At 36.8% G+C, this 61,647-nt stretch overlaps 4 protein-coding genes and 2 pseudogenes across 7 annotated transcripts; 5 read left to right on the top strand and 1 right to left on the bottom strand.

Moving 5' to 3' along the window:
- The first annotated feature begins 3,164 nt into the window (after nucleotides 1–3,164).
- LOC137734522 (putative two-component response regulator ARR21) lies at nucleotides 3,165–8,154 on the top strand. The gene is made up of 9 exons (XM_068473769.1): nucleotides 3,165–3,312; nucleotides 4,403–4,555; nucleotides 4,658–5,056; nucleotides 5,598–5,674; nucleotides 6,113–7,246; nucleotides 7,331–7,609; nucleotides 7,722–7,793; nucleotides 7,898–7,999; nucleotides 8,107–8,154. Exons 1-9 carry the CDS (start codon nucleotides 3,165–3,167, stop codon nucleotides 8,152–8,154), a joined length of 2,412 nt encoding a protein of 803 aa, XP_068329870.1.
- A 918-nt stretch (nucleotides 8,155–9,072) lies between these two features.
- Nucleotides 9,073–9,775, top strand: LOC137734523 (LOB domain-containing protein 24-like). The gene is made up of 2 exons (XM_068473770.1): nucleotides 9,073–9,229; nucleotides 9,465–9,775. The coding sequence occupies exons 1-2, from the start codon at nucleotides 9,073–9,075 to the stop codon at nucleotides 9,773–9,775; spliced, it is 468 nt and encodes a 155-aa protein (XP_068329871.1).
- Nucleotides 9,776–9,887: 112 nt separating this feature from the next.
- LOC137735645 (protein DETOXIFICATION 49-like) lies at nucleotides 9,888–10,922 on the top strand (annotated as a pseudogene).
- Nucleotides 10,430–12,217, bottom strand: LOC137735644 (protein DETOXIFICATION 49-like; annotated as a pseudogene).
- Nucleotides 12,218–13,995: 1,778 nt separating this feature from the next.
- LOC137734129 (serine/arginine-rich splicing factor RS40-like) lies at nucleotides 13,996–18,308 on the top strand. Of its 4 annotated transcripts, none has more exons than XM_068473421.1 (6): nucleotides 13,996–14,103; nucleotides 14,950–15,058; nucleotides 16,640–16,761; nucleotides 16,858–17,093; nucleotides 17,214–17,951; nucleotides 18,048–18,308. In XM_068473421.1, the coding sequence occupies exons 2-6, from the start codon at nucleotides 14,953–14,955 to the stop codon at nucleotides 18,073–18,075; spliced, it is 1,230 nt and encodes a 409-aa protein (XP_068329522.1). In that variant the 5' UTR covers nucleotides 13,996–14,103; nucleotides 14,950–14,952; the 3' UTR covers nucleotides 18,076–18,308. The 4 variants fall into 4 exon arrangements, with proteins under 4 accessions (XP_068329522.1, XP_068329523.1, XP_068329524.1 ...); XM_068473422.1 differs by having other exon boundaries at nucleotides 16,640–16,752; XM_068473423.1 differs by lacking the exon at nucleotides 13,996–14,103 and adding an exon at nucleotides 16,099–16,423.
- A 10,752-nt stretch (nucleotides 18,309–29,060) lies between these two features.
- On the top strand, nucleotides 29,061–30,799 carry LOC137735654 (protein DETOXIFICATION 49-like). Its single transcript, XM_068475099.1, has one exon. It carries the CDS (start codon nucleotides 29,129–29,131, stop codon nucleotides 30,797–30,799), a length of 1,671 nt encoding a protein of 556 aa, XP_068331200.1. The 5' UTR covers nucleotides 29,061–29,128.
- The last annotated feature ends 30,848 nt before the right edge of the window (nucleotides 30,800–61,647 follow it).

Raw genomic sequence — 61,647 nt, forward strand, 5'->3', positions numbered from 1 at the left:
ATGGTAACGTTTGATTAACAGGATTAATATTACAACATAAAAGTTAACTATACAACTTTTCAATACATATTAGATCATAGTTAACTTGATCAAACAAAACATATATCTGATTACATTGTAGGAATCAAGTACAAGTGATAGCACATCTGACATCTCAGCTTTATGAGCAGCTAAGTTCTTCATATCCTTCGCTCCTACAACCTCTCATATACGAGCGAGACACCGTAGGTATCTTAATTTAACCAAGTTATGAACAGTCTATAATACAATACAGAATAAAAATTACCAAGTGACTTGTTTTCGTGTTGTTGCATATTTCAGTACTTTGCATGGTCTTTAAAGAGGAGCAAAGCTGTTAACAAGAGTAAGAGAGTGGTTGGGGTTATTGGAAAGGACCCATGAATGGTGTGATATATGCACTACTAGCTGACCCGGGAGACCTAATTAATGTTTAGGGACCTTGTAGGGCAGAGGCCTACAAGTGCTACTGATGCTTCTTGTAATGGTTGGATTGTGAAGTTGGTCCAAGACTTGATTAGTCACTATTATTGCTACCCACTTGTGGGCATTATATGAGCAGTTCATAAAGGGCGGGTTAAAGAGTCCATTTTGATTTGAAATCCCAAATGGCTAATTGATCTTTGTTTTGTATATAAATTTGAACTCTGGTGGGGCTCCTTGATGTTAAGGTCTCATTCCTCATTACACATAAATCACAGTGTGCAAACATGTTAAAATTTGATTGGTTTGTAAAAACGACGGAGGAATGAATCATTACATATTAGGAATCAAGTATTTTTCATTTTCTTATAACCTTTTAAGAACTTATAAGAAAAGAGAACTGAAGATTGTTGTTGTAAAAGCATTTTTATTTTTGTATATTGCAATTCATAATCACCTCAAACATATTAGAAATAGTAGGATTGATATTATTTACTGCTTGAAGATGAAGGTAAATATTATGTTGCATTTTGGAGGTGACAGGGGACCTTAATACAACAAGGATATAAACAAAAACAATTAGAAAACCAAGTAATTTATAGGAAACTTGTTGCATTTCCATTAAACCTCCATGCTTAAGGCCTTCGTCCTGTGGGTGAAAGAGTGATTCGACTTGGCATATATGCATGGCTTCCCTTCTATGATGACTTCTAGAATTGACGTTATTGCTAATGCACTCTTTAATAAAAATGGATCCTACATATAAATTAATAGAAAGAGTCACTTTTATTAAAGCATATGTGTCAGCAATGACGTCAATATTGTGAGCAAACCATGGGATTGGCCATTGGTATTGTCCAAAAAATGGTTGTATTTGCATGGATATTTGATTACGCGATAAGGAAGTCATTAAACGATATTATGAGTCCATGCCAATTTAGCCAATCATAATCTAAAGGTGGTGAAAGTTTAAGAATGCAATCAATGACCCTGGATTTCATTTCTTCTTTACGTTGGATTTCAAACAAAGAAGAACGTTTCGTTTCACCTGCGTTTGATATGCATGAACATCCTTGTATGACATAGCTGTCTACGTGTACATGAATAACCGATGCTAATATATTAATTTGAAGTAAAATAAACATGGAAAGATGTTGAACCCTTACATAATGACGCGGGTTGTTTTAGAAAAAATGACCGAACTAAGACAATGGTTTTCAAATACCACGAGCTAATTGGCTTATCCTGGTTTCATGTCTGAGATTTTGTATTAATATACATTTTAGCTTTAGTTTATGGTAAGTTATTGTGAACCAAAGCCAGCCCTGATAGACTACCAATTGGCAGAGGTACTCAGGTTCCCTCCAATTTGAAATCAAAAGTTTTGAGACGTTGAGGCTGTAAAGTGTAACAAGATAATATCAAACAAATTTTACCAGCTTTTACATTTAAAGCCCGAAACCCTCAAAGAAGTGAAATTTGACCGCTTTTCTTTGCTACGAATGCTTTAGCTATAACGGACCTCGCAATTTTTCACTTTTGCTCTATAATATTCTGAATTTTAACAACCAGAAAAACAATAATATTTTGAATTTGATTTTCTTATTTTAGTTTTTCGGTTCATTTAAAGAGGTAAATATTATACCATATAGTAGTTAATCTGTTCAGTTAGAAAAATGTGATAAAAATGTCACTTAGTACTATGATCTAGTTGTATTCCTCTTCTTTTGTAAGTGAGAGGTCTTAAACCATTACGTCATTAACCGTTGGGTCGTTTGACCATTAAAACTGTTAATTTCAATATATTCTATTATTTTGTTATGCAAATGATTGTCCGTGAGTCGTTATAGGTGGCTAAGCACGAACGTTTAAGTCGTTAACCGTTAGGTCGTTAGAGACTGTTAAACCGTTAATTTCAAGATATTTTATTATTTCTTTATATATACATTGGATAATAGATCACTTAGTTAAGCTACAACTAGTAGACCTTCAATACAAACTCCTAATATTTTACCATTCTTTTCCACGTTAATGTATTCTTTCTAAAATTTCGAATGAAGATTGTTTAACTTAATAACTCTAATAACACCTTGATTCAATATGTGAGAAGTAACTTGGCTGACTATAAAATGGATAATTCATACTTATATAAATTGAACTTAAAAAATGCTAATTAACTGTGTTTAAATTATCTTTTTTTGTTGAAGTGTACGAGTTATCTTAAATTCATTAACTAAACAACACTCTCTAAAAAAAAAATTAAAATCTGAATTTTGGACTGCAAGTAAAATGAAAAGCATTCAGGTTGAAATATTGGAATTATGCTCCAAAATTGGAAAAAAAATGCATTTCCATGGCAGGCAATTAAATGAAAGATTGTGAAATCTTCTTCACAAAGAAGTATATGTAAGAACCTCCTATGTTTGGTAAAGTAAAATAAATATTTTATTTCATATTAGATTTTACCATTAATTAGTGTGAAATGTTAAGGTGGGCTATGCATGTACATATATCTTTTGTAACTTACAATGTGAACTGCGTGCATTTGTCTGGAAAATACATAGAGGTAATTCAGATAAAGATAAACACTCTCTTTAAATTAAGCAGTTTTCTTACACTTGTTGCACCTTCATTTGTTGAAACGGCTGACTTAACCAGCCCTTGTATTATATAAACCCCTCACTGCTCAATAGTGTGGTGCAAGATAGGTTTCATTCCAAGCAATGGATGCTACAGATAGTGCTGAGTTTAGGCAATCTTCTTCCAATTCCAAACCCTCTTTCGCAGATACGATCAACATCTTGGTTGTAGACGACGATGCCACCACTCTAACTATTGTTTCAGCAATGCTCAAAACATGGAACTATAAAGGTATATAGATTGAAGATTACAACTACATATACTAATTTTAAAATTAAATATGTAACCCAAAAACAAAAGAACAAAATTTTGAATACGTACGATTTCGTGCGCCGTCCTTTTAGAACTTGTGTTTATGTTTAAGCGTATGACAAGAATTTCTAAGAATTAATTTTTGTTGCTGAATTCAGATACAAATTCCATTTTGATTGGCCACCTATGTACACAAGAATAGTGGAATTTGGAATTTTTGTCATGAATTGCCGCCCTTTGTACTGTACATAATTTATGTTTGAAAAGTTTGTCTAGATTATTCTTTTTAAAAAAGAATAAAATTGATTTAAATATTTCTTAGAATAATTGATTTTTTGTTTTGTTTTGTCCTATCATTTGTAATTTGTTTAGTTTCATAAGTTACCTAGATCTTCAAGTGGTCAACTCTTTTTTCAGACTTTGCATGCATGCCTTTTCTTATGTGTTATGTTTTCTTAGAAAAATTATGTTGAAAATATTTTTTGACCGAACCTTTTTTCTATAGACACTAGATCTAGCTAGATCTCATCTTATACAATGTAAAATTGATCAGATTTTTTGCTGCATGTGCTCTTTAAAAATAAAAAAATAAAAAAAAAAGAAAAAAGAAATTTGTATCATTTTCATTCAATGGATCTAGGAGATTTTTTGTTCTTCAGACTTTTCGCCGTCTTAATTTTTTTGTAAGAATGGTTGATAAGAAAACTATATATATTTGTTTTTCAATTAGGGTTCTTATGTGTGTAACTTTTTAAGTTAGTAAAAAGGGTACTCGATTGTTTTTTTTAAAAGAAATGGTACTCAATTGTTGGCTTCCTTGCAAATTGCAATTAGAGTATAAAAAAGAATTATTTTGTTTTTTATAATAAGCAAAAAAAAAAAAAAAAAAAACCCCTTAAGAGATCCATTGCTTAAGGTAAATCGCATGCATGCTTGCTTATGAGGGTTCAAAAAACGATTCTTAGATCGCTTTGGTGCTACGTTGAATAATTTTGCAAGATTTCATTGATTCATGCTGTCTACAGTCAACACTAATATTTTTTTAAATTTCTTGCTACACTTTATTTAGTTGTCCCTGTTAAGAATCCTATAGATGCTTTGGCTACCCTTCGAGAGCAGAAAGGCGCATTTGATGTTGTTGTTACCGACCTCCATATGCCTGAGATGGATGGATTTGAATTGCAAAAGCATGTTCGTGACGAGTTTAAGCTACCTGTTATTAGTGAGTGTCATTCTTAAGTAAACAAATTAATCTCGTAAATGTAGTTTCGTTTTTAATCAATACATGTCCAACTCATTTTGTTTAATTCATTTCTTAATGCAGTGATGTCCGCAGATGACAACGAGAGTGTGATACTAAAGAGTTTAGAGGGTGGAGTTGCTTACTATATAGTAAAGCCTGTGAGCAAAGATGACATTAAAAATGTGTGGCAGTATGCTGTGGCGGCTAAGAAAGGTAAATCTGTTGTCATAGGGGAAATAGAAGGTGCTCCAAGAGAAGCACCTGGTGAGGTCGACGATGGAAGTAACTCTGAGATATCTTCAGATACTAATGAGGAACAACATAAAAAAAAGGCCGAGGTAAAGACGAAGAAGGCAAAAAAAAGAGGTAGGGAAGACGATAATGAAGAACGCATGCTTGCACCAAAGAAGCCAAAAGTGGTTTGGATAAACTCACTTCACTATCAGTTTCTGTTGGCCATTAGACACATCGGCCTTGACAGTACGTGACATTTTCAATCATCTCATATTTTCTTTCCGAATTTCTGAGTATGTGTTTATTAGTGTATTAAAAGCGTGTGGCGTGGCCGAGACGTCCGAGGGATAGCCCAGCCTAGGTGTGAGGCGAAGCCTCACGGGACTTAAATTTTTTAATATATACTGTAACGTACACATATATTAAATTAAAAAAAAATTATTAACCAATAATCACCCTGAGCGCACACATATATAGACATATATTATATTATATATATATATATATATATATATAAAATAGAGAATGAAAAGCACAATAAGCACACATATAACAATGCACGCAGACAACACACAGATCCATTATATAAAAAATAAAAATTAGCAAAAAAAGGCAGAGAGACGATAATGTAAGGAAGAGGTATGAGGCAGTTAAAACCCCAAAAGCGGCAACCCTCAAGCCCAACCTTAGAGAGCGCCTAGGCGCGCCATGAGGCGAGCCTTTTAAAACATTGGTGCTTATATACATACCTTTGCGTTTACTGATTAATGTAATTGGGTTCATGCAGGGGCAGTGCCAAAGAATATTCTCGAGTTCATGAATGTACCAGGCTTAACCAGGGCAAATGTAGCTAGTCATTTGCAGGTTATTTATTTGTTTGAATGTTATTGGAATATATATTAGATATTTTTTTTAAATCTATTTAAAATCTATTTTTATTTGGTTTCCTTTTTTATGTATTTTACAAGAGGAGATATATATATATATATATATATATAGAGAGAGAGAGAGAGAGAGTACAAAGGGGCGTGCACTACCATGACCACTTGGCCTAATAATTAACTCACTTATGTGTGGTTTCCGTTTCTATCAGTTGTAGAAAGACTAATGAAAGAAAGAAAACTTGTGTGTGCGTGAAGATGTTCAATTCTTGCGAAAGAAATAAAAAAAGGGTTTTGCACTTGTTGCATGGTAACAAGTATTTTAATATTTATCACAAAACATTGTGCGTATATAAGCTAGAAAGATTATACCTTGATGGCCACATTGTTAATGATGGTATGTGCATCTGTGAATTTGCAGAAGTATCGCATCTTTTTGAAACGAGTTGCTGAGAAAGCTAGACTTTCCAAGTGCTTGTCTGAGAGGGTGTTCAGGTCAAGCTTTGCAGTTGGCCATCCAGGACTGGTCTTCAACAGTACGGAAGCAGGAGACCAATACTCGCTGTACCTGAAATTACAACAGCAAATGGGAGCATCCCCAATCAATGCCTCTGTATTTCAACCATCCTCAGTTGGGATTGATGGAAATACCATTAATCTCCTTGGCTTGATCCAATGCCCTAATTATCAGCAATCTTCAAGAAGCAGCAACACCATGAGATCCGTGACTCAACTTATCGGTTCGGGGCAGTCTCGTCTGCTGAACCCTATTACTCAAGCTAATCTTCTCCGCCACCAACCATGGGTTGGAAATGTGAATCATCAGCTACTTTCTCAAGTAAGTCGCCGCCCAGGGGATTTTGGAAAGCAACAACTGATGAACAATCATGGATCAAGTGGAGGCATGTCTTCTAATTCTGCCGATATTACTGGACTTACCACCAATAATATTCTTGCAAGTAATTTGATCCAAATGTTCCCACAAGTAAAGCAGCAGGGAATTTTCACCAATAACAACCCATTCAGCTACAACCTTGGCACATCTGGAATTCAGAACAATTTTACTAATCAGCAGCTGATTGGTAACTTTTCTGGAACCCACCCTAATTGCAGATCTGAGATATTGGGAAAACTCAATAATCTCAATGGGACTGGTAGACTTTCATCAAATGGGTTTAACTTCAACAATGAGATTATCAATGGCTTGACCAATGGGGTTCGAAACGTGAGTCTGAGTGGTACTACTGCACCAATGGCTACCTTAGGAGGTTCTTCGTCATCGTCGTCTTCTGCTGGGTTTGAGACTAGCACTACTACTTCTAGTGCATATCAGTTTCTAAAAGTTTTCAATAAGAACAAAGAAGATCAGCAGCAAAATGTTTCTGTGTTGCCACCCCCAGCTGAGAATAACGATAATAATAGTACTACTGCTCCTACATTGGTCAACAAGAATAGTATGTCTCCTGAACAAGAACTGGACAAAACTCTTGATGATTTGATGATTAGTAATCTTTTCATGGACCAGCATAACAACTATCAACCTTCTTCTTCTCAGGTACATATAAAACCCTAAACCCTAAAGATCTTTCTTTTCTTTTCTACTGTTTTCTCACCAAATTGTCTGCTTCAATGTGTGCAGCAAAAAGGTGGAGATCAAGATCAACTTCCTCCCGACTTCTCAAGTTTCTTGTATCCAGTTGAAGTGCCAGACGCTACTCCGAATCAAATGAACCCTAGTGCTGCAGACCAAGGTCCGGACACTGCTGTAAACAAAGTTTCCAACCCTTCTGCGAACCAAGGTCTGGGCACTGCTGTAAACAAAGTTTCCGACCCTTCTGCAGACCAGGTTCCAAACTCTAACTCTTCTGGCACATACCGTGTCAAAGAAAATGCACCTAATGAACAATCTTGGAGCCAGGCATGCCTACTTCATTTCATATTTTATCACATACTCACGTGTGCACACGCACATTTACTTGATCATGGTACTAATTATATTGCTTACTCATTTCAACCCTTCCGTGGACCAGGTTCCAAACCCTAACTCTTCTGGCCCATACCATGTTGAAGAAAACGCACCTAATGAACAATCTTGGAGCCAGGCATGCATACTCATTTCATACTTTGAGCACATACACACACGCGTGCGCATGGACACACAATGGATTTGATCATGATACTAAACATATATTATGTCTATGTGCAGCAGCAGGGAGGTGATCAACAAGTCCTCAACCCCGAATTCAGAGGCAACGTCTTTGACCCAGAGGACTATAACATGTTATCTGAGACACCACTCCCTTTTCCGGCAAGTCAAGAATTCAATTTATAGCTACCACTTATACGATTTGACATAGTATCTCTGATAAGTTTTGCTAATGAACATTTTGGTTATTTCACTTGTGTTCTTTGCAGGATTGTGACCATGATTTCCTGAATGCCCTACTGGGTGATGGTCTTTAAGCTGTATTGAAGGGAGTTAAAAGCGAGCTAGATTGATCCAAATCCAGTCTCGGAGAAATTTATTTACTTATTTTGATTGGATTGAGATAATAGGTCTGGCTTGCTTCAATGTAATAGTAATAGTGTTTGATAAATAAGTTGAACTTCGGCTATGTAATAATTATGTAGTTTGCTAGACAAGTGAACTTTGGCTATCTTGCAAAGTTGAACTTTGGCTATCTAGTTAAGTTGTATTTTGAAAATAAAATAAAGACCTAGTATGCTTTACTTTTTAAGACATTTGACATGTTTACTCTCTTTCAAAGAAAAACATCAAGGTGACTAGAATGTTTCCTTATTTTTCTATCAGTTATGTGATGAATGAAATAGAAATATATGCTCTCTTTTATTATACATTAGCCCTCTTCTTTCACAAACAATTTCACTTACGAGATTGAGAAGAATTGGGCTATGGTGGCAAGGCTTATAGAGCAAACAAATTAAATTGAGTAAGGCCCATATTAAGCCTAGTCTCATCAAATTATGGTATTAAAGTCGGACAAAATTTGGTCAACTCTTCCATGGTTAGCCACCTAATATGACAAATGCGGTTTAGAGCCAATCTGACTTTTCAATGTATTGGAAGAAAATGTTGTGATCAGCAAAAATATCTAGAAGGAGAAACCAAACGCTAATTAAAAGTCTAGGATTATCATCCTAATCAAATTTCCTCAATAATCCTCAATTTGCCAATAAAAAAGTAGCCGTTGGAAAAATCTTTCCAAAGCTACACCAATTTCCCTCAATACAAATAGCGTGCGTATCTTTACCTTTTCAAAAGCTAACTCACAACAATCTTTTCTAAGATTTTCTTCCTCCGAAAAGATTGAAAAAAAATCTATTAGGGTGAGATTTTGATCCTTCTCTAGATTTTGAATCATGATATCTGATCGTTGTGCAGCTTGCAAGTATCTGAGAAGAAGATGTCCTTCCGATTGCATCTTCTCTTCGTATTTTCCTCCAAATAATCCTCAAAGATTTGCTTCTGTTCATAGGATCTATGGTGCCAGCAATGTTTCCAAAATGCTCCAGGTACATAATCCTACTCTAGAAACGTAATAAATGCAATCACATTTCTCAAACTCGTAAGATTTCTTCTTTATTGTGTTATAATGGATTCAAGTGCGTGGCAACATAAATCGTCACACTTGGATTTGTTGTTTAGAGAGTCTGAATAGCAGTCATTTCTTAATTATGAACTCAAGAGAAATTAATCTTGTATTGATGGGATGATTGACTTTGGTTTTTCCTCTTATGATTTTATCAACAACTACCAGACCATCTGAGAGCTAAAGCAGTAGAGATTTTGTGTTATGAAGCTAAATGTAGAATACAAGATTCAGTTTATGGTTGTGTTAAGACTATTTTTCAATTGCATCAAGAAATTCACAACGCAAAATGCCAATTAGCTAAAACACGAGTTGAGATCGCCCTCACAAACTCTCGCAGAGGAGGAGGAGGACAAGAAAATCAAGTGAATCAAATGCAAGAAGTTCAGTCCAACTTAAATTTCTTTCCGGACCAAACCCATGTTGAGGCAACCCAATTTGGTTCTTCCTCCAAAGCTCCTTGGTTCAGTTGATTCTTTACTGTTTGCAAAAGAATAAAAAGGTTAACAAAATAGTGAAATTCATTCCGATTCATTCCATGCAAATTAGCTATAAACTGCATTGTATCGTACTGGATGTTGTAAGATTAGTTCAGATTCATGAATAACCAAATACATTGCCTCTCCGCTGCAATGGCAATTCGACCACCATTGCCTCATCTCCATCAAAGACTCTGAGGATCCCAAAACCCTAACTTCCCCATTGATCTCCAAAACCATAACATCCCAACCAAGTACGGAAACTACAGTTCAATCCTCACAAAAAATCCCCTTTTTCTTTGGCTTTAAAAGAAGCCAATTGCATAGCTGCATAGTTTTCCCAATGATACTTATCGGTTTGTTGCTCTACTCAAGGTCAATCATCTCCATGCTCTTCATTGGCCGCCTTAGCGGGCGGGTCCCCCGCCATAGGCTTCGCCAACATCACCTGTTACTCCATCCTCCCTGGCCTCGCCATGGGAATGGAACCCATCTGCGGCAAGCTTTTGGTGCCAAAAAACACTCTGCTCGGCCTCTCTTTGCAGAGGACGGTCCTCCTCCGACTATTTACATCCTCACCAATTTCTCTTCTCTGGCTGAACATGAAGAAAATCCTTCTCATCTGCGGCCAGGACGAAGCGATCGCGAAGCTCAGTTGTACCTCTGTTCTCTCCCTGATCTTCTCGCTCAATCTTTTCTCCACCTTCTGAGAATTTACCTTAGAAGTCAATCCATCACTCTGCCTCTCACATTGTGTGCAGCACTTGCGATCATATCCTCTACATTTCCATCAACTATTTTCTCATTTTGCACCTCGATTTGGGAAACAAAGTTGTTGCTCTTAGTGAGGTGTGGTCTAACTACAACCCCGTGACTTCCCTGATCATAACATCATCCACAAAAAACCTGGGGAGGGATTTCAGTGGAGTGTTTCAGAGAATGGTGGTGGTATGAGATCATGATCTTGTTCTGTGGATTGTTAATAAATCCGAGAGCCACCGTTGATTCAATGGGAGTTCTTCTAATTTAAACCACCGCTTTAATCTACATATTTCCTTCTTCCTTAAGCTTTAGTGTGTCCACGAGAGTCTGCAATGAAATCGGCGGGAACAACCCGAAAAGGGAGTGGTGTCTCAAATAACAGGTTTTAGTCCTATGATTCAAAGACGTTGCCTCTGAATTCGGGGTTGAGGACTTGTTGATCACCTCCCTGCCACTGCACACAGCCACAATATAATTAGTGTCCAGTCCTTGGTCCGCAGCAGTGGGGTTTATTTGATTCGGAGTTGCGTCCGTCACTTGAACTGGATATAAGTATCTAACTCACCTGATAAACATAAACAATCTTCCTTGATTTCAGCTTTGCTTGGCTTGTCCTCCTCAACCCCGAATTCAGAGGCATCGTCTTTGAATCAGAGGACTAAAACCTGTTACTTGAGACACCACTCCCCTTTCGAGTTGCTGGCGCCAATTTCATTGCCGACTCCCGTGGAAACACTGAAGCTTAAGGAAGAAGGAAATATGTAGATTAAGGCGGCACTTTGATTTAAAACTCCCATTGAAGCAACGGTGGTTCTCAGATTTATTAACAATCCACGGAGCAAGATCATGATCTCATACCACCACCATTCTAAACACACAGAAATGTAGCTGGGCACTGCTAAATTTAGAAGGGTCCTCATTTCTCTGAAACACTCCATTGACATCCCTCCCCAGGTTTTTCTGTAGACTCCAGAGAAGATGATGTATAAGATCAGGAAAGCTACGAGGTTGAAGGTAGACCAAACCCCACTAAAAGCAACACCCTTGATTGCCAAATCGAGGTGCGAAACGAGAAAATAGTTTATGGGAATGTGGGGGATGATCGCCAGAGTTGCACACAATGAGAGGCAGAGTGATGGATTGACTTCTGAGGTAAATTCTCAGAGGGTGGAGAAAAAATTGAGCGAGAAGATCAGGGAGAGAACAGAGGAGGTACAACTGAGCTTCGGCAGCGATCGCTTCGTCCTGGCCGCAGATGAGGATGATTTTCTTCATGTTCAGCCAGGGAAGAGAAATGGGTAAGGATGTAAATAGTAAGAGGAGGACTGTCCTCTGCAAAGAGAGGCCGAGCAGAGCGTGTTTTCTGGCGCCAAAAGCTTGGCCGCAGATGAGTTCCATTCCCATGGCGAGGCCGGAGAGTATGTAGTAACCGGTGATGTTGGCGAAGCCCACGGCAAGGGACCCGTCCGCTACGGCGAGCTCACCAAGGCGGCCGAAGAAGAGCATGGAGATGATTGACCTTGAGTAAAGCAACAGGCCGGTAAGTATCATTGGGAAAGCTATGACAGCTATGGAATTGGCTTCTTTTAAAGCCAAAGAAAAATGGGATTCTTTGTGGGGATTGAACTGTAACTTCGGGACTTGTTTTGGTTGGGATGTTATGGTTTTGGAGATCAATGGGGAAGTTAGGGTTTTGGGATCCTCCGAGTCTTTGATGGAGATAAGGCAATGGTGGTCTGAACTGCCATTGAAGCAGTTGGATAGTAGTTAATGTAATGGATAGCTCCAAAGAAGCCGTCAGTGTTCATCCACGTATGCAATGCCAAATGGAGAAACTTACTTACCATATCCGAAATGGTAAAAACTCTATGTTTTGATCTATGGTGCCAGCAATGTTAAAACTCCATGTCCGTAATATTTCTTCTTTTATTGTGTTATAATGTGGATTCAAGCAGGTGGCGACATAAATTGTTCCACTTGAACTTGTTTTTGAGAGAGTCTGAATAGCAGGCGTTTCTTAATTATGAATTTAAGAGAAATTGATCTTGTATTAATGGGATGATTAACTTTGGTTTTTTCTCTTATGATTCGTCAGCAACTACCAGACTATATGAGAGTTGACATAGTAGAGACTTTGTGGTATGAAGCTAAACGTAGAATATAAGATTCTGTATACAGTTGTGTAAAGACTATTTTTTTTAATTATATCAAGAAATTCACAACGTAAATTGCCAATTAGCTAAAACACAAGTTTAGGTCGCCTTCATCAACTCTGGCGGAGTAGGACAAGTAAATCAAGTGCATCAAATGCAAGAAGTTCAGTCCAACTTGAATTTCTTTCCAGACCAAACCAATGCTGAGGCAACCCAATTTGGTTCTTCCTCCAAAGTTCCTTGGTTTATTTGATTCCTTATTGTTTGCAAAAGAATAAAAAGGTTACCTAGTGTGGCTGCTGCCGAGGCTGCTGCGATTTTGCTTGGGTGTGAATTGGCCAAAGCGTTGGGGTTGGAATGCATCATCGTGGAATCCGATTCAAAGGAGAATATCCGTAGTTTAGCTCAGGGTTCTTTGCGGGGCAGCTGGGAGGCTTTCCCCGTTATTTCAAAGGCTTTGCGCCTTAGGGGGTACTTTCAGGACTGTCGCTGGTCTTGGGTTCCGAGATCGGCCAATTCGGCGGCGCATGTGTTGGCGTTGAGAAGTAATCCGGAGATGTGCGACATTAATTGGGTTAATCACCCTCCATCTTCGCTGGTCCATGTTTTGAACAAGGATGGGTTACCCTGTCCCCATTAATTTTTGTTTTAGCGGGGGAGGGGGAGGCCGTGGCTTTGGGCTAGGTCGGTTGTGTTGATCCTCCTCCTTTGCTTGTTGTTTGGGTTTCCTTTGTAGCTTGCTCTCGGTGAGCTTCTGTTGTGTTGTGGCTGCGGCCCTGGTTTTAATGGAGGCCAGTTCTTCAAAAAAAAAAAAAAAAAAAAAAAGGTTACCAAAATATTACAGAGTAACATAAAGTATAACTTACATTTATTCGAAATTGATTAAAAGAGGACAAACACATTGCTGTAGTGAACTGGTATAACTTACGTTTGCACATATTACATAGTAACATAAAGTATATGATGTCACAACTGGCTAAAACCAATGGACTGAAGTTCCATTTTGGTTACAGTATTTTCAATTGTTACTATTCGACACTAGTTTATTAATTGTCGCAATTTAATTAGCACGCGATATGCATATGCCTGGTGTTAAGATACTCCAATTTAGCCTCATGTATATTATTTGGAATCCGCGGAGATAATTTGGAATCCCGATATAACGCACGTGGGCTGTAAAATATCATTTTTGCCCCTGATATTAAATAGTTGTGCATGTACGTGTGAAAGGGCCAAGTTTACAAATAATATAAAGTACGGGGCCCTTTTCACAAATATCAAAAACGTTGTTTTCTTTATCCCTACTATTTATTTATTCCACTCACGGGGGCTCTCAGTTCGGTCAAATCGAAGAAAGCATCACCTACTTCCTTCACGTCGCTCGCTTGCTACGGTTCCGAAGAGAAGGTACGAAACTCTCTGAAACCTGAATCTTAATTCTACGTGTCTCAATTTTCCGTTTGGTTCCCAAGAAAATTCGTAAAGAAACCAAAATCTTTTTTCTGCAGCTCAATTTGTTATCTTTCGTGCCGTTTCTGGAAAATAAATGGAGATCTGACTTATAGGGATTCTTTAGTTGTAGATCTGATTGCTCTGCGACTTAGGTGTTTGTTTTCTTGTTTCTTTGCTTAATTTATTGAAATTTGTGAGATTTTTTAGGGTTAATTATCCAATTGGTTTTCTTTTTTTGGTTATTAATTTGGATTTGTGTGTTCTTACATAATTTTCTTTGGTTGTATTTGAGACCGAGATCTTGTTTAGTGCAATTCTTAGCTGAATTTTTTTTTCTTTAGCTAATTTAGGTTATACGCATAGCTGAAGTTACACAGGGAATATCAGTGAATTTGCTTGTAGGCATTGATTTTTTATTTTTTATTATTTGTGATATTTCTTGTGATTTGGAATAGCGGTTCTTGTATAAGATATGACCAGTGCTTTGTAATTTTTTTTATAATTATTTGTGATATTTCTTGTGATTTGGAACTTGGTAAATGTAATTGTGAATTTAGCGGTTCTTGTATAAGATATGACCAGTGCTTTTTCACAATTGAAAGAATGTTTGGTGTCGGGTGGTGTTCTTTAAAATTATGTGCCCTTTGTTTATGTGATGTGGAATTTAGTGATGTTGGGTTTTCTTGTTCATTATTATCATTTGCATATTCTTTGATAGACTGGTCTTTTGCTCCACCGCATCACGTAAGGTGTGAAAGATTGTTTTCGTGATTGATAACAGTTTATTTTCATTTATGCCAGAAAATGAAGCCGATTTTTTGTGGGAATTTTGAATATGATGCTCGACAGAATGAATTGGAGCGGCTGTTTGGTAGATATGGGAAAGTTGATAGGGTCGATATGAAGTCTGGTGAGTTCACCTTTTAGTTCCTTGTCTCTGTATTGTGCTTATTTCACTTGTGGCACCGACATTTAACCCTCTCCCTCACGTGATGCATCCGTTCTCCTCAAACATATTCAAAACATCCTCTACTTCACATGGTAAATCACTATGAAGCTGGATAGTCAGCTCAGATGTTGTATGACATTTCATCCTCTAGTTTTGATCCTTAAAGAGTAAGAAGTCATTTTATTTCATTTGAACTAATGAATTGAAACCCAAAATGAGGACTGACTTCTAAATTCACATGGGCGAACAATATATATCTGTTTCAAAATTTTACCACACTTACAGCTTAGATTTGTGGTAAGATTTGAGTTGTGAAAGTGATTTTGGTAAATAAATTATTTCTAATTCCTTTGGGATCAAAATTAAAGGATGAATTCTAGTACAACATTATTGACCAAAAAAAAAAATATATATATTCTAACATGGCATCTTCAAAATTTTCAATTTCTTTGTTTCCAGAATTAACATGAATGATTGTAAACATGTTCTCGATTCGGCAATCTTGCATTCCTATTTCATCCAGCTTTGAGTTGGTTATTGAAAAGCAACTTTGTCTAGATTTATCATGCATTGAGGTTCTTGGTTTACTGATTTGATTTTTGGAGGTTTGAGGGATGGACATCACTATAATTTGTTACTTTGTTCAAATTATTGTCTCTGCGAGGGGTCTGTTGAAGACAAGAAAACACTGGATTAAAATTGTGCATGCATGTAATCTGCAGTGAAATAAACTTATAGTAACAATCATATATCCCCCTGCGAGAATCAAAACTGGGTCTTACAGCGGAAAGGAAATTCAACCATGGCATGTCTGCATCTGTAGCCGTGGCACCTCAGATGTGCTGTTTCATCAGCAGTTTGACCGAATAATCATCTGGCTACATTTCTCAGTGGCAGGAGTCTTCCTTGTTGAGTTACTGTGGGGGTTCCGGATACGTTTAAGAAAGAGCATGTATTTTTTGACGCATAAACCCCCATACTCAACATTTTCTTTGACGCAGGATTATCTTGGGATAACCATAATCCTCCAGGCTAGTGGATGGGCTCTTCAGAATTCTGTTTCTTGCTTGTGATGAGCTTCGTCTTCTTGTTTTCAAGAAGAGTCACTCTGATCGGCAATTGCACTACCGCCATCCCACGTTTTCCAGTCACAATTGCCTTTCATTCCTCATGACCTTCGCCCAGCCCTCAATCACAATTGAAACACTGCCATCCCATGGCAGGGGCAGCCGATTAGATGGAGAAGGCACTCTCTTTACATTGACCCACCATGAGACATCCATTTTGGATTCTTGTCCCTTGACATCACTTAGTTCATTTTGCAAGGTCTGTTACTATTTTTATTGGTCCCTTAGTTTATAGATTTCCCTTAGGTTGCCTCACTGTTTAATTAGGATAGTATTTAGGTGGTTTGTATATTGTCGAAAGGAGCAATGCCGTCTCTTATTGAAGAATCCTTGTACGGGGGAATTCTTACCTTTGTTTGGCAAAAATACATGGCATTTGTTGTCAGTTCAAAATGTTGTACTTACTTCTTTACAGGGTTTGCTTTCATCTATATGGAGGATGAGAGAGATGCTGAATATGCCATTAGGGGACTTGACCGAAAAGAATTTGGTCGAAAAGGACGCAGGCTTCGTGTTGAATGGACGAAGGTAGCAAATGTAGGCCATTTTTATCACTATTTAATTTTGTCACTGTTTGTCAGTTGTTTTTTCAAGTTTGTCCTGGTTTTAGCACTTTGATGTTTTGTATTGTAGCAAGAACGTGGTGCTAGAAGACCTGGTGCATCAAGAAGATCTTCGACTAATACAAGACCTTCAAAGACCTTGTTTGTTATAAATTTTGATCCTTATCACACAAGGACCAAAGATTTGGAGAGGCATTTTGATTCATATGGGAAAATTGTCAGCGTAAGGATCAGAAGAAATTTTGCATTTGTTCAGTATGAGTCACAAGAGGATGCTACCAGGGCATTGGAAGCTACAAACATGAGGTGGATATCTCATTCTCACTCTCACTCTCTCTCTCTCTCTCTCTCTCTCTCTCTACTATATCTTTGTTCATTCTTCTGTATGTTTGTGCATCTATTGGCCGATGATATGTGTTTTTGCAGCAAGCTGATGGATCGAGTTATATCGGTGGAATATGCAGTTCGTGATGACGATGAAAGAGGAGATGGATTTAGCCCTGACCGGAGAAGTCGTGATAGGTCTCCAGACAGAGGCCGTGATAGAAGAAGGTCCCCAAGCCCCTACAAAAGAGAGAGGGGTAGCCCTGATTATGGCCGAGGCCCTAGCCCTGGTCCCTACAGGAGAGAAAGGGGTAGTCCTGATTATGGACGTGGAGCAAGTCCTTATAGAAGGGAGAGAGTTAGTTCTGACTATGGCCGTGGGCGCAGCCCAAGTCCATATAGGAGGGACAGGTCTGATCATGGCCGCATCTCCAGTCGTAGTCCTAGAAAAGAGAGGGTGAGTGGTGACCGTGCTCGTGATCGTACCCGTAGTCCTTACGGAAGAGAGAGGCCTGGGGATGACAATGGCCATGGTCCCAGTCGTAGCCCATATAAGAGAGATAGGGTCAGTCCTGAAAATGGTCCCAGACGTAGTCCATATAAGAGAGAACGGGATGGTCCAAGGGATAGTCCTGAAAATGGCCGTCTCCCAAGCAGTAGTCCATATAAGAGAGAGAGGGTCAGTCCTGAACATGGTGGTGGCCACAGCGGTAGTCCTTATGAAACAGAGAGGGCCAGCCCGGAAAATGGTCGTGTTGCAAGCCCAAATTCTGCGCCTGAAGCTAGGGATAGCCCCAACTATGGCGGGCCTGAAAGCCCCATGAATGAGAGATATAGCAGGTTTGAATTTCAATCGCACTAATCTGGATTATTAACCTTGTTAACCATCTACTCTTAGCTTCTGTTGTTTAACACACGGTCTTTTGTTAACTGCAGCCGTTCACCGCAAGCTGAGGAGGAATGATATTGAAACTTGAGATGCTATTGAGTTTGTTGTTCCCCTGAAAACCACCGCGGAATCAAATCGTAATGCAACTTTGTAGTTTCTTATAGACTTTTTCATATTTGTAGCTTCTAGATTCTTTCTGCTCAAAAACTTAATGATGGAACTTATTATTTTGTTATTGAAGGAGAGTTGTAACACAGAATTAGCCGTCTGATATTTCATGTTATTTTCGATTTCTTGATTGATCTGTATTTGAAGCAGGTTATTGTGTTTATATTTTTTTGTCGATTTGGTTGATTTATGTATATTCCTTGGCCAGCCTTGTGGGAACTTGGTTTTTATGGTTTGTACGGTTTGTGTTTTAGATATGGTGGGGATATGAGGTATAAGGGGAAGGAGGAAGAAGAATTATTCAAATCAAAATTAAGAAAGTAAAAGCAACTTGAGATAGGTTTTGATTTTTAGCCTTCGTTTTGTATAACTATCTTTGTTGATATCTCTAGATATCTTAGTCACTCTTCTATGTCCATCTCTTTCATATATCTTCTACACACATGTAGAAAATAGTTTTTGAATCATGACATGTTACATGCGATTTATACGTTTTAAATGTATTTATATGCGTAAATTGACAAAAGAAAAGTAAAATATTTGAGGTAAATAAGTAATATTAGATTATATTAGAAGAAATTCATATAATAAAGTCGGTCTATTAAATTTATATTAAGAATAGAGAAAATAATATTTAATAAGCAACTGATTGAATTACATTATTGCTAGCTCATTATGAGGTACTAATTATTATAATAAACAAAAAAACTGTACAAAAAAAATTAATTATTAAAAAATACTGTTAAAATGACGAAATACTCCTGCCACATTTGATGCATTATTTTGAGTTGCTTTTGAAGGTTTTTTTTTAGGGGCATTTTGTCTAATTATTTTTGGTGAAGCTTGTGATACCAAAAAACACTATTCATTGGGCCATTGGCTTTATATATAACTAGCCTTCATGCACATGCGTGATATTCTTTAAATCACAGCGTGCTACGTGTGATTTACACGTTTAAATATATTTATATGCGTAAATTGACAATAAGAAAGTCAAATATTTGAAATAAATGAATAATCTTAAATCATGCTAAAAGAAACCCCTCATAAAATAAATAAAGCAGTTGAATTCACATAATAAAATCAGTCTTTATAGAATTTACATTAAGAATAGAGAAAATAATATTTAATAAGCAATTAATTGAATCACATTATTGTTAGCCCATTGTGAGGCTAAGCTCACCCTCTCCTCCTTAGTGTAGATAATATCGTTTGTTAAAATAAAAAAACAAATCATTTGACAACTAATTTAATCACATTATTATCTACGTGCGAAATACCTTTTTTTATAACCTGCATTACACGTCTTTTAAGATGTTTTGAACATGTTTAAAAATAGAAAAATTGAATCACATTATTGCTAGCCTATTGTGAGGTACTAATTAAAAAAAAAGCACAAAAAAATTTAATTATTAAAAAAAACACTATTAAAATGACGAAAATACCCCTACCTTATTTGATGCATTATTTTGAGATGCCTTTGAAGTTTTTTGTCTTGGGAGCATTTTTATCCAAATATTTTTGTTGAAGCTTGGTGACGTAAAAAGCACTATTGACCTTTTGTGTTGGCTTTATATATAAAAAGATTTGAAAATTAATTTCATTCATGGATAAGTCTAAATGATTAAATATTATGTATTAACCAATTATACAAGTGTGTATATTTTATCAAATGACACTTTACTACAGTGACATAAAGTATTAATGTTTATTCACTCTGGTGGGGATTTGTTTTCACCGATCTTCTTTCCATTAACATTTAACAATTTAATTCACTATCGCTATCGGTTGTTAAAAAATAAAAAATAAATAAAATAAATAAAAAACCTAAATTAGGCCTCCAGGCATAAACGCCGTATCAGACTTGTTAGTTATTGGGAGACTGGACGTGGATGTCTTTTAATCTTCTTTTTTTTTCAACACAAGGTATAGTAATTAACACTTAAAACAAAGTCATCATTCACTCTTTTGATTTCTTTGAACCATAAGATGTGCATGATGATTTTTTTTAGTGTCAATAAAACTCCGTCTCTAAAATGCTTCGGGCCTAAATTTTTCCTATTATAGCACTATAGGCTTCTTAAAGACAATGCAGGATGATCCAAAAATGTTCTGGCTGGTAGAACTCTATTCTAACTACATTTTCAAGGGAGTTTTTGTCACATCCCGGCCCGGAATCACTTCCCAGCCCCGCTCCACCACCGTAGCACGATATTGTCCGCTTTGGGCTTACCATTCCCTCACGGTTTTGTTTTTGGGAACTCACAAGCAACTTCTGAGTGGGTCACCCATCATGGGATTGCTCTAGCCCCCTTCTCGCTTAACTTCGGAGTTCCTACGGAACCCGAAGTCAGTGAGCTCCCAAAAGGCCTCGTGCTAGGTAAGGATGGAAATATACATATAAGGATCACTTCCCTGGGCGATGTGGGATCTCATAATCCATCCCACTTAGGGGCCCGACGTCCTCGTCGGCACACACGCGACCAGGGTTAGGCTCTGATATCAAATTGTCACATCCCGGCCCGGAATCACTTCCCAGGCCCGCTCCACCACCGTAGCACGATATTGTCCGCTTTAGGCTTACCATTCCCTCACGATTTTGTTTTTGGGAACTCACGAGCAACTTCCCAGTGGGTCACCCATCATGAGATTGCTCTAGCCCCCTTCTCGCTTAACTTCGGAGTTCCTACGGAACCCGAAGCCAGTGAGCTCCCAAAAGGCCTCGTACTAGGTAAGAATGGGAATATACATATAAGGATCACTTCCCTGGGCGATGTGGGATCTCACAGTTTTAATGAAAAACCCACGGTATTATTCATTTTAACGAAAAACCATATTTTTATACTAAAAAGTCAATTCTGGTACTATTCACTTTACCCTTTATTTTGTCTTTATCATTAAAATTCAAAGTTTTCAAGCCCTTTTCATTATTATTATTATTATTTTAATACAAAAAATCTAACCAGAGAGGGCATAACTACGTTTTTAACTCCATTAGTATTTTTTTTCATGTACTTTCCTACTTTTCAGCTTAAAAATTCAATTAAAAAATAACTACGGGACACAATAAATGGTAAGATTGCTTAAAAATGTCTTGCAATGTTTTTTGTCGCAAAAGAATTTTTTTTTTTTTTTTTTTACCAGAACAATAGAGTGGCATTTTCTTTATCATCACAAACAAATACATAGGTGCAAATCGGGTTCATAGCTCCAATGAATTAGAAATTAATTTGGAGTGAATTTGTACAAACAAACAAGAAGTAAACCCACTAGATGGGTACCACATGCACAGACTAGCACTCCATATGTGCGACGAATTTTCAAGCCTAGCACGTGAACAATACAAATTGGGTGATGTGAAGCACGTGTGGTTGTTGAGCTTCACACGAGAGGCAACCTGCTATGATACCATGAAGAAGATTGGGGCTCTATAAAGTAATTGGCAATACGAGAAGTAACCCAAGTACTTATAAGCACGTGCAAGATTCCTCATTTAGCCAAATATGGGATTCACAATCTTAACATACTTGCGCCATTGCAGCCAAGGTTCTAAAAGATGATAGACACTAGTCGGACGGCGGACTAGGCAGATTTAAGTAGACTTATTATATAACGTACAAATACGTGTCTATTTATACTTAAAAATACATAATTGTATCATGATACAAAAATTGAAAAATAGAATGACATATAGATTAGAAAATATTATAACATATAGAAAGCATGGGGAACCAGAATATAATGAGTGTTCATCCAAGTATTTAACAAGTCTCTTACAAGTTATAAAAAAATACAAAATGAAAGTTATTTATTTTTTATGTCTAAGTGAGAGTCACGACTTAAATAGGTGCCTAGGCAACTAAGGCCAGTCTAGGCGAGTCCTAGACTGGCTAGGTGGGCACTTAAGCATGTCTAGTCTTCAAACATCTAAAAATAATCGAAACGATGGTCAGCCGCCTAACATCTAGACAAGAAGATTTTTAGAACAATAATTGTTGCTCGAGTGGAATCCGCATCATCACGAGTCACAAACCTCATTTGATTTCCGAAGTTATTAAAAAAACATAAAATCAATTCTTGTATCACAATAAGAAATGGAATTGGAATCTCATTAGTTAACGTTCTAGTCTTATTCTTACATATCTTGTTAAATTTGTTCTCATCCGTGTGGATAAAGATTTGTCCAAATCATCGAATCAATCAGTCAAACACGTCGAAGCAAATGACTCTCCCTCCCATTTCTGACGCGGAAAACATTCGGATAAGTTAAAATATTATATACATGGAGTGCTGACACATGTAAATTAATTTCCACACTAACACTTCGCATAATATGTGTGAACACCAATCTAGCAAATTAATCCCTCACTGACTCAATATTTCACACCCCATTCTCTGTCTCCTCCCACATTACCAACCAAATGGGAAAATGGCTTTCGGTGAAATAGACAATATGCAGCAAAGTGGCATAAAAATGGCTTTTAGGGAGAAGCCAAAGTCAAAAAAGGAATTTTAAGGTGCTTCAAAGTGTTTTTATTTAGTTCAAACCAAATATAATAGAGGTTGATTAGTTTGAATAGGGGACATTTGAGACTGAAACTTTAAGAAAATTATATCTAGACAACATCCCTAATTCATTGACCAATCAATGCTTACACATAAAATTAGATCCTAATCAAATCTCGACTTGTACAAGACCCATAGGATTTGGCTCCTTAATTACTCTGCTAGAATATGAACGTATGTTTGGTTGTGATGATACGACACATGGCCCCTCATTAAGCTTATCATCTCTTTTGGATCGACATATATCTATCCTTTTCGACTAGGACATTTTGGTTAAGCCAGTGGTTCACACGAGAGCTTATTTGTCATCATACTATTGGTCCAAAATAGCCAAATTGACTAGGTTAATTTCTTTAACTTTCTTCTCCTTTGTTTTGTAGTTGTTTTTCCTTTTTAAAAGGAAATTACGAGAAACAAGATAGGGATGCAGCAACCTTCTCGACTCTTTTTTTTGTCCTATAATGTTGCTTGATAATCATAACCGTTTACTCTCTACATTACCCTTTAAGTTCAATCTAAATATAAAAAAAAGCAAAACCAGCAAAATCGGAAAATCGTTAAAACTGTTTAATTAATTTTGTCTCAATTTAGTGTTAAAGTAACAAACATGATTCATTTATTTATTGAATAACCGTTAGATGACTTAATAATTTTATAAATTAATCTGCATAAATGATTATTAAAAGTTCATCTAGAAAATAAACAGTTTAAATTATTGTGCAAAAATAAGATGCTATCATTCCTCAAGAAGATTGACGGCAGATTGCATAGGAATGAGTTCACTATTACAGCTTTCTTTAGTGTCAAAGTCGAAACTTGGTCATTAGTATCAAGGTCTGAGCTACAGCTTTCTGTAAGTTGGTGGTTTCATGTTGCTGTCAAATTTTATTGTCCGCAATAACGGATCCGTGTTAGACCTGATTTGGTACTGAGGTGATTCTAAAAAAAAAATGTTATAAAAAAAAGCTGGGAGCTATTTTTGTGTTTGGTAAACACTCAACTTCAGCTTTTTTTCACAGTTTTGGATGAAAAAAAGCCAAAAAACAAGAAGCTGCAAAACCTAGCTTTGAAAAACTGGCTTTTTTTTCACATCTGTTTTACATAAAAGTTTACCAAACACTCTACTAATGCTTTTTTTTTCAAAAGCACTTTTACAAAAAAGTTTACCAAACACTCTGCTGCTTTATTTCACAGCTGCTTATTCTCACAGCACAGCAGAAACAGCTTTTTTCAAAGCACAGTAATACCAAACCAACCTTTAGTGTCTTCGAATTGTTTGATTCTGATTGATACCTTAGCAGCTACTTTGGAAGTACAATTAATGGTAAAAAAAGTAAAAGAAATACGACACAGTTGATATATATGTGTGTGTGTGTGTGTATATATATATATATATTGTAAATTATGGCTACCATTCTAATTCAAATTGACCTCTTAAAGTTTTTTTTTTTTGGTAAATTAACCTCCTGAACTATTTAAAATTAGTCAATTAACTCCTTGTCGTTAGATTGCAGAATCAATTCGATCAAATTCAAGGGTAAATTAGTCATTTCATCATCAATTGTTACTTATCAGCTATAACCACCAATAAAATTTTGACACATGAACACATAATAATTTAAAAACATATAGCATAATGAGAAACATAAAAAAAAAACCAAACATTTGCATAACAGAGCATCTTACATCGTCATTACACATTATTTTTTTTTTCAAATGTCATAAGTTCATTGTTGGTTATAGTTGACAAATAAGAATTGATGAAAGAAAGAATACTAATTTTTCTTTGAATTTGACTAAATAGTAGATGAAATTTACTGACAAGAGATCAATTGACTGATTTCAAATAGTTCAGTGGATTAATTTACCAAAAAAATAGTTCAAGAAGTCAATTTTAACAGGAGTAATAGTTAAAGCGGTCAACTGGCAGTTTACCCATATGTGTAGATACATAGATCGATATGTGTGTGTGTGTGTGTGTGGGATAGGATCAAGGGACAAAGATTTTTACACTCTTTTGTAACCTTTAGATCTTATAACATCCAACGGTGTTGATTAAGAGTTATGTGAAGACTTTTAAACATTAAATGAATTGGATGATGATTTGGATTATAACTAATAAGGAAAACACTAATTTAATTTAATATATATATATATATATCTCTCTCTCTCTGATAAAATAATAGATTTTTTTTTTTTTGAACAGAACCCTACAAATACTTTAACCTCCATCTTCCTCTTTGTTTGCTGATGAGGCCTGCAACTCCATGCCTTGGATGTAAAGTCTTCTCCTCCCTTTTTTGTCTGAAAATGTAAACTCTTCTTGCCTTTTCAAACAATGAACCCTAGTCAACAATAAAACATGCTACTAAGCAAAGAGAGAGTTTTGCTTTAAGAAAAAAAAAATTAGGGTTTTATCTTGAGAAGGTTTAAGCGCTCTAAGTTTAGACGAACAACTCAATCACTTTGTCACATCCATAGCAAAACTCTAACAACCCAACATCCAAGAATGAAGATTTTGGATTTAGGCTTCTTCACTGCAGTTTCAGTTTCACATTTTTTCTGTATTAGATTTTAACCTCTTTTTTTTTTTTTTAAAACAATTTTATTTTATCAATTTTTTTTTTAAATTTATATATTCCACATCATCATTCAATTCATTTAATGTTTAAAAGTCTCCACATAACTCTTAATCAATACCGTTCAATATTATAAGATCTAAAGGTTACAATAGAGTGTAAAAATCTTTGTCTCTTGATCCTATCCCTATATATATATATATATATGTGTGTGTGTGTGTGTTTATGCATGTGCTTCATTTGTTTATATAAAAAAAACAACAAAAAATAAAAACCATTGCTCCACAGTCATAACAAAATTATAAAGCAGTTAAATAGAAATTTTGTGACAATTGGTCGAGAGAAATGCTAAAGAGACAGTCTCAAAGTGACAGGTGAGACTTTTTATAGACCTCTCAGCTTATAATTTAATGTCAATTCGCTTATTAATATTATAAAATATTGTGTTAAAAATATAAGATGACAAAAAATTTATAAAGAGCTTCAATTTAAAAAGAATGTATGTAACTTTCTCATTCATCGAACTCTCCATTTTGTTGTTGTTATTCATGAGAAATGTTGATGTTAACCATATAGTCCAAGTTCCTTTTGCAAGCCGAATAAATTTGGGCGGTCATGTCTTTTGTCGGCAAAGATTCGTTGTGTTCTAAAACTTTGCATCCAATTTTTCAGCTCAAAAATATTTAGTCGGTTGTGGACTTAGTTAGCATGCACTGTCATCATTACGGCGTACAGTTTGCTTTGATGAATTGGATTCATTGAGTTCCACCGTGGAGGCATGTATCTGTGTAAAGTGAATGAGGATTCTTTTCAGATCCCTTTTGTAAAGATTTTGAAGACCTTTTAATCATATTCGTTCATTGTATATCGTACAATTAGAAATATTGTAATTTTTTTGTATTTAAAATTCAATATAAACATATTTGACGAAAATTGACTGTACAATATACGATGAACATATGTAATTGAAAAATTCCCGAAATCCTCGTAAAGAGAATCCAGATTATTCGTGTAGAGTAAGCTCAAACAGAAAACACGTGTAGGTTAATTTGCAGTCAAGAACAAAGCAGTCTTTCAAATGTTTTTCTGAATGGTATGACAACAAAACTAAAAATAAATAAAAAGTAGACAAACACTTCGAATAATTCTAGTTGGACTCCGGGAAATAATCTTTATAGTGTGTATGTCAATAAGTATGTTAGTTTTGCTTAAAAAGGTTTAAACGATGATATTATAATGTGATCAAGTTCACGCTTAATAGTAATGTGATTATCTTCACGCTTTACAGCCTACCTTGACAGTCATTAAACATTCACTATGTATACACCTACCTTATCACATAAAAACGTCATTGTGTGTTACTAGCTACAAGCTTTACGTATTATCTAATCTTGAATTGTAAACTTTGACGATTATAATGTAATTTTTTATCTAATAATTTAGACGTTAAAAGATAACGTGGTGGTTGAAAATCATCAAACATAATGCAGAATATCATACTTTTATTTATTTATTAATGATATATGCCCCTTAAACCCCTTTATTCAAAGTATTGTTTTTCTTACAGATGTTAAGAGTCCAAAGGGACACATGGTGTTTTCCTTCTTTTGGCATATATGTATTCACGCGGTTACTATGATTGTGACTTTTTTTGCCATATCTATTTATTATCTAGTCGGCATGTATGTCTCTCCTTTATATTCCTTCTCCCAACTTGGACTACTGTGAAAGTGACAGAAAAAAAGCATTCTAAACCCATTAAACCACAAAGGAGGTCGGACATGAGCAATTTGGTTAGGTTAAAAAGACGAATTGTCCAAAAGACAGCAAGAAGAACTCGGTTAATTGAGTCAAAGTACATAATTTGTGAAGTGAACCAATATCAAAGCATGCAGACTTCTATTTATTTGTGTGTGGAATTTTCTACACGTTTATATGACTAAAACCCTTTTGTCTGTCTTTTTCAATATAATTGGACCGATGAAACAAATTGTCTATATATAATTTGACCGACGAAACAGAAAGGGTCCTTAGACTTTACGCGTAATTTTTTGATTTTTATTATAATACTTAAAATAGTATATTAGTTGAATTATTTTTCAGATATTTAAAAAATTTCTGCTTCCAATGGGCTTCATGATTCTGCCCTTTTACTAAAGACCCGATTCGAACCTCTTGAATATTTTGTAAAACAGTTAAGAGAGAGAGGATAGACCAACCCACTAAGCCAAGCGTGTGGAGCCATGACTCAATCCACTTGGCAGCTTCAGTTTCATGGAGTGACTTCTAGCAAAAGTAGTTTCAACGGATTACCAGAAGAGAAGCACAATTAAAAAAACGACCTTCAAAGAATAAAATCTCAACGATAGCTGACTTTTCCCACTGGTTTTCGACCTATGATGGAGTTGAACCAAATGGGGTGCAGTGCATGCTTGAAGTTGAAAACACAACAATTGTCTCATGCCTTCGAAAAAAATGCCCTAAATATGGAACTGTTGAATCAAAAGGCTCCGTATGGAGACCACTCTGGCATTCTAATGTGCATGGCTGCAGTTGAAACATCCTTGAATAGACTAATGCATGCTCATTTCTCCCAATTCATGTTGCGGAATGACTTCCATGCAATCGGAATGCCACAAAGACGTTGTCTCTAATTAATCATGCATTGTCATATAAAAAAAATTAAAGTACATGATAGTCTATGATTAATTTGAACGGTTTCTGCACAACATTCCAAACATAGGTAAGTAAGTTTCTCCATTTGTTGTTGCAAACGTGGACGAACAGTGACGGCTTCTTTGGACCTATCCATAAGATTAACAACAAAAGAGTTAAAACCCAAAAGTGCAAGGTTTGAGCCGTTTATGTAATATCTATGAAGCAAACCATTTTTAGGCTGGCAAATGGTATTAGTATTTGGATTAATCCCATTGATCTTCTGCAATTTCCTTGTATCAAAGAAGACAGGATAGGAAGGTGGGCCCATGCTGATGGGCTTTTTGGAAGTATAGTAAAAGTTGAATCCACTGTATAACTGGCCAAGACTATCCAACAGCAAATTTTGTCCTACCTCTTTGTCTCTAATGGCCTCTTAACCGAAAGAAAAAAAAAGACGTTAGGAATTTTGACTCTTATTATATTAATCCAATTGTTAATCTTTATTTAAATGGTTCTAATCTAATTATATATGCAAACTCCGTCTCTGGTTTTTGACCCCCTTCGTAACCTTCAAAAAAGTCTTAATTCAAGGTTTGAAGATAAATATAGAAAAAGAAACAAACCAACAATTTTTTTTTTGTCTTTTTCTTTCATTTCAATAAAGGACAAACCGGTGATTTTGTTATGCCACTTCTTGACGATTATTGTGTCAATACTAAGAAAAATGTGCTATGTGAAATACAAACATATAATTTATCTTGAATCATTGGCCACCCCGTGATAGTTAACCAACGGTATACCAACAACTTCTTTGTTTAGCGTTTTGCTCAGGCTTTGAGCCCCTTGTTACCAAATTTTTAAACATATAATTAAATATGTATGTCAAATCTGAGTTTTTGAGAATTTGAAAGTGGATTTACACCCATCGCTCACTATGTTTTTTCTGGCCGGTCATCACGAAGACACTCTAGTCCCTTTCAAAAAAAACAGAGTTCCCCACTAAATTCTAAGCTTCTAAACCCCTATAAAAACCCCTGCACCTCCCCCTCTCAAAATCCCCAACAATCTCTCTCAACTCTCTCCCTCTCTCCCTCTCTTTCCTCTCTCCCTCTAGAAAATAACTTACAAAGTTGATCCTGTAAAAACATATAGTAACAATGTGCAAAGTGACGTCTCCTCTCTGCTGCAATGGCAACACAGACCACCATTACCTTGTCTCCATCAAAGACTCGGAGGACCCCAAAACCCTAACTTCCCCATTGATCTCCAAAACCATAACATCCCAACCAGAACAAGTACCGAATTTACAGTTCAATCCCCACAAAGAATCCCATTTTTCTTTGGCTTTAAAAGAAGCCAACTCCATAGCTGTCATAGCTTTCCCAATGATACTTACCGGCCTGTTGCTTTACTCAAGGTCAATCATCTCCATGCTCTTCCTCGGCCGCCTTGGCGAGCTTGCCTTAGCGGGCGGGTCCCTTGCTGTGGGCTTCGCCAACATCACCGGTTACTCCATACTCTCCGGCCTCGCCATGGGAATGGAACCTATCTGCGGCCAAGCTTTTGGCGCCAGAAAACACACTCTGCTCGGCCTCTCTTTGCAGAGGACGGTCCTCCTCTTACTATTTACATCCTTACCCATTTCTCTTCTCTGGCTGAACATGAAGAAAATCCTCCTTATCTGCGGCCAGGACGAAGCGATCGCTGCCGAAGCTCAGTTGTACCTCCTCTGTTCTCTCCCTGATCTTCTCGCTCAATCTTTTCTCCACCCTCTGAGAATTTACCTCAGAAGTCAATCCATCACTCTGCCTCTCTCATTGTGTGCAACTCTGGCGATCATCCTTCACATTCCCATAAACTATTTTCTCGTTTCGCACCTCGATTTGGGAATCAAAGGTGTTGCTCTTAGTGGGGTTTGGTCTAACTTCAACCTCGTAGCTTCCCTGATCGTATACATCATCGTCTCTGGGGTCTACCAAAAAACCTGGGGAGGGATATCAATGGAGTGTTTCAGAGAATGGAGAACTCTTCTAAATTTAGCAGTGCCCAGCTGCATTTCTGTGTGTTTAGAATGGTGGTGGTATGAGATCATGATCTTGCTCTGTGGATTGTTAATAAATCCGAGAGCCACCGTTGCTTCAATGGGAGTTTTAATTCAAACGACCGCCTTAATCTACATATTTCCTTCTTCCTTAAGCTTCAGTGTGTCCACCAGAGTCGGCAATGAAATCGGCGCCAACAACCCGAAAAAAGCGAAACTAGCAGCCATTGTAGGGCTCTGCTGCAGCTTTGTGCTAGGCCTTTCAGCTCTAGTGTTTGCAACGATGGTGAGGAACATTTGGGCAAGCATGTTCACACAAGATAAAGAGATTGTAGCGTTGACATCGATGGTATTGCCGATAATCGGGCTCTGCGAGCTCGGAAACTGCCCGCAGACGACGGGGTGCGGAGTTCTGAGAGGCACTGCGAGGCCGAAAGTGGGAGCTAATATAAACTTGGGGTGCTTTTATCTTGTCGGAATGCCGGTGGCCGTGGGGTTGGGATTCTTTCTTGGGTTTGATTTTCAGGGGCTGTGGCTCGGCCTCTTGGCGGCGGAAGGCAGCTGCGCTTTAACCATGTTGGTGGTTTTGGGTCGTACTGATTGGGAGCTTGAAGCTCGGAAAGCCAAAGAGCTGACCGGTGCTGCTGCTGCTAAGGTGGCAGTTGGTGACAGCGAAGGTGTTGAGGAGGACAAGCCAAGCAAAGCTGAAATCAAGGAAGATTGTCTATGTTTATTAGGCGAGTTAAATTACGAAAATAATAATTATAATAATAGCTCACATGTTTAGGTTAGTTTAGTTTAATCTCTCATTTTTTTTCTTTTCTTTTTTTTTCTTTTTTTTACATTTTTATTATTTTTGTCACCTTATTTAGCTGTGGGTTCACAAGATTTCATGGCGTTTAAATATATATATATATATATATATATATTTTGAGAATATTTCTATTAGCAGGAGGACTATCTCCAGGAGTGTTTTTTTTGCACTCCCACTGAAATTCAACTGTACTATTTTACATGTACAACTGATGCTGAATTTCATAGGAAGTAGCAAAATGCAGGGTCAGGAACAAACATCCCACCTTTTTCTGTATTTTCCGACCATTTCTGTATTTTGTAATCGGATACAAAGTAATTGAAAGAAGATTTATTCTACCAGAGATCCAAATTTTTCTTTGTTTTATTCAAAACAGAAATGTTACCATGATGAGCTACTTATACATTCTGAGGTGTAACGCTGCATAATACAATTTCTTATATTTTTTTATATTGAAAGCACGGGAGAATAATTTTTTGCTGATATTATTATCTGTACTCGATACAGAGTCATTCATAACAAACCTATACCCTCCCTATTTATTTTACTCGACGAATTAAGGGGAGTGTCTCAGCTTGAGAGGTATTTTTCGATTGCATGAACGCCTTAATTGGAAGAAGGGGGGTTTTATACATTTACATATTGCACCATTAAAAGTATAAAAAAATTATTATTAGCACAAAAAGTCTTCTGCAATCATTCATTTCTTTGTCTTTTACGTTAAAAAAGTGCAAATAATTTTTCGAAAGTGTAGGCTCCTACTCCCAATAAAGTATATGTTGACAATTAACAACAAAAAATATTCTCTAGTTTCAATGATCCATGTTATGTATGAACCTTTAAGGATACCAAACCAAAAAATAACAATTATATTTAAAAAGTATTTTTTTTAAAGGATCAGTTAATAGCCTCAGTACGACAGTCTACCCTTTTGAGAGCCAGGAAAATTTAAAGAGACATTTGTTTATATTAAAAAGTAGTAATTAACAAAAAGGGCAAGTGAATCTGATTCAGATTATCAGTCTCAGATTCTCAATCAATATTGAAAGAGCTGCAATTTTGTCATGATCTTACCAAATTTATATGGGAGTAGAAATTTCAATGAGTGAATTGATTTGGCCGGACTTAAAATTACTAGTTAGCCGACTGCAAATGCAAGACCTGGTCTTTCTAATCCCACGCACAGGTATATATGCACGGTTTTGGGTGACATTATGATGTGTTAGTAATTTGATTTGTGAGTTAATCACATGCAATTATAACATGCAGTTTTGAGCATCTTATTAATCCTGTTGAGTTAGTGATAATTACGAAGAAAAAAATGACTTAAAATAGAGGCATATGCTCAACCACATAAAAACTCAACTTGCTAAACTGATCCCTAAATTAAGAGAACTTTTGGGGTCCGGCGCCCGGATCACGTCTCCGTGCGGACCCTAGACACAAATAAACCCCCCCCCCCCCCTCCCCCCAAACACAGAAGAGGATCCTCTCCAAACCAATGCTATTTGGATCCTGAGGATCATCAAATCTTAGTCCTTTAAGAATAGAACGTACAACCATGAAATTTCTCTACTTTTCACATAAGACAAAGACACAAACCATTCTTTCACACATCCCCGAATTCTCTCCTCTTCTCGCTTGAGGTGGTTTCCAGCAAATTGCCACCACTGACCAAGTACGCAAGGATAAGGAGTTTGACAGCCAAGCTGGGCTCTTCCTCAACCTTTTACTCACCAAAAAAACTCTTATATTGTAGCAAACTTTCCACTCACCAGTCACCCACTGCCATGGCTGCCGTCATCCCACCCCCATCCCCTCCTCCTTCCTCTCTCATAGCCTGCACCCTTTCCCCTCTAGTTGCACGGTCGCACGATTAAATTTAATGGTCAAGACAAGACTAATGGGTCCGGAGGCAAAGATTGGGAGATGATTTGTTCCCCTCCTCATGGCACACCACCTCCTACATGAGACCCACCACTACCTCATGTAATGACGCCACTCCCATTAGACCACTTCCATTGCCCACCATCTATAGGTGTCACACCCAAGACCTTCTCCTAAATCACAATCATTTATTTGACCACCACTCATTTCAGAATCAATTTCAAGACACTGAGTCTGACATGACCTAATAATTTCTTTTCCAACTGCATGTTGGTGCCCCTTATTTGAAGAAATTTTTCAGTGTGACCAGAATACAAACACATAGTCATACGTCATAATACAAATGAATGAACACTTGAAAAAAAAATTCTTCCACTTGTATAAGAACATATAACGTACTGCTCCATATTCTTGATAAATTAAAAAAAAATCTCTCCCTTTCACAAATAATCACTTTTCAGAATATTGGAGGAACTGAATTTAGGAACTGCAGGGAATTATATGCCATTATTCCTTATACATTAATTAGCTTAAGCAAAGGTTAATGTTTTTTAAATTAATTACCTCCAATCCCCCACACACCTCACTAAAAATTATCATGGACTTTTTATTCTTCCCTTCTTTTCTTTTTTTGTCATAAATTTATTTAGGTTCATATTCAAGTTATTCTATACGTAAGCCCACAACAGAGGAACTTATTCCATATGGAGCTGAGCAAATAACGACAACTAAGTTTGGCATTATATTGGTTTACAAAATAGGACAAGGATTGTCTGCCCTCCCACTTTCGGTGCCTTCCCATGCTCTCCTGTTTGTGTGGTCACGGTTAAGTCATGTCAACATTTTATATTACTATTCATTTTTTATTTGACTCTTGGTTTCTGTTATTTGCCATTGACTTTTAAAGTAATGTTAGGTAGACTAAATTTGTAAACTAAATAAGGTATCACTAATAATAAATAAGCACGTTAATTAATATTTAAATAATAATTCAATCTCAACTTCCATGTTATTTAGTTTTTAAAATTTAGTCCACCAATTTAGTATCCCTGACATTACATTTACACTAAGGGGGTGGGGGAGTGGGCTACGCCTCACATTGTGCTAGCCATAATAATGTGGTTTAAATTCGCTTTTGGTGAGAATCGAACCTAAGACCTCTTACTTACAAGTGAAGAGGAATACCATTAAATCTAAGTGGCAGCATTACCCTTGACTTTTAACATCCGCTTAATTATTATTATTATTTAATTAATAGTAAGTATATATTTTGGGATTTGGATTCTATCCGGATCCAAATTGTGGGGATTCTAGGGATTTTCACATCTTAATCATTCATCTTGCATCATGAGTCAGAAATCATTTGACTTTTTATTTAAAACTAAATAGAAATAGTATCTAATAAAAATTGTCTACACAATGTATGATGAACGGTTAGGATGTGGGGATCCCTAGGATTCCCACAAAATGAATCCGGAGATAATCATCTTCTTATATTTTGTTGCAAGTTGCAACAGATCGACATCAAATTGAAATTCATCGATTTTGTAGGGAAAAATCAAAATTTATGATAAAAATTGTTGTTGCTAAACAAAGAAATAAATTGTTGTTACTAAACAAAAGAAATTTAAATTAGTTTTTTTTTTTTTTTTTTTTTGTGGCTCACAAACGGTACTCGACCATATAAACTTAGAGAGTAAGTAGAATACATGATACAAAATTTACGGTAGGTGGCAAGAGTACAATTCTCTATTTGAAAAGATTAAAGAAGCTGACTGTGTTGTACAAGTGAAGACTCACATGTGCACTCGCACCGACTCCTAAATGCCGATGAAGGGGTTGAGCACAATGGTGACCTGATCGCACCGACTCCTATATACAGAGCCTTCAATCTGTAGGGTGTATGTTCTCTACGTTGAAAGAACAAAGAGCCGCCCGAAAGACGTGCTCTGAGGGGGATGGACCATAAATACGAACATTGGGGACAGATTGAAGGCTCTCGTATATATATTTAGCAAGAAACATCTCATAATCATGTATCCTTTGCATACCAAGTCCTGACGAATAATCAATAGCTGCTCCTAACCCAGTTGCTTCACCAATTGCTGGCGTTCCAGCCTCAAATCTAGATGGAGGTTTTGGATGCCAAGATACACATTAATTTGAGAAGCAGTAGTCAGGCAAGCCAACATAGTTCGAAAATAAAGCAGCACGAGCCGTCGACGGAGGAGAATCATGCCAAGTTAAAGTTGGAGAAGTCAAACCCATGTTAGCAAAATTGTCTACAACAAAATTTCCTTCGCGATATATGTGATATGCGTAGAAAGTCATTTTTTGAATGCGGTCCCAACAAATAGACCATTGTACATGAAAATGTCAAAGAGGATCAAAATCAGATAATTGAAAAGCAAAAATAACACTAGAAATGTCGCTTTCCAACCAAAGACAGTGTCAACCCGACTGACATGCAAACTCTACATCAATAATAATTGCAAATAATTCTACAAAAAAAGAGTTGCGATAATCAATCCATTGACAGAAACCACCAATAAAAATACAATGGCGTCGTACAATATTAAATATAATATATAATTACTTGAGAACACGTATTATTGTGATTTTGATTTTTTAAAATATTTTCAAGCATCGTACTATATTAAAGATAATGTAATACACACACACACATGTATGTGTGTCTATATATAATGTAGGAATTAGGATGCATGCATCAAATTAGATGATGAATATTTCTTGCCCTAGTTGCAGATGGAATACAATTTCGCTTCGAGATAGGTACACAGTTAGGTACCATGCCGGCATGTACCTAACAAGCTACTTACCTTACTAGATACATATAGTAATTCAGTGCTTAAACAATTTTTCACTTAGAAATTTGAATTACTGGAGTACCCTTTACTTCCGGAAATTAAATTAAAATAACAAGGACAAAATTGCTGGAAATACGTAGTTGACCGAAGTGTTGAACTAATTCTTGAAGGGGGCGTTTGTTTGCCCTCACTAACTCGGACTGGACTGGACTGGACTAGCTATTAGTCCAATATTGTGTTTGTTCCATGCTGGGACTAACATTAATGAGACTAAAGAGGACTAGCATGGACAAAACCCTTCACTAAGAGGTCTTAGTGAGACCCCTCAATAACCATGGGACTAGCTAAGACTATCCTCTATTTCTCATCCTTGTCATGCTCAACGACCACTCCCGACAGACTCCTCGTCATCGCCGGTCACCTAGATCAATCATTAACTTCCCGACTCTCTTTCAGATCCATTTCACAACCAACTTTCATATAAAATATACCAAATTGAAGCTGGGAGTGACAAGATTACGATTTTACTTGAATCGAGGCCAAAATGTGGTCGAATGTGGCCGGAAAATGGCCTGGAAGTCTCCGCCTGTTTGGACTTCTTCAAATCCATGACAAATTCGAGCATGCAAAGCTAAGATCTCGGTCCAGGGATGGTGATGAATTTTTTGGTGGTGCTAACTTCATCCAATTTAATGAGGGTTGGCCAAAAAACACATCGGGAAACCTGCAACTTGTCGGGAAAATTGGAGCCGTGAGGTTCCGTTCGAACAACGCATAGCTAGAAAGGGAGGGAGGACAGAGAAATAGAGACTGGAATCAATAAGGAGTTTGACCAGGAATGAGAAAGAGACATGAATTGCAAGGTCTGAAAGAAAAAAAAGAGGAAGAGGGTGGGACGATGAGAGAAGAGGAAAAGAGTGGGATGGAAATGGTAGGAAAAGATGGAGAAAAAGATAAGATCATAATAAAATATTAATAATTTATATATTAAATAAAATAATATTAGAAATTGTTATTATCCAGCTTCTTAGTCCAATACTGCACCAAACGCTTCACTAAGTTAGTCCAGTTTAGTCTAGTCTAAGCCAGTCCAGCTTAGTCTTTGAAGCTAATCCAGTCCGAGATAGTCCGGCGCAACAAACGCCCCCGAAGTTAATTAAGTCCGCCAAATATTTTAGTGCCTGCAGGTTGATAATAGAGATCTCCATGCAGATAATTGTGCTTGGAAGATGCAACCAAATGGCCTAAGACACAGCAGCTAGAGGCCGTGCACCAAGATGGTTGACCTTGTTTTAATTTCTTTATTCTACGTTATTATTGTTATTATGTAACTTTCTATAGAGAAGATAAACACAGAGGCTAGGATTATATATATTGTACCCAAACACCTACTTGATTAACGATACTCGATATTTTTATACGATAGAATCTTCCGTTCATTGATATTGTGACAGTTGTACTCGTTTCAAGATTGTTCGAGTCGCGGTCAGAAAAAAGTAAGAAAAAACCCTAGCCTCCGACCTCTATCTTTGGCGTTGAGATTGACGGCAATTCTACTTGATGCCCTCTTTGTTTCTGGTTGCAGTCGTTGTCTCTCTCTCTGTTAAGGAAAGCCTTTAGTGCGTTTTTGTGGAAAGTTTTTAACGTGTCAAAAATACGATTCAGTACGTCATATGTAATAATACAATTAGCTAGAAACTTGTAAAAAAAATTAACCAATTGTATTATACATTGGTGTACCAAGCTATATGCCCGACACACTTCTTTTACTTTGTCGAGAAGAAATTTTGTGGTTGTGGTCATGGTCGTGGTTTGTTCAATCTTGGATTCTAGAGCGTCAATTGTTGTTCAAATTAAGGTGGTGGTGTTTGAGGTTTGTGCACTTGCAAAGGACTATGAGAAGAGAACTCGACGTTTGTTGGAAGGGGCTCACAACAGGGCTATCTTCTTTACTAACATTTGCAAAATCATCAGTTGGTGTAGTCTTTTCCATGTGGAGCCTATACGATAGTTCTTGGGGTTGCAATGTTTAAGTCCTTGTTACTAGGATTTAGTATTTAGGACTAAGGGTCATCCATGATTGAACAATAGTATTGAGTTTTGATGTGCTTGTAATTAATGTAGGGTTGTGATATTCTTTTACATGTTTAGTCTCTTGAGTTGTTTTAAGAGGGACATTTATGTTTATCGTATATACAATTTTTTTTTTTAACAAAATTTCTTCCCTAAAAAAATAATTGCTCGAGTCTACATCGGTCAGCCTCATCGCAAGGTCTTAGTGTTTCACATCTGGTTGAATGGTTTTAGGAAATTATTTTTATTATAAGCTTTTGTAGTCCTATTGTAATTAGGGTTTAGTTCCTATATATTGTAATTTGAATTCTTTGTATATCACTCTATGTAAATCTCTATTTATTGGTTCCATATTTAAAATGAATATACATCAGAAAAATAAAAGACTATGATTCTCTTTTATTGTAGAATGATTAATGTTACCTAAGCCATTTTCTCTATAATCCCTATGAATCTATGATGTCTTTCCTAAGATAGCGGGCATGCACATTGAACAATGTTCCATCAATTTAGTCTTGTGGCCTCGCTACCATTACGCACGGAAGACTTTATCTCAGAGATAAACCTATATAATAATCATGAAGTGCAAACCAAGGCAGGGCAGGTTTTTTTTTTTTTAATTTTTAATATGTTAACAAAGACAGATCTATTTTACTTGATTATTTAAATAGAATACTTCATTCTAATTCTTGGCAAATATGACTTTTAGACTAAAATCATGAGTAAGATCAAAATATAATTTTAGTCCATTGATACAATAAATCAATAATAACCTTATTTATTAATTACATTTTGATTTTTTAATTATTTTTCTTTTTCTTCCTAATTTTAATGTATCAATTTTATTTCATTATAATTTTCATTTTCATTTCATTTGTCGTAATATATTTTGTTGTAAACATTTAGATAAACTAATTTTTGTTATACAATATATTTCAATGTACTTTGTCTTCTTCATTTAGGTACATTAAATTCATTATAATACATTTCAATGCATACATTTAGGTATACACATTTTGGTACATACATTTTGATACAAACATTTAGGTACATTAATTCAATATAATACATTTCGGTACACACATTTAGGTACATTAATTTAATATAATACGTTTAAGTGCATATATTTCAGTACATACATTTCACTTCTAACATTTAAATACATTAGTTCAACATAATACATTTTGGTACTAACATTTAGATACATTAATTGAGTCTTTCAAGTTTGAATAATGTTTAAATAAAATTAATAAATTAAAAAAAAAAAACATTTTTTGGTCAAAAAATAAATTAAAATTTGTATATTAATAAATTTAAATATTTAATGAGAGATATTAAATGTAACAACCCGTCCTTAATTTTAAGATTTTAATAATTTTTTTAAAAGAGTGAATTGACGAAAATGCCTTTAGAGGCGATGACATTGGCTTCATTGACTAGTGTGTAGTGAGACATACAAATGATTCTTTTAGTGTATTTGTGTAGTATTCGATGGTACGAACGCATAGGCGAAAACCGTTTGTGAGTCTGGATTATAATGGTTATTTAAAGTTACTTATAAATAAATTGAACTCTCATCTTGTGGGAAAGAAACCAATCATATTTAAGCAAGAAAATAAGAGCAGGTCCACCGGGCAACTGATAGGCCGGCACCCAGCCAAAATAATGGCCCAGCACCCAGGCTTTCCACTCCAACCCAGCAAATAGGTTGGCACCCAGCCCAAGCTAGTCTTTAGTGTGACATCCCACATCGCCCAGGGGAGTGATCCTTGTATGTATATTCTCATCTCTAGCTAACACGAGGCCTTTTGGGAGCTCACTGGCTTCGGGTTCCGTCGGAACTCCGAAGTTAAGCGAGAAGGGGGCTAGAGCAATCCCATGATGGGTGACCCACTGAGAAGTTGCATGTGAGTTCCCAAAAACAAAACCGTGAGGGAATGGTAAGCCCAAAGCGAACAATATCGTGTTACGGTAGGGGAGCGGGTCCGGAAAGTGATCCGCATTGGGCTTGGAAGTCGTTATGAAGGTTTTGAGTATTAGAAGTTGTTCAGTATTGCATTTCTACCCCTAGATTAACGATTAGTTTGAAATGAGTTACTCAGACCTTCGTGGACGAGTTGCATCTTGTTTGTCACACCATTAGCATGGTTGCAGTATATCCTTATCTCTATTCTAGACACTTGTAATCACGGTTACAATTTTGGGTTAACTATGGTATAGAGATCCCACATCGCCCAGGGGAGTGATCCTTAGGGGGGTGGATTATGACATCCCACATCGCCCAGGGGAGTGATCCTTATATGTATATTCTCATCTCTACCTAGCACGAGGCCTTTTGGGAACTCACGAGCAACTTCCCAGTGGGTCACCCATCATGGGATTGCTCTAGCCCCCTTTTCGCTTAACTTCGGAGTTCCGACAGAACCCGAAGCCAGTGAGTTCTCAAAAGGCCTCGTGCTAGGTAGAGATGGGAATATACATATAAGGATCACTCCCCTAGGCGATGTGGGATGTCATAATCCACCCCTCTTAGGGGCCCAAAGTCCTCGTCGGCACACTCGCGACCAAGGTTAGGCTCTGATACCAATTTGTCACATCCCAGCCCGAGGCGGATCACTTTCCGGGCCCGCTCCACCACCGTAGTACGATATTGTCCGCTTTGGGCCGGGATGTGACAAATTGGTATCAGAGCCTAACCCTGGTCGCGAGTGTGCTGACGAGGACGTCGGGCCCCTAAGGGGGGTAGATTGTGACATCCCACATCACCCAGGGAAGTGATCCTTATATGTATATTCCCATCTCTACCTAGCACAAGGCCTTTTGAGAGCTCACTAGCTTCAGGTTCCGTCGGAACTCCAAAGTTAAGCGAGAAGGAGGCTAGAGCAATCCCATGATGGGTGACCCACTGGGAAGTTGCTCGTGAGTTCCCAAAAGGCCCCGTGCTAGGTAGAGATGGGAATATACATATAAGGATCACTCCCCTGGGCGATGTGGGATGTCACATCTAGGCCAACCCAATATCGTCAGAGGCATGGACTAGCCCTTATAACGCCATGATGATGCCACCGTGGCGTCAGAGGGAAGTTCAAAAAAAAAAAAAATTAATTGGAGGCCGTCTTCTGTCGACCTCACGAACGCCACTGGCCACTTCATCTTCATGTACTCCATCCACAGCAGCGAGTCCGTGTGCTCCAGTGCCGTCCAAATCTTGACCGGGTCTCACTTCGGAAACCAACAGCCACGAACACCTTGTTGAGGTGGTCCAAGTTGAGCTCCGTGATCGTGCGATGAAGGTTGAAGCCCTGGGTGTCGAGGTCTTGGTCAGAGATTGAGTATTGGTTGGTACTTAGGGAGCGGCGCGACATGGTGAGGTTTTGAGGGGGAGTGAGAGTGGTGGATTAAATGAGGTTTAAAAAAATTGATAATATTTCAATAAATCAAATTATTATATTATAATAAAAATTAATAATATTTAATAAAATTGACTAGGCTATTTAGTTTTAGGGGTGGAGATGCATTTGGCCTATTATTGTTTATTGGGGTCTATTATTGTTCACTAAGTGAATTAAATGAGATGGGTGCTGGCGCATTTTTTTAGGGGTGGAATTGCTCTAAGGGGCCAATTAGTTAAAGAAAGGGAGGACCAATCAAAAAATAGAGGGAGAGAGAGAGAGCCAATCAGGAAAAGAGAGAAAATGTACCCCTCTTCTTCCCGTTTACCCATCCCCACGACCTCCCATTTTCTGTCGTCGATTCCAGCTAACTTCGGCAGAATTTTTCGATGCCAACACCACCCTTTTGAAGCTTTCACTCCCCTTTACAAAACCCAACCAAGAACCACATTGATTAACCTCTGTACGTGGCGATGCGAGGCCATAAAACCCGATGAAAACCAATGGTGTTCTAGCCACCCTTTTCATTTTTCTGGTGAATCAGCAAATCGATGGCCAACACCACCACTTGGGTTTTGTAGCTCATCATCCCATGAGTAAATCCTAACCAGCCTTGACCCCGTTGGACCACCGGAGGCAACGAATCAACGCCGGGAAACTTTAGGCACCCGCCAGCTTTATCGGTGAAATTGACCATCTTCCATCCACTTTGGACTTCGTGGTAGGTATAAAACGTGTTCCTCTTGTTGAGCTCTATCTTTCTGTAAATTTTGGTAGAATTTGGAGTTAGTCGAAAAAATGGGTTTCCGATCGCCGAAAACCGCCGTGTGCGACGGTGTATGGGTCAAGACCCGACTTGCCCATCTTAGGTTAATTTGGATGCCCTGATTCCATATTTGACACCTGATTGACGGAATTCCAATGTTTGAGTATAATTTTGTTAAGGTCCGCCACTCGAATATTATAGCAATAGACGATCCGACCGTTGGATCGTTATTAAACTTTAATACATTATAGTACGTAATATTTAAGGACCATAGGAACTTATGGATCGGGAATCCAACATACGGATCTTCCCAAATTGGATTTGTAAATTAATAAAATAAAACGGGGATCACCACTTGAATTGTGATTGGTGGAGATCTGACCGTTGGATTGTTCCGAAACTTTAGGATGTTGTTCTAGGAGCTTATTGAAACTTTTGGGAAGTTTACGGATCGGAAATCCGATGTGCGGATCTTCCGGATCATGTTGCGTAAGATTATGGACCCTACCGTCGACCTTTGACCGACGGTTGACTTTTGGCCAGTGGGTTTCAAATCACTTTAGAACATCCTTGGGGATGTGTATTTATGTAAGTTACGTGTTCTATCGACAAGAATTTAGAGACATGATTTGATAATTGTTCTAGGCGCCAATCGTTCGTGACGCCTCAATATTCGTGCTAGGGAATTGTAGCGCGGACCTCAAGTGAGTGGGTCTTTTTTTTTTTTTTAGTGTGTGTGTGTGTGTGTGTGTGTGTGTGATTGATAGTTTCCACAAATGCTTTTGAATTGATTTATACAATTCATGCCATGATTAAATTATGTTATGAGAAATGTTGCATTGTTGTGAAATACCAAGATGATTCTACAGGATGCACAAGTAAGTTCAGGTAAGTTTATTATGTTGATTGGAATTTTTGCATCATTATGGCATGCTCATATTCATATAATGGCTCATTATTGCTACACCTAGGTGTTAGTGCTCAGCTTAGGCCAGACTAGTCTTTCACGTGTTGTTCACATTAGCACCGCACGCTCGCGTTGGATCCAAGTAGGTGATAGCCCTATCATACATATTGCATTAGGCCATTCCGATTCGTATGTGACAGCGAATAACGCTAGCCTTCACGTGATTATAGCAACAGAGCGTATATTATTACACATAGCCCTGTCATACAGGTCACATTAGGTGACTCCGACTCATGTGCTAGCATAGATTGATGAGCAATAAGTGCAGTCGTACAGGTCACATTAGGTGACTCCGACTTGCGTGCACATGATTATATTGATATTGCCGTTGAGATATTGTGTTGTGGCATATTTCTGGATTTACTCTTGGCATGCATTTGATTTCATACTTATATGTAGTATGATTTTCTGGAAACTATACTTGTTTTACGGCGAGGGGTTACAATGTTTTCAAAAAGGTTTTTATAAAACTTTATTTTCAGGCCCACTCGCCCTTCCAGGTTTTAGTAGCTGAACTTCGTATCGACGAGGATTTTTGGCAAATATTGGTATAGGTGGTTACCTTCAATGGTATAATTCTTATTCCACTGTACTGTACTTTACTTATACTCTGTCATCACGTGTGAAATAGGTTCATTCCCTCTCACATCGCACTCTTCAAATTAGTCACTTTTAGGTTTAAATTTATTCACATTTTTCCACTACACTACTCTTTATGGTTTCGTCATCTTCCAGGTGTCAGCTAGCATAGCTTGATTCGGAGTCTAAGTGGGTATTCCGGGTCGGGGTGTGTAATTAAATAAAATGCACAGTAATTATTTTGTATTAAGAACACATCAAGAGACTATAATCAATATATCATATAACACCAGGTTTAATTTAAATTTCAATCTTCTTTAAGAATTAAAATTAAAAAACCCCTTATTTAAATTATTAAAATGATTAGAACTTAGATGCGAAAAGAGTTTCAACCTTGGGAGCAACTCTTAAAAGGCACGAAGGACATTTGTCCTCGTGTATAAAGGCGTGAATCCGGATCTTCGCCGGATCCACTTTGTGAGGATCCAAAAGATCCGTGAATCATGTCCGTTCATCATATATCGTGCGGTCAGAAATTATTTTAAATATTTTTATTTAAAATTAAACACAAATAGTGCTTGACAAAAATTGACCGCACGATGTATGATAAATGGACACGATTTATAAATCATCAGAATCTTCACCAAAAGGATCCGCAGACGATCCTGTTGGTAAAGGCGTGCAATGCAACAAGTATCCTATAATTTAAGATTAGTGCATGATTGCACATGATCTGCATGGTTTGTCAGACCTCGGAATATATTTGCACGGGGCATGGGGATTTAGACTAAACAATCCTACCTTCCCTTTTCCCACTCTGTAACGAACAATTTAGTTAAGGCCGGCATTCTTTGCTGCGTTGAATGCATGGAAAACAAACTCTACGATTCAATATTTGAGTCCAAAGAAGATGATAAAAACTAAAACTAATTGGCATTTTTATTTCCTCGTGGCTGAAGCTTAGTGAATACATGCACATATTTTACAGAAAATTCTAGATATTTATTATTTAAATAATTGAAGAAGAAAAAATTTAAAAATTAAGAGAATATAAAATTGACCAAACGAATATATGCCTGCCGAAATGATAAATTGAGAGCTTACTGGCTGCAGGCTGCCGCCCTGTCTATGGCATCTAGCTAGCTATTTTTTTTAATGTGTCTATTTGTTTTTAATAAACGATTATGTTGTAACCATTTCATTAGGGAACCTACTTGCCCTTCATTTATGATTAATTTATTTTCACCGTAAGAATATTATAATCGGATTCGTTAATTCTTTTTATCATTTAAAGATCATGTATGCAAAAATTCCTTTAATTTGGACATCTTTGGCCATGCTTGCTTGTCACACCAATCAATGATTTTGATAACAAGTAGTACCATCATGATGAATTGTCCATTTGTTGGATACATACGAATGATTAAAAGATATCCAAATTGAAGGTTTTTTTTGCACACATGATCTTTAGATAAAAATAAAAATAAAAATAAAAAAGAATAATTCCAAATTTTAATATTTGCACAATAAAGATACATTCATTATAAGTTGGAGATGAATGAATTCCTCAGGGAGGAAACACGTAGTTATTATTACAACTGATCTCTGCAACTATATAGGAATGCTTGCAACATAATCGTTTCTTAAAAATTAAGCCACTCTAGCTGTTATAACAGAGGTCACGATCACTTCCTCTAATCTGTTGACAGACGTTTTAGTCACAGCCTTACATTATTTACACTTAACAGTTACGATTGTCCAAACATGCGATCTCCTGATAATTATTACTTAATTTTTAATATGACATGCAACAAGCACGCAGCTCCTTCTATGTTAACGTGCGAGTATGATTCTCTTTTCTCTTTTTTTTCCTTTCTTTCACTGACGGAGGCAGGTAAGGATTACAATAGTTCTAGGCCTATCCTAACATAAAAAAATAAGATTAGTATTATCCATATTTCTATTGCTTTTCAACCCTCCTCAACAACTAAAAGAAATTCAATCATTATCTATTTTTCATCCAACAGCTCCTATAAAAAAATTAAGTATATAATTTAAATGGTCATTTATCATAAAGGGTGGTGCTATCCATATACCTTTTTTTTCTTTCCACACACCCCCTGTTAATTTATATTATTTGATTTTCTTTAATTTATTTGATTCTATCACAAATCAATAACATTTAAATTAAAACCCATCATTTACTTTTAATTACAAAAACCTTATTTCACTTATGAAGGGACAAAGTTATTTCCTATTCTTATTGAATTTCATATATTTAGCCAATCCAAATCCCAAGTTTATTGAATAAAGAACAAAAAGGTTTGTAATACTCTATTATTCAATATACAACATTTGTTTCTATTCTATCCCACCTCTTACTTGAGTTTTAGGGTTTGCAAATTCTTTTGTAACTCTCTCTATTGAGTTTAATAATTCTTTTAATAGTATAGATGACATCATGCAACGGTTTTAAAATATAAAATTCGTCAAGAATACTAATGATTACTATGAATGGATAAAATTATCTATTGATAGAGATTTTACCACACATGCAAACGGGTTAAAAACTCCTATATTACTTGCAAGAATGACAAGGTTGTAGTATAAACGGTTCTCGCAAGGTCGTTCTCCACAGGGATTATTAAATAATTCGAAACAAACTAAATTTCAATTAATTACTGTAAAGCAGAAAGTTGAGATGATTGGTTTTATAACCTACCTAAATTAAAACGAATTTAATTAATAAAAATAAACTAATATGTAATATTAAAGATGAAGGGAAAATAAAACTGTTTTGGAAAAATCAAATTAAGAAAACACTAGGGTTTCACCATCACCTAGCAATGCTATGTATTTTTATCAATTACTTATGATCTATACATGCCACTTTGAAGGTTAGGTTTTCTAATTTATATTCTACTTGGAACCTCCAACATAGAACGTATATCTAACATGCAACCCGTCCAGATGTTCGGATCAAATCTGAACATGAGAGACTCATTATGCTTTATAAAAACCCTTTGAAAAACCATGCAACCCTTAAGACGTAGTGTTCATCTTAAGTGAAATTACAATTATTAATCACAAGAAGCCAGCATCAATTTCAGGGAACCTTCCAACCAAAATTGCATCAAATTACTTTTTTAAAGATCATAATGGTGATCAGGCATTAAGACAATTAGATATTTTTAATCACGGTGATCAATAATTCAAAGTATGCATGCAATAAATCATAAGCAATTAAATAAAAATCACATATTCATGCTAAGGCTTACGACTTCACCCTAGCAAAAGGAATTAGTTACGCATATTCATAATTGAAATCATAGAACATATTATTAAGAATAAAAGGAATGAAAACACCTTAAAGTAGAAAATCTCCAAGAACCCTAACCAAGTTCTCAGTATCCCTAAAGTTGCATAAAAGAAAGCCGCCCTCCAAATTAAGAACGGCCAAGCCTTTTAATATCTCCCTAAAGCTAACACACAAACCCTAACCCTCAAGTATTTTATTCCCACTGAGAAACTAAATAATAATAAAATAAAATAGAAAATAAATTCCTAATTAACCTAGGAAAAACTGCACAGAAACTGTTCAGCCACGTTTTAGCCTCAAATCTCCTCCAAATCCGGCCCAAGATAGCTTGTTTTAAAGATAAGAACATTCGGAACACATCTCCAGAAGGCCACAAACCCATCCGAGGTTATCTTGGGCTCCAAAAATGCAATTCAAGCCCGAAACGTCACTATTCCAGCACTGCACATTGCTCTTTTATTTTATTACCTGAAAATATTCGCTTGGTAGAAAAATCTGATATTTTGACACGATCAAGATAAGTGACTCACGAACGTCCTCCAATTGGAATTACTCCAAAATTCGTCCATTTGACCATGTTTTGCTCCAGAGGAAGTCGAAAATCCTATATTGAAAATATAATTCAAAGTATCAAAATTCTTCCAAATTATTAACCAAAATATACTAAGAATAGGGTAAAATATATAATATAAAATATACTCATCATCTATGCATATGTTAACTTTGAATACTTAATTATTTGGATACATATTATGATGTTTTGCATTATTAGTAATTTTATAACTACTATTCATTTTTTCTTCTACTATACTTGTATGTGACCCCTCCTCACAAGAAATCCTAGCTCCGCCATTGCTCTCCTTCCCTCCCCTTCTATTTGAACGGTCACGGTTAAGCCACGTTAACATCTTTTATTAATTTTATATAAAAAGAGAAAGACAAAATAGAGAACGTGAGAGGATAGGAGAAAATGATGGAAAGATGAGGAGAGAGAATCCTAATCCATTGATGTGAGTTTGGTTTGGATGAAGGATTAGATTCGTGTCGAGTATGTGTGTGTGTGTGTGTGTAGTAAGAGACCTCGTACATAATTCCAAAGACTGACGTCGATCCTGACATCACTTGGCCTGTTATTATTAGTAAACAGATTATATTTATCATAAAGTACGAGAAATGCCAACAGATTATAGTGATCGGTATCTCAATGATCAGTTGGTTGATTGCTCACTCCTTACGTATAATTCTCACATGTGTCCTGCATGATTCAAGAACGGAGTAGTACATGAGCATGCATGCATGCATGTGCTAATGTTTAAGGTTTATTTTCGAAACAAAACATGAAGAATAATGATGCTGACAAGCTGGCCGAACTCGATGCAAACAAGCTGGCTAGCTACTTAATCATGCTGTATAATATCACCAGGCATCTTGCTAGATCTACATGCATTGCCGAATTAGTGCACTATTATATTGATCACGTAATTCTATTTTATTATGAAGTTTTCTTCATGATAAGTTTTTAACTAATGATTTATTACTTTACCAGGAGTTCTCTTTTGCATTGATGTGCTTTGTACTGTAAGGCTCATCATTTATTTTTGTAGAGCTCATTTTCTTTGGCATTTTGGCGTAGAATTTTAGCCTTATATTCAAGTTTCTACGTTAGTCTCTGATATCACATGTTCTTCTTTTTTCTATCATTTGAGGCGTGGTTTTGGTAATCAATTTCAATTACTATGATGGGGTATGATTGGTGCAGTTTTTATTTACTTTGGCAAGCTTGAAATTTAATTCATTTTGACAGAAAAATGTTTACAATTGATAAGTTGGTTAGTGGCATTCGTTTGCAAGTTTGTAAGTGAAATCTTTGGGTAAGGGTTTTATGTTAAACTCAGTTGATGAAATTTGCATTCTCAGAGCGCTTGGAGTGCATCGAATGCCTTCAAGAGCGCCTAGAATTCATGAGGTTCGATCCTTGGCTTTCTCTTTGTGCTTTTCAAGTTAAAGTTAACACTCAAGGTGTAGCTCGTTTTTCTCCAGGCGTGGCTTGTTTTGGTGGTATTTTCCGTGACCAATTGGGTCATTGTCCTAGATTCTTTGTAGGAACTTCTGGCATTGCTATTGCCTTGGAGACGGAACTTAAAGCTATTATTCATGCTATTTTATACGGCTTTGGAGTGAGGTTGGCATTCTCTTTGGATTTAGTGTGATTCTTCTTTGGCAATGTTTTTCCTTTCTAATGGATCTTCCTAGGTGATTGAGCAAATTGTAGTACCATTCTCTCTTCCATGAATATTTGGTTTTCTCACATTTATTGCGAAGGAAATCAAGTTGTAGATTGTTTGGCAAACTGTGATGTTGATCATGTTGGGGTTCATTGGTGGGATTTTTATCCGCCATGTGCACTTGTGGCTTTTGCTCATAATCTTTTGGGGCTTTCAAATTTTTGTTTCTATTAGGAGTTGCCCTAATTGATTTATGTTTCTTATTGTTTTCCAATTTTTGTTAGGATATGGCTTCATGTCCCCTCTAACTTATTGCATTTTTATTTTTTATTTTTTCTTCTTCAATATTTTCACAATAATTTCTTTTTTTATCATAGCAAAGGTGGAGTGAAACTGACATTGTTATTTTAACTTAAAAAAAATACTACGTAAAAATTGAATTCTTTGACCAGGTTTTGACCAATTTTGGGCTTTAATAGCCTGTGATGTGATTGGAAAACTGTGACTAGGTTTTTGCTGAATGGAAAAGTACATTCATTTAGCCACTAATTAGAAAAATTGTAATCATACACTAAAACAAACACATTATTGAGTAATTGAGTTCACAGTTAATACACCATAATGAACAAATCGAAGTAGAAAAAAGCTATCGTGAGTGTGATCATATGTGTGACTCAAAAGCTTGTAAATTTCAGAATGGAATTTACAGCCTTCAAAACTATTGCTTGGTTGAATTCCATGTCATTCTCATTCTCCACATTAATTCACGATCTATTACCAGAGAATACTCTGTAATATTCAAATTCTAAAGCTAAGATTGTGCAATCGTACACTCATCAACATATATAGTTATATTGGTAGAAATCGAGCAAATAACAAAGAAACTACAAAAAAAAAAAAAAAAAAAAAAAAAACAAAACAAAAAAATCCAAATGAACTGAATTTACCCTATCAGTGAGATTATCATCGAAATTTAAATAAAAACCATAAAAGCTGACGTTTATGAGAGTAACCATTTTTAACCAAAAAATAAAAAGTAGGATAGTACCTAAAACTCCAATGTCATTCTAAATTGGTCTCAACCTTTTTAAGCAATCCAAATAAGCACCCAACCTATTGAAAATGTCACATTTGTTAAGCCTCAGTTAAAAATCTGTTTAATTAACTAGGTTTACTTTGTCTCCAAAATCAATAGAAGGTCATGAAGGCATAGCTTCCACCAACTAACGGTTACCATCACCCTCATCATGCCATCACTTTTAAACTCAACGCAAAACCACCAACTCCACCATACAACTCAAGCTGCGAACAGCGAGAAGAAGGTCAGTTGTTGAAATGGTATGGATTGCCATAATGTGGCCACCACCATCTTCACCGCCCACAAAAAAGAACTGGAAGCTTTACGAGCCGAGAATCGGTGAATGAGGAGATCACATGAGCAAAAACAAACTCCTTGAAACCGTATTTGAATTTTTAACCCTCTTCTTTGTTAAGAGATTGCCCTCTTGATGTAATTTCAATTTGGGTCCATTTTCGATTCAATTCAATACATGTTTGATCATTGGGTTCATATTATATAATCTATGTTTAAAATTTAATTTTTGAGACACCTAATATTAATATTGTTCATGATGTACCCAGTTGGTGGATTTTGAATATAATCTACGTTTGAAAAATTAATTGGGACTTAACGGATGTGACATTTTTAACAGATTAGATACTTGTTTGGAATGTTTAAAAAAATTGAGACCAATGTAGAACGACACTAAAATAAGAGAATTGCTGTACGTGGAATCCTTTAATTACTTGATGCAACCACTTGTAGTTGCATATATACTTGCATGTGCTAATCCCATCCGGTGAACAGTTAGCTTATATATATATATATATATAGTTTAGCTGGCTTCATTTGACGTAATAATCACTGATTAATACTTGTGAGGGATAATGTATGTGAGATGTCCATTACGAAGGGATATTAATTAACTGATCAAGCTCAAAGAGTATGTCATATATTCAACTTTTAAGATCGATTGAGACTTTCACTACTAAAGTCCTACCGATCTTTCATCAGCTGACATATGTTACATATAAAATCCATGCATGCTATAGTGACTAGCATAAAGCTTAAAGTTTAATGGATTCCATATTTAGTATCTACGCCAAGTTGTCCCAACATCCTACTGTAAGGTCATTGTGGGCATGTTGTGGAATCAACTGCTTGCTTCATTATTTCCTCCAATTATTAATATGGACATTGCCCATTTCCATGTAACGATGACTCTATCCATCTTCATAATCAAAAGGGTAGATTGAGACTCGATTCACGTCAGGCTTTTTAATAACCATTTCGTTTTCATATTTTTTTTAAACTAAAAACTCATTTGGTCACTACTTTTTGTTCTTAGTTTTCAAAAGAATGAGGCATAATTAAATTTAAAAAGTGAAAACTACTTTCTTGACTTTTCAAATTTTAGCTTTTAGTTTTCAATTTTCAAAGAAACTAAAAATTAAAAAAGAAATAACTAACAAACTGCTCTAAATTAATGTCTAAACAACTAAAAGTTTTATCACTTCAGTCACTACTAAGACGAAATTAAAGAATGAGAAGGTGACCCTTCTGCATCATGTTCTAAACTCATTCTCTGTATTTTAGATTACTTTAAAATAGCTTCCCAATAAAAGTAAACGATGTAACAATTTTGAAGGAGTCAGTGTTGTCACGTGACAGAGTGGAGTAGAAGATGCATGGGATCAAAAGAGAAGGTGGTGGCACCCTTCAGAGCAGAGAAGTCGGAGCACAGCTCAAACCTGTAAGGTTTTGGGAATCCACAGTTAAAACCGGGCTAAGGTAATATATAGGCATGGCTCCCTGGAAAGAGTATTCAACTTGCTTAATTATAAATATTTAGTGTACAAGTATTTCTTGATAAATCTGAATGGGCACAGTCCGCGTCAACTTCAACTTGGAGCTCTCTTGGAGGCCATGAAAAGGCAAAGGCCATCTTCAAATCTTCTCTCTCCGAATCCTTTGACTAATTTCAGATTCCCTGCTCTTTTTTATTTTGCAAAATCTTTCTTTATTTAGTATATTAGAAAATCTGTGCACATTATAATCATTTATAAATTATATAAATATCATAAGTTAGTGGGTTCTGCCACCCGTTTTTATATTTTGGGGTTTTCTAGTTTGGAGGAGAAAGTGGAGGAGCTAGCAAATTAAATGGCTTCACAAAGATGCATGTTATAATTATAAATATGATAGGTATGTGGAAACTGGGTTGTGTTACTGCATGATGCTTAATGTCATTTTTAAAATGTTTAAAATGTATTATATATCAAATGGTGACTCGTATGGCACTATTAATCCGCATGTACTTAATTTACACTAAGAAATAAATTAATTAAAACAATTGTGCATGAAAAGAAATATCGATTGCACTTTGACTTGTATCACCTTTTAATATTTATTAAAATTGTATCATCGAAAATATTGTTGTCAAAGTCTTCATTCATCTCATAAAATATATGATCTAGAAGTCTATATGTATCCTTGTCAACGAGCGAAAGGACCCTTAGCTAGATGAAGTAGTGATGAAGAATTTAATGTCCCCTACATAAAGGCAACACAATCCTATATGTTAATCAAACCAAGTAAAACATATATCTCGTATCGAATGATTTTAAATTGTAAAGTGAAGCAAACCCAGCTGCTGACAGACTAACTTACATCAGCGCGCAGGAGAACCTGGGGAGATAATTGATTAACATACTAATCAAGACTAATTTAATAATCACTTTGGACCTTTGAAACTCCAAAGCATATATTGAGACAAATAACTAATAAAAGTAGAAGCAGCTAGCTGCAGTGCTTAATTTTTTTATTTCGTGATCAAATTAATAATTATGAAAAGGTGACAAATGATTTACTTTATAGATTGAGGTAAAAAAGATGATGGGTTTAACTGTCTAATACATAACTAGTGTTAATTTTACACCTTAGCAACAGCAACACTCATCGGCTTTTCTAATTAGACAGATGTGTACGATGGAATTTGGATTTGTTCATCAATATATTTATAACAACCAAGGATTTGCCTATCAGGTTTCATGCAGTGCTTTAACCCAAGTGTATCGCTACCTGATAGCTTAGATTATATATTATTTACCATTACTACTTCCATGCGGTTGGTATGGGTTTAATTGATCGATATATATTACTACTAGACGATGAGGTGTCCTGTTGTATAAATCTTTAATTTATATTCAAAATAATAATATTAATATAATTAAGAATTCCAACATATCTTTTGCAATGCTTACGACAACTAGGGTTTGTGAAGGATAATGCTAGGGAGATTAAATTTGCAAACCAAATGATATGTCACTAATATGTCATGAGCACGTCTATCAACGCTTAAGTAATAATCCAATCATCAACTTTCATGTTCTTTAATTTACAAATTTAGTCTCCATAGAATTACCCGTTTGTAAATAAAGACTGAAAATAATTAGGGTTTGTAAATATGAGGCTATTCAATTCAAGCATAAGAGCAGTTCCACCGGAGGTGGACTTCCCCAGCCCCCTGTCCAAAACACAGGCCAGCACCCTGTCCAAAACCTCCAGCCCGCAAAATAGCCTGGCACCCAGCCCAAGCCAGGCAACAGACCAACCCATTTCGGACAGACCCAGAAGCCGGCCTATTTGGCTCGCGCGTGCACAACACTCGCGACTGGGCGCGAGTAAGAGACAAGGTTGTAGGCGGCGGGGCCCGCTTCTCAGGCCACTTGCGTTTACCCGAATGAGGGCTACGTGGCCCTCTTCAAAGTCGTTGGATTTCCAACGGTAAAAAAATTTTAAATTTGACTTTTAAAATGGACCGTCCGATCACAGATCAACAGTCCACTTTTTTTCACCAAAAAAAAAAAATAAAACAAAAAAAAAAGACCCAACGGTCAGAATTTTGACCGTTGGCCACGTGGCAACTGGTTGGCTGTTGGATTTGATTATTTTTCAAATCTAGCGGTCCAGATTAATTACAACATTAAAATTTATTAAAAATTAATTAAAAATTGTGAAATTTTTTAAAAAATACAGAAAATTTTTAAAAAATTAAAATTTTTTTTTCTATAAATACCTAACCCTCATCTTCCACCTTACACCACATTTCAATATTTTCTACACTTTCTACACTTTCTACATTTGAATATTGTGTACACTTTGAGAGAAAAAAATGACTTCGTGGAAGCTCATTGAAGATATTATGTTGTGTGAATGTTGGGTTCACACTACTCATGACCCGATTACGGGTAATGAGATGGATAAGCGAGAAATGTGGAGTAAAATTACGAAATCGTTTTGCGATGTACATGGAAAAGATGCCAGATCTAGTCAAGGTCGTTGGAAAAAACTCAACGCATCCTTTACTTGTTGGAAAAATGCCATCTCTCATGCTTCTGGTAATCTGCGTAGTGGGACAAGTTTAGCGGATCAGGTAACAATATTTTTATTTATTTATATGCATTCCACCCACATCAATATTTTAATTTATTTAATTTCTTATGTAATTTTTATGTAATTTATATGCATTCCACACCCATCAATATTTTAATTTATTTATTTGTGTTACACCCGTATTTTTTAATACTATCTTATCCCACATTTTTATAGACACTGCAAGCACAAGCATTCTACAATGCAAAGAACCATAACAAATCATTCAACAAATGGGAATGTTGGCAAATTGTCAAAGATTGCCCTAGATACAAAATTGTGGCAACCGGTCCAGAAGTTGTTATGCACGGTATGGGTCTACACAGTTCACCAGAAGCAAACACAGCCAAACAAGAAGCCAACACATTTGAAGACACGGAAGAGACACATGAAGAAGTATCGGAGACCCAACCGACTCATCAGTCCCTCAGGCCTCAAGGTAAAAAGGCATCAAAGAAAAAAGGTAGTTCTTCCAAAAATGACTACACTAAATAAATGGAGGAACTTGCTCGCCAAGGTGAATTGAACATGGCATGAGAAAAGGCTAGAGATGAGGAAAAAGCTACTGCTATGGCAGCAATAATAGCAGCTACTGAGGCTCGTGATGCAGCGGCTGAGAGACAAAGAGAAATAGTTAATCGAGAGAACGAGATGATTAGAGAAGCACTTAATTGAGAGAATGAGATGCTTAGAGAAGAAATGATGGCTCAAGCAGATCGTGACACTATGAACAAGTCTCTTGTAGGACTGTCTCCGAATTCAAAATATTTTTGGACATCAGAAAAAAGAGATGTCGTGCGAATGAGGCGTGCAAGAGATGCCGAAACAAGTCAAGGGGTTCCAACTATAGAAATCCTAGCAACCAAGATCCTAACACCACATATCCTAACTCCACAGACTTTGTATAATTTCGTATTTATTTGTACTACTTTATTTAATTTGTTATGTAATTTCTTAACATTTTTAGAACTTTATTTAATTTCTTATTTATTTTTAGAACTTTATTTAATTTCTTATGTAATTTTTGTACTTTATTTAAATATTTGAATAAGATTACATAAACTCACCAAATAAACATTTAAAAAAAAACACCAAATAAAATTACATAACCTCACCATATAAACTTAAAAAAAAAAAACACACTAAATAAGATTACTTAAAAAACAATACACTTTCAACCATAAGCCTTATTTTAATTATCTTCGTCTTCGTGCAATCCCCACTGGTGGTCAATCAAGTCATTCTGGCGGGTTATGTGCCAGTATGGCTCTTGCAATGAAGTGTACCGCTGAACGATCAATTCATTATAACGTCCATCCCGTTCCGACGGCTCGTGTTGCACGGGATCTTCAGTCCGGTCATGAGCATAGTAGATTTGTGTTCTTGAGTTGTTCATTAGATCCAGCTCATATTCATCGACGGCATCATAATCATACTCGTCTTCAACAATCATGTTGTGGAGAATAATACACGTCATCATGATGGATCAAGAGCCTCGATATCAAACAGTCTAGTTGAAGCCCTGACAATCGCCCAACGAGCTTGCAGGATACCAAAACAACGCTCGACATCCTTCCTACACCCTTCTTAATACTTTGCGAAGTGTTTTTCTTTTTCACTCTGTGGATGTGGCACTGTTTTGACAAATGTTGACCACCTTGGGTAAATACCACCTGCAAGGTAGTATGGTCCCTCGTATTTATTACCATTAACCCAATATGTGCATCTTGGCCCATTTCCTTGTAGCAGTTCGTCAAACACTGGAGATTGGGCAAAGACATTTAGGTCGTTCTGAGCTCCTGGAACACCAAAAAAAGCATGCCAAATCCATATATCAAAAGAAGCCACCACTTCCAAAATGATGCTTTTGGCTTCTTTTCTGTCGCCATAAGCTCCTTGCCACGCACTTGGACAGTTTTTCCATGTCCAGTGCATGCAGTCGATGCTTCCAATCATGCCAAGGAAGCCTCGCATCTCACTCTTACTCAGAAGCCTTCACATGTCCCTTAGCGTGGGTTTCCGAAGGTACTCATTGGTGTAGAGGGCTTCAATTGCAAAACAAAACCGCATCAGGGACTCCAGAACTGTTGTTTTTCACATCCTTGCAATCTCATCCACTTGATCTGTAGATGCTCCATATGTAAGCATTCGCAAGGCATCCGTAATTTTTTGCTCAGGAAGAAGACCTAGAACATGAAAAACATCCTCTTTTTGCACAAAATATGGATCATGGTTGCAAACAGCACTCATGATTTTATCGAAGAAACTTCGTTGCATTCTAAAACGACGTCTAAAAACATGATCAGGGAAAACGCTGTTGGGAATAAAATAATCTTCTAAGAGATCTTTACCTCGTCTTTCCCTTCTTCTATCGATGTTTGCTGCACGTCTGGGTTTGGCTATCTGACTTACAGCTTCCATGTTACGGCGGGAATGTGAGGCCCTCCACCTTCTATGGTGATCATCCTCATCCTCATCCTCCTCCATTGCGAAGGCCTCATCTCCACCTCCACCTTCGTCAAGATTGACCAATTCTTCCTGTTGTGCCAACAACCTTTGCTGTTGCTCGTGCAACTGTTTATACACTCTCCTTGAAGAAGACATTGTAAGAACTCAAGATTTGAATAAAGAAGAATTCTGAGCTAAAAAAAAGGATTGAGTTTAGTGTGAGAATGGATGTAGGGATGTAGGGTTTATATGGACAAAAAAATAAAAGATGAGGTTCTGGACAATGCCACGTGGCACTATGTGATTGGTTGAAAATCTTATTGAAATCTTAGCTAAATTATTGTAAACATGAAGTGACACGTGGCGTGTTGGGATTGGTTGAAAATCTTATCAAAAATCTATCTGCAAAATAGTACGTTCGGATAATGACACGTGGCGTGACAAGATTGGTTGAAAATCTTATCGAAATCTTGCCTAAATTATTGTAAACAGGAAGTGACACGTGGGTTGTCAGGATTAATTGAAAATCTTAGCGGAAATATATTCACAAAATAGTACGTTCGGATAATGACACGTGGCATGACGATATTGTTTAAAAATCCTATCCGAAATTAAAACTATTTTTTTAATTTATTATTTTATAAAAAAAAATATTTAATATTTTAAATGGACTAGGTGCCAGCACATTTTTTTTTTTTGGTGGAGATGCTTTGGCCTATTACTGTTCATTAGGATCTATTACTCTTCACTGAAGTGAATAAATAGATTGGGCAAAGTCTTTAAGAGTAGAGTTGCTCTAAAATCACAACTATGGTCTATGCATATGAAGCAGAGAGTGTATATACTCTACACACTATGAGACTAATGAGGGTGATCATTATCATGGGAATTGGGAAATTAATTAAACCATTAATGTCTCCAAAATTTTAAGATGATGGATCAGTTCTCTCTCGATCAGTTGGCATAAAATCTAGGAATCTGTCACATGATTTGCTTCCACTAAGGAGAACAATTGGGAGCCGAATTCTTTCTCCCAAAAGACACAAAGATCAACCCAAATCCTGCATCTTTATCTTTTATCTTTATCGATCTTTGATTGATAATCACAGGGAAAAAGATGGAGGAGTAAATTGTAAAGCACGTACAGAGCTAAGATTTGCTCGGGGAAAAGAGCAGTAATGGAGAATCAAAGATAATGGTCACTAGCTATCACTGACGACGTCAGAGAGTGGACTAAATGATAAAGTGCCGAAAAGAAGAGACCAAAAAAGATAAAGAAAAGAATATTATACTTAATTACGGGCATTTGGCAACAAGGTCGTGGCACCCTTCATGGAGACAATTGAACACCGTACGGAACGAGCGCGTAGGCTCAGCAAGCGAAGCAACTCGATCCCGAGGCTCCGACATCCAGGCTGAGGCTCTGTCGCGATTCATGTAATCCCAGGCAAATTCAGCTCGCACGGCCCGTCATTCCCTCGCAACTTGCACTGGAGTTGGAAGTAGGGCTTCCTGACTCTCTTTCTTAGACGTTACCCTAAAAAGTTTGAATTATATGAAGTTCCGTTTTGATCCCTATACTTTTAAATGTTGGATTTATAGATAAAACAATAAAAATGTAGATAAGAATTCGACAGATGACATTAAAATAAGAAAATCTAATTTAAGGATTACAATGTGAATCTTATCTCCATCGTAATAGATAGAAATTAATCACTTAAGAAAAAAGGATTGACATGTAAAGATCTCCAATAGTGAAACTATACCATTAGAACACCTAAAGAAATCTTAAGCCATCTCCAACCGATGGCTGGTCAGATAGCTCGTTTTAGCCCTTTGGCCCTCCAAGATTCTCTAAGATATTAATATTTTAATGAACAGTACAGGGTCATATTTGCTTCCATCTCCAACCGAGCGCCAAAGGGTCAGAGGGCTCATTTTAGCCCTATCACAAAAAACCGTCTCCAACCGAGAGTCATAGGGCCAAACATAATTTATTATTTAATAACTACAACTTAAATGTTTTTTTTTTAACAAATATGAAAAACTAGAAATGTTTTTTATAATTTGTTAAATGTTGTTAAAAACAACAAATTTTGTAAAATAAAAGTTATAGGAAAAAAATAGAATTTAAAAAAAATGATAAATAGAAGTTATAGGAAAAAAAATAGAGTTTTAAAAAAATGAAAAATATAAGTTATAGGAAAATTTTCGTAAATAAAAAATAATAATAAAACTGTAAAAATAAAAATTCAAATCAATTCTGTCGGTTTTAACCGATAGGATTGATTTGAATTCTGGCTGGCTGCATGCAGCCAGCCCTCCAACCCTCTTCGATTCCACAGGGCCCTCTCAGATTCCACAGTCCTCTGGCCTAACCCTCGGTTGGAGACGGTTTTCGGGCAATTTTTGGCCCTCTGGCCCTTTGGACCCTTTGGTTGGAGATGGTCTTAGAAGATCTCATGGTATATTTTCACTAGTGGGGATCTTTAGAAATGTAAATGTCACATCCGAACCCGCCGTTACCAAGATATTGTCCGCTTTCGCATTCCCTGGCCCGAAGGCAGGGCTACGGCACGGCTTTGTTCCTGTGGACCGGTACTCGGCCGAAGCCAGTGCCTGCCAGACCCCTAACCGGGCTGCCCACAAAACGCGTCTTGGTAACCAACAAGGTTGCGAATGGATATATAAGGCCAGGACTCGACCCTCGTGTGGCCGATGTGGGATAGGTTTACCAAGCCTATCCACCCCCCTTAGGGAGCCCGACGTCCCCGTCGGCACACCACCAGCACGAGTCCGGCTCTGATAGCTGACACACCCCGACCTAGATCAGGGCGTGCTGGCCGTCACGCGAAAGTGACGTAGCCATGTGCGCGTGCGGAAGCTATTAAGAAGGTAGTATAGAAGTACGAATAATTAAAAACCTAATAGCATACAAAGTACTAGTGTATGTGAGACACAATTCAGAGCAAGTCTACAACAGTCCAAAAGGAAAAGATACGACATATGTACACCCGAAGGTGACCCTACAATGGTGAATGTCTGTCAGAAATGCCGGGACGCCCTCTGGGATAAACCACCGAACCTTCTAGACCACTAGAACCTGGAGGGGCGCAAAAACAAAAGCGTGAGTGGGCAAAAACAAAGTTCTTTGAAAACTCTTTAGCAAAATACATTCTAACCCCTCCCCGTAAAACCTGTATACTTCCCAGAAAATGAACATATATACGTATGTATAGATATGCCAATCATGCTCCACCATATGCCATTCATGCTCACAATATGCCATTCATGCTTGAGAATATGCCACAACAGAATATCATAATCAAATATAAATGCTCAAGCGTAATTCACATTAATAATATATAATCTGGCAGTCGGGAGTCACCTAACGTGACATGTACCGCTGCCTATAGAGCTCCAATCTCAACTCAACATCTGATTCTGCACACAAGTCGGAGCCACCTAACGTGGTCTGTACGACAAGACTGGGTGTAATATATATACGCTCTAGTGCTACGATCACGTGAAGACTATGCGAATAATCGCGGGTCACCTACGAGTCGGAACCACCTAATGTGGTCTGCACGACAAGGCTTGCACCTAACTTGGATCCAAGGCGAGCGTGTGGTGCGGGTGAACATCACGTGAAGGACTCTGCCCCTCTCTGGGTGGGAGCACTAACACCGGGGGTGCAGATTATGAGCTCTCTAAGCATTTCAAACTACGATTGCATAATAAACAGGAATGCATAACCACATGAATACCGCTTACCTGGCACTTACCTGTGCGTCCACAGCACCAAATACACATTTATATATATGTATGCCACTACTAATACATGCAATGATGAGTAAACAACATTCATATGATGCATGGCATAAAACAATTAACCTTTTCTATTTAATTTCTGGGAATTAATATGTATATAGGTATATACGGAAAAAAAAAGCCCACTCACGGATAATTAGAAGGGTCGTAGCCCCCCTGCCTCGAGTGTGTACGCTCGTCCTCGGAAAACGAATCACCTATACGCGACAAAGTTACGAAAACGTTAATTTAAAAGCACCTAAGCAACTTCTCGTAATAACTTCTCATACATTGCTCAAATTGGACAAATGAATATACCAACGTGACCTACACAACCTCAGGATCACACCCATATTTTTAGAATAATTTTTGGACCCCGCACGCGCCCCCACGCGCCGGCCAAGGCACGGACCTACGCGCCCCCCACACGCGGCCACGTGCACTGCACACTGACGGTGTCAACAGACGCCGTCAGGAATATTCCGTCAACTAACGGAATATTCCGTTAAATCTAACCAGATTCCGTCACTGCCGTTAGGAATATTCCGTTAGACTTAACGGAATATTCTCCTTTCTTCTCCGGCGAGCCTCCGGCGCCGGCGACGGCGCCGGAAAACTGGGTAATTTTCAAACTAAGTTTTCTCCTTCGTTTTTCAACCATTTTTCACGATCTTTATACCAAAATGAAGCCTAGGACTAGTAGAACAACGTTAGACTAGTTTTAAGGCCTAAAAATTGCTAGATAATACCTGTCCACAACTTCAAAGTTCGGCCAACTTCGAACCTAGCCTTCCCGACGTCCAATTTCACCCAACGAACTACTCCCAAGCTCCTTGGGACCTCACTAACACGTCTACAAGCTTCAAATAACCAAAAACTAAGTAAATTTAATTTGCATGAACAGTAACCAAAACTGAGCTCGTGAAATCGACGTGAAAACGTCGGAGTTCCTACCTGAAAATGGCACCACTGGACTTCTCTCAGCCTCACGAGCACGAGGGTGGTCTTGGTTTCTTAATTGGTGCAGGTTTGA

This window comes from Pyrus communis, chromosome 5, assembly GCF_963583255.1.
Source record: "Pyrus communis chromosome 5, drPyrComm1.1, whole genome shotgun sequence".
Taxonomy (NCBI): domain Eukaryota; kingdom Viridiplantae; phylum Streptophyta; class Magnoliopsida; order Rosales; family Rosaceae; genus Pyrus; species Pyrus communis.

What these genes read in the sequence shown, in the direction of transcription:
- LOC137734522 (XM_068473769.1), top strand. Translation starts at nt 3,165, where the DNA reads ATGGATGCTACAGATAGTGCTGAGTTTAGGCAATCTTCTTCCAATTCC. An exon ending in TAGACACATCGGCCTTGACA is followed by an intron (nt 5,057 to 5,597) that starts GTACGTGACATT and finishes GGGTTCATGCAG; the next exon opens with GGGCAGTGCCAAAGAATATT. An exon ending in ATGTAGCTAGTCATTTGCAG is followed by an intron (nt 5,675 to 6,112) that starts GTTATTTATTTG and finishes GTGAATTTGCAG; the next exon opens with AAGTATCGCATCTTTTTGAA.
- LOC137734523 (XM_068473770.1), top strand. Translation starts at nt 9,073, where the DNA reads ATGATATCTGATCGTTGTGCAGCTTGCAAGTATCTGAGAAGAAGATGT. An exon ending in TTCCAAAATGCTCCAGGTAC is followed by an intron (nt 9,230 to 9,464) that starts ATAATCCTACTC and finishes TTTATCAACAAC; the next exon opens with TACCAGACCATCTGAGAGCT.
- LOC137735654 (XM_068475099.1), top strand. Translation starts at nt 29,129, where the DNA reads ATGTGCAAAGTGACGTCTCCTCTCTGCTGCAATGGCAACACAGACCAC.
- LOC137734129 (XM_068473421.1), top strand. Translation starts at nt 14,953, where the DNA reads ATGAAGCCGATTTTTTGTGGGAATTTTGAATATGATGCTCGACAGAAT. An exon ending in AATGGACGAAGGTAGCAAAT is followed by an intron (nt 16,762 to 16,857) that starts GTAGGCCATTTT and finishes TTTGTATTGTAG; the next exon opens with CAAGAACGTGGTGCTAGAAG. An exon ending in ATGAATGAGAGATATAGCAG is followed by an intron (nt 17,952 to 18,047) that starts GTTTGAATTTCA and finishes TGTTAACTGCAG; the next exon opens with CCGTTCACCGCAAGCTGAGG.